Raw genomic sequence first — 69,347 nt, forward strand, 5'->3', positions numbered from 1 at the left:
TTTCTGGTCTGATTGATGGATTCATGGCAGATGCCTGCAAGATTTTGCTCCTAATGTTTACATGAGTGTTCCTGCAAGGGTGAGGAACAAGAGGACTGTGGAAGAGGCCCTCCATGATCAGACCTGGGCTAGCTGAGTACCTAGAGCTATGGGACACTTTATCTAACATCACCCTCAGCACCATGGAGGATCACCACCTTTGGAAATGGGAATCCTCCGGTACTTTCTCAACTAGATCTGCTTACAGAGCCTTCCTTGTCGGTTCTACTACTTTTGATCCTTGGAAAAGAATTTGGAAATCGTGGGCACCAAGTAAATGCAAGACTTTTATTTGGTTGGCTATCCGAAATCGCTGTTGGACAGCTGATCGGTTGCAACAAAGGGGGCTACCTCACCCAGCACACTGCCCACTCTGTGACCAGGAAGATGAAACAGTGCAACACCTCCTCACCTCATGTGTTTTTTCCAGGCAGTTTTGGTTCTCAATTTTGCAGCCCCTAGGGGTTATAGTCACAGAATTCGGGGTCGATGCCTCGTCCCACGACCCGGGAACGCCGTTCCGATTCGAGGGTCGGGGTCAAAGAGGGTCAGTGTCCCATTCAAGGTTGGATCGCGTCCCGGTTTGAGAGGGGTCATAGCCCCATTGCTAGCAGATTTAATTGGGATAAGAAGGTTATTGATAGCGGATTGATGTGGTTTTTGTTAGATAATAAGCTGAGTACGTGTAGTATGATCTAGATGTACTATTTTGTATGTTTCTTATATGCTTGTGCAGATTAGTTTCTTCATTAGTAGCACATATATATATAGTTTTTGTCTTTTTAAAGACGCATCGACCCGAAGATATCGACCCGGATGAATCAGAGTCGCGTTCCACATAATAATTTATCGTTCCATAGAGGTATACCCCCTTCATACCACAATTTTATAAAGTGACGACCCTCGACCCTCGACCCCGTTCCTTGACCCGGTCGACCCAGGAACTTTGTGACTTGCCACCCGGGCACCTAATAGAAGAGACACTTCCCTGGCTGATTGGTGGAAGAAAGCTTGGAGGAAAATTCCTAAACAGCAAAAGAAGGGGTTCAATTCGCTGATCATTCTTGGTGCATGGATTCTTTGGAAACATCGGAACGCGTGTCTTTGAGGGGTCTACCCAAAATTTGCAGCGTGCTCTACAGGAGTTTAAGGACGAGCGCCATTTGTGGCTGCTTGCAGGGGCAAAGAGGCTTGCTGCCCTAGGTGAGGGCAGAGTAGATGCTCATTAGCGTTGAGCAAAGAAAAGTTGGGGTCAGGTCCTTCTCGATTTACTTATTGTAATAGGTTCTTTTATCTTCTTACCATCACCCCCATTCTATCCAAGGTGGGATGTGATGTTTTGTATTTGGACTATTTCTTCTTCTTAATACAATGATGCGCAGCTCTCCTGCGTATTCGGAAAAAAAAATTCCACACTATACTTCCTCAATGCATTTAAATTGTCAAGCGAAACTCGCACAAAAAATGGGCTCACATTGTTAACAAAGAGAGTGGCAAAGAAAGGATATTTTACCTTAGAGAGAGTACCAACTCCGGTTCAGGCCCAAGGGCATATGCCCAAACTGCTTGCCAATCATGAAATGTTTCATTAAAGTCCACTTCTTTAACATTATCAAGTAAATCCATTTTATGCAGGCTCTGCAATGCCTTATTCAAAATAGAAGCAAGAAGGTGCAGTGCAAGCACACGCTGGCCAGGAACCTATAATTTGAGGAATCTCAATTATCACATGTGGACATATTGCAAGTACTTTTTTTTTAATCAGGCCTCAACAGATCATGTAAACATATGAAACTACTCTTTGCAACCTGAGAAAGTGATAATTATTGCTACCCTTGCCATGCATTCCTAACCCACCAAACATTAATATAGAAGTCCACAGATTAGCACATTGAACTTGAATCCAGTCACTTACAAGATAAGTAGTTACTATTCTATATAAACCAAATTTTTGAACAACTTCCTGCCTCACCTAGCGCCTTTAGCATGCTATGATGTAACAAAATCATGTGATACATAGTAATTTAAGTACTAAATACTTCTTTTTTCCTGAACATCATGTACTTGAAATTTGCAAACTGAGAAATAATGAAGTACCAATACTTGAGGAAATACAAGTAGAATATGGAACGCACAAGCAATAACGCACAATCCATGAACCCAACACACAATAAATATTTCACACCGTGCTACAACCAGTGAACCTATTTGAAACCACTAAAATAGGATAGCGAGTGGAAGTACAATCACACTCTTAATTTTCTCAGTGGACAGGCATTTTGAATGACCCTTCCCAGGTAAACAGACAAATAGTAGAAAAGCAGTGGGTGTATAAAACAAACCATGCTCCTGGTAAGTGCCACAGCCTCATTAATTGTGTACCCAACAGCTGCGGGGTCTCCTTCTGTTCTAAGGAAATCACGCTCAGATACGTTATCTGCATGGGTCTTCTTGCCTGAAAATGGGGAAGATAGGCTGTCATCTAAAGGATACCAGCACGACAGAAGCTAATGTAACTCAGCAGAGCAAAGCAAGACAGATAATGTACCATCTTGCTGCTCTTGAGAAGATTGGAACCCCAATATATCTCCATCCAATGTGAACCTACATGACCTGATACGCTCCACTCTCTCACTCCATGACTTCCAAGAGCGGCCACTATGCTCACCAGCCATCAACCAATCCCCTGGTGTAGCCCTTTTGGCCTTCTGTAGCCCTGGGTTTTCCATACCCTTTTCCTTACCCGCACCCTTAGTGCCTCCAGATTTCTCCCTCCCCCGCCGCCTCAGCATCTCCACCAATGCAGGGTTCATCTTATTTACGATATCCGCCTGTGCCTCCGCAATCTCCCCTGCAGACATCCCAGCCAACCTAGCCATGTTCTCTGCATTAATCTCCGCTTCCATCGATGACTCCCCACTGTCCAGTTCCATTCTCTCTCCTTGCGATGCCGAATTCCTAACCTCACCTGGCCTCACCAATTCAACTCTCGATTCAGCCTGATTCATCGGCTTCTTGGACATCACTTCAGAAACCGGAATTCCGGCACCTGGTCCTTCCCTGGCATGTCCACTGTTAATCTGCATTGCGCCTCCCTCCAATTCTCTAACCCCAACTGACGCAGCACCCACATTCGAAGTCACAGCCCCAGCATCAATTTTCAGCTCGCTCTGTTTCTTAGCCTGCGCTGGCTTCCCCTGCCGCCGCTTGGGGGGAGCGTTGCCAACAAACTCCCGCCACCGGCTGAAATCCATCCCTTTCTTCTCCTTCCTCCTCACCGGGCCAGCCGCGGCGGACGCCACCTGCTGGTAATCCGTCTCGTCCGTGTCCATCTCGTCGTCCTCCTCCTGCTCACTCCCATCCTTACCAGCGCCCTTCGCCACGGGACCCCAGTGCTGCGGAACCGGAAACGGCAGTTGGTCAGTTGTGGAGTACGCAAGCAAAAAGGCAACGAGGCAAATCGAAAAGGGGGGTTTTGGGCCTAGGGTTTGGGAGGGGCGGCGGCTTACGGGGCCGTGGGAGCGGTGGCGGGCGACGGGGAAGGGGAGGACGGAGGGGCGCGGGGCGGAGGAAGGCGCGGCGGCGGCGAAGCCCTTCTCGACGATGGCGCCGACGAGGCAGGAGGGGGGCGCTGCCGCGGCGGCGGGGGTTGGCGCCGCGGGGTGGAAGGGCTCCTCCACGACCTTGCGGCGCGTCGGGTGGGCGCCGCCGGGCTGGTGCCGCCGCTTCGCCGGCGCGTCCATCGTGGAGGGGACGGAGATCGGACCGCTGCGTGGGGCGGTGATCAGCGAGGAGGGTTTAAGGGGGGGATTGATTTGTTTGCTTCGGTGGTGTGTTAGCGGTCGTAGTTGCGGTGTGTGATAAATTTTGAATTTTTTATTTTCAAAAAAGAATAAATTTTGAATTTTTATCCCAAAAAATGTTTATGGTGCAAGTCATGAAACTTCGCAAAACAATGTTAGAAAAAAATTCAGATGAACAAGGGAAGCTTGATAAAATTTGAACGATGATTGCATTGCCCATATTTGATTTTCTATTTATGCATCGTGTCAATATATAAAACTATGGAATTATTGAATATCGATTACTACTGCATCATGCATCTCCCCACACTCCAAATCATCAACCATGTGGCATTTCTCCTCGCTCCATGCTACCTGCACCTTGCCTCCACCCTTTATTAGGTGGCAATTATTGTTTTAAGCTCTCTTATGATCTGTAGGTGTCCATCTTGTTCACTTCCTTATTTAGCTCCACTCAAACATCTTCCATTCGCATGCAGCTGCTCCAGTCCTTCATTTTCCTTGCTCCAAGGGTTAAAAAAATGCTCTAGATTTTGATTTTTGGTTTCTAAGGACCAAAGATGTACGAAGAGAAAGGAATTTATCAAAGTAGTATACATAATGACAAATATCACAAAACACTAGAAAAGTCGTCAACTGATGGCTTTGTAGTTGGGTATGTTGTATGGCAAATCCAAAATTGAAGCTAAAGCAACAAAAAAAAAAGTTGTGTAATTTTGGTGTAGTCTAGAGTGTCTTTCGGAATTCAGAGATGTATAAAGTGGTCCAAGTCCAAATCAACACAACTCCAACATTCACTTTAAAAAGTAATTCAGGTCAACTTTTCCGGCTCTCGGTTTCAAAAAAAAGTTGAATCTGAGGTAGGTTAAAATGGGACTAATTCATCCAAAATTCAAACAATCACGGAAGGAAAGAACCCACAGACATCCCACCACGGAACATCCTGACATCCCCTCCACCTGGAAAGGGCGCCGCCCTCGCCTTTTCATAAAAATTATTCTGACCAAGGACCAAATCGCCAAACCGAACCCAAAAGCCGAAAGCCAAATCCAAAACAAATACCAAGACAGCGAGGAGGAAAAAAGGAAAATTAGAAAAATTCCCCCCCATCCACGCACAAACACCGCGAAGCCTCTGAGAAGAAAATGGAGGCATGAGCGCTAGCGCCTGCTCGTCCTCCTCCGCCCTCGTCGATCCCCTCGAAGCCCCCGCGCCCCCGCGGCCCTCGTCGTCGGCGGGCTCGCCAGGTCCCGCGCTCCCCCTTCTCCTCCTCGGCTGCGGCGGCGGCGGCGGCGGCGGAGGGAGCTAGGTAAGGGGGGAGGGGGAGGGGGGAGGTTGGGGTAGAGCGGAGCGGCAGCGACGATGCCGTCGCACGCGGATCTGGACCGCCAGATCTCGCAGCTGCGGGAGTGCAAGTTCCTGGCGGAGGCGGAGGTCAAGGCGCTCTGCGAGCAGGCCAAGGCGATCCTCATGGAGGAGTGGAACGTGCAGCCCGTGCGCTGCCCCGTCACCGTCTGCGGCGACATCCACGGCCAGTTCTATGACCTCATCGAGCTCTTCCGCATCGGCGGCGACGCGCCCGACACCAACTACCTCTTCATGGGCGACTACGTCGGTCAGTCCCCCCTGCCTCTTCTACCCTCCTGCGACCTGTGCTGGGTTCCTGCCGATCTATTGAGTTGTCAGGTGGTTCGATCTGGTTCTCTGGTCACTGTTAGTTCTTGATTTCAATAGATCCTGCTGGGGAACTGAGGTGCTCAGGTGCTCGGGCTTGGGGGCTGGAGCATCTGCGATGGGCTTACTGATGCTAAATGGATTGTTGAAGCTGATTATTTCTTTGTTACTGTTGCTTCATAGATCAGTAACTGTTTCATGTTGTTATTATGATTTGGATTAGTCGATTTGGGTATCTGTTGACTGACTTCAAACTCAATTTTTTTGCGGATGAGAAGTTAATATGTTCAGCATATTTATTTTTTAATGGAAACGAATATATTTCCTTAAAAGCGTTTTCGTGCCTTCTCAGTTCTCACCTATAGCAAGTGTGTAGAAAATATTTCCAGGTACTGTCTATATGAAGTTCGAAAATATTTCTCGGGAAACTGAAAGTGTGTGAACCTTTTAAATTTTATTGCATGCATGGCTTGTTCTATACTGCTAGATTAATAAATAATAAGGATGTGGCCTTTATTTTTGTCTGCTTTGTTCAGCTACACTATTGGTTACATTGACCGTCTACGCAAAGCATTCTTGAAAGTGATGGTGGTAGTGTAAGAACCTTGTGTCTTCAACACATGCTTCTTACTTCTGAAATTTGTATGCACTTCGGATATGGCCATGGATTTGATACAAACATGACTACTAAACTTTCTTGGACACTTAGATGCATTGCTTCCTAGTTGTGTATTGTATTATATAGACAATTCCCATGGAGTGCTACCTTTTTTTAGTTAAGTCGTTAAGGGACTAATCAAGCTGCTTTTCTTTCTATCTATATTTTCTATTGCTTTTTGATAGTTCTATTTGTTTCAATACCATAGTTGAATTGACTATGGGTATTTTCTGCAGACCGTGGCTACTACTCAGTGGAGACTGTGACATTGTTAGTGGCTTTAAAAGTACGTTATAGAGACAGAATCACAATATTGAGAGGAAATCATGAGAGCAGACAAATAACTCAAGTGTGAGTTCCTATTCCTCTAGTTGAACTCTACAGCAGTAGAGTTGCTAATTTCAGCAAAAGATTTCTCTTATTGCAATCACTGAAAAAAACGAGGGCATTTTTAAGTAAATTTTCCTGAAATGATTGAGTTTGAAATGGGCTATTTCTTGGACACTGAGTCCATACTAATGAATGGTACAAAATGTACTTAAAGGTTTGACTGTCAAGAGAATTAAGGCAATTGTTATCTTTATCTCTTGGCCGAATCAATTACTTTCTCGAATACTCAGATCACTAAGAATTTTGTCCTTCTTTGCTTCATTTTCGTTAACAATCCTTGTCTAAGATAAACTGCATTACTTCTATGGTCAAGGGCATCTGATGCTTGTAACTTTAACTTAGCATAATATTTGGACTACATATGTGATCACGTAATTGCTATGAAACTAAATCATTTTATGGCACAAAATTTATGTTTTCATTCTTGTATTGTTCTCTTGAACTCCATGTTTTAATTGCCTTTTGGGTTTTGTGATAGTAGAAAAGAACTTAGGTTTACAGGAGGGGGGCCAATGAGCTCCACATATTCGACCTAAGCTTCAGCTTTAGAAAGTCACAAGCTGATACTGAAGTTAGGGCTAAGCAGGCTCCTTTTTTTCCTCATCTTGAGAATTGGAGGCTAACAGAACTTGAACTTTGTCTCTACTCTCTATCCACATTCTAAATTTGATCGAATGTTGGTTTGAGGTAGAAACATTTTCTAGAGTAGATGCGAATGTGGAGGAGTGACATGGATATGGAATACTGAACCTGTGGATGTAGATTCACTGGTTTTGTAAATTTTGGATATTATAGTTTATACTTACTGGGGACCTAGGCCTCTAAACTCTTAACAACATTCTACAAAGAAAGTGAGGGGCCTCTCGTGTACACATTTTTATCTAACCTTCCAACCAGCACTCTCTATTTCCATGCTTGTCAAACCTTCATCTTCATACCATTATCTAGATTGAAGAAAATAAATAAAATGTTGCAAGGTGAATTATTCTGCTGGCTTAGTTAGATTGAAAAAGTTGCGACTTCAAATATAGATTTGTGTTTAAAGTTCAACAACTAAATTAACTACAGAATATTCCAGTTGGTTAATTTAACAATTAGCTGGTTTTTTGTACAATGATCAATTACTTGCATTCTTTCTATTGCATGTGATTGTCTCAACACATCTTATATTCACAACTTAGCTTCTCTGCGGGATTTGTAATGAATTAGTCAGTTATTTGCATGGAAAGGATGTTTCTTGGTCACGGCATGGCACTTACTGCTGAAACCACAATTGCTTCAATATGTAATGCTGATAGAATTCTGAAATTTACTTCCAATAACAACACGGTTTTGCGATGAATCATACATTGTTTCTGTTTTTGTTGCATTGGTCTACATTGTGAAATATAATTATACAAACACACCCAAAGTGCTAGGCTGCTCTTTACATGAAGTGTTTGGCTACAGTTATGGCTTCTATGATGAATGCTTACGGAAATATGGAAATGCAAACGTGTGGAAGTACTTCACGGACTTGTTTGATTATTTACCTCTCACAGCTCTTATAGAAAATCAGGTTTGTTCTATGTTTATGTTGTACATTGGTGTGAACTTGCAATTCTGTTTCTGTGTGTTCCTGATGAAAGCGGAAAATATCGTTCTGTACTTCTGTAGGTCTTCTGCCTACATGGTGGTCTCTCTCCATCGCTGGATACATTGGATAATATCCGTGCTCTCGATCGCATACAAGAGGTTGGCAATAAAATTTCCATGATTTATATGATCTAGTTGCTAATTGTGGATAACTATGCACCTCACATATTTTGAATTGTAGACCATTTTGTGCACGTCTTTCTTGTGAAATGGGATTATGGATCCTATTTATGTTTGACATATCTTGATAATAGAACAAGGCGCTGAAGTCTGCATAGACACGAAAGGTCTGGTTCTCAAGAAATAGATAGTTCTATTTATTAACTATATCTGTAAGGTAGGTTAGTAAGGATGATTTTGAGCGATTTATTTGCACCTGCAATTCTGCATGGGACAGGGAATGCTTTCGTGATTGTGGAAAGAACCGTAGAAACTAAACAACTCCAGATTTGAGAATTATTTGTCCACCTTGTTGCAGTTGTGTGGTTTTCTATTCTATGGCCCAGTGAAATTCTGTAAGGCAAAACAGAATCCATTTGACTCCATTTTCCAGCTTTACATGATCTTTTACTTCCTAGTTCAGTTGCAGTGAGCTTTACATGATCTTTTACTTCCTAGTTCAGTTGCAGTGAGAAAGTGGTTTTAATATAGAAGCCTATGATATTTTAGCTATCCAATTTCTTGGCATGGATCATTCTTTAATGATCTACAATTGACACCTCAATTGGGCTTTATGGTGTAAACATCATAACACCTGTATATATGAGTTTGCTGTTTTACAAAAGTTTTGTTTACCTTGATTAATACTTTCCTCTGTTTCCTAAAATGACTGCAGGTCCCACATGAAGGGCCTATGTGTGATCTGTTGTGGTCTGACCCGGATGATCGATGTGGATGGGGAATTTCACCAAGAGGTGCTGGATACACCTTTGGGCAAGATATCGCGCAGCAATTCAACCATACAAATGGACTAACACTTATTTCAAGGGCCCATCAACTTGTAATGGAAGGGTTCAATTGGTGTCAGGTTAGTATCCAGTATGATCGATTCTAACCATCATTTATTTTCTGTTGAAAATTCTGTTCACCAAACTGTCTTAGCATTTTTACCACACAAAAAACTGTCTTGGCATTTTTTATTGAAGTAGGGCAAACTCAATTCTGCCGAAGTTTCTGGGGCTCCTAATTATTGATAAGAATCACTGTTGCCATACATAAAAAATACTGATTTTAATACTCCATTTGTTAACACATGACATTTTGGATATCGACATGGTCCCCATACTGCAACTTTGACCGTTATTTGTTAAATCAAAACTATATTGAAAACCTTTAGAAGTATTTTTCACCATAAATCCAACTGTACAATTTCCACATGACAATTCACCAATAGTTAAGTTTGAACTAGTGGTCAAAATTAATAGCGAGCGGCTTTATAGCATGGTTTTTAAGCATCTTATGCTCACTAATGAAGGGCATTATTTTTTATGAATTTGCCGGTTGCCCGTGCATTGCAATGGATTTCCAATAAAAGTATTCAAAGATCTAGGCTGTAATAATTGAATTACATATAGAATTAAGCAACATAGAGATTACATAGATATGACTTAGAAAGCCGTCTATGTATTATCTGACACACATAAGTATGCACAGGCCATTGCATTATGTAGAACCAACCACCATCACCCACTACGACCAGTCCACCATCAACTGTGCTTTTTTTAGAAGTAAAGGCCATGCGATTTCACCTTCCATCACTGGCATGGGAGCACCGAACTGGAACATCGTCCTGCAGAATCTTGAATGATTTACATTGCCTTGTGTTGATTGTGTCATGCAGGATAAGAATGTTGTGACGGTGTTCAGCGCACCAAATTACTGCTACCGATGCGGTAACATGGCTGCAATCCTCGAAATTGGAGAGAACATGGATCAGAACTTCCTCCAATTCGACCCAGCTCCACGGCAAATCGACCCAGACATGACACGCAAGACCCCGGACTACTTTTTGTAATCGTCATGTCGGCTCCTTTTAACTTCTCTCTGCCGCAGGCCTGGGTCTGTAGATCTGCCATTAGAATATCTGTTTCCTCAGCCGCCTTGTACCCCTCCTAATTCTTTGGTGTGGAGATTTTGTTGCCGCTTCTCAGAACTTCATAGAGCATGTTAAAAGTACGGGGCATTGGGATTTTCTTTCCTTTTTTTTTCATTTTGCTGTACCTCCATTTTGTATTATTCTGAGACACAAGAGAAGAGAAGCTGCAATAGAATACCTCGTAATATATTTCGTTGTCTCCAGAAGAATATAAGATGCAAGAGGTGATGGGCATGATGTTACGTTGTTTCTTCTGGTGTTATTTGTGGTGGTTCGCTGGGTGTGATCATCTACCTCAGATCCGAAGCTCAATGGTCCAGCTCCAGCAGGTATGTTTTCAAGTTGCAGTACCAGGTCACAGTTTGGGTTGTGCTCAGATTTATAAGGTGGTTTTATCTGTGGATGTGTGTGCACTTGCAATTCTCTAGTTCCCGGTCGGAACAACCCCGTCATATCAAGTCACCTCAGCCGCCACTCGCCACTTGCATAGCTGCATGACACGAGGCGTTGGCTTACACAAAATTTGTTGAGCTTGACTTGCGCCGTGCCAATGCCATGAGCCCATGATAGATGGACCAGCAACCTTCACTTGCCATAGCTTCTCACGGCGGGTGGCTGCCGTCGACTTAGCTGGCTGGATCAGGACGAGAACACGGTAGGTGGATGAGGCGAGGTCAGTTCCTTTAGGCCAACAGGCTGAGACCGAGAGAACCTGAGAAGCCAAGCCAAGAGTGCAAGAAAGGAGGTGTGACGTCTTACTGGTCTTAGCAGGAGCTCCAAATCACCTATTTCTACTCCTTTTTTCTTCAGCTAAACGAGGCGCAGACATTGAGAATTACAGTATGGCTGTAGCCTGTTGGGCAGGGCAACCTGCACGATGTTTTCTTGAGCAGGGCAGCTGGTTTCAGTCTTTCAGATGAAGCCGCTTGGAAAGTTCAGAGACACTGAACGGAGCTCTTTTGTGTCACGAGCTCTTGTCGTGTCGTGGTGGGCACCGGGAAGGGATTAGGCGGACATGGTCAAAACAGGCACACCAAACTTTCTCTAGCTAGGAGGCTTGGCGTGTTGACCTGCTGACAACACGTCGAGGAAAAGGAATCGAACGGTTCCCAAGCTAAAGATGTTGACGTAGGTAAATTTTGCACTCGGCAGTCGGCACAAGCTCACAGCACTACTGACAACTGAACTGACTACCTTCCTTTTCCACCTAATTCATCTGCTTTACGAAGCACAACTGCACAGGAGGCCACAATCATTATACTACTCCATAGAACACTTGCACAAAAGTTTGCAGGACCAGATGTGCTAACCATAAGATATCATACCACCCATGTGAGGGCACTTGCCTAATGTCCGCACATACCAATGTTCAAACCTCCGCTCAAAAAAAAAAAAAAGTTCAAACCTGACCTTCCCGTCAGTCAGTCTTCTTTAAAGAACAAAATGACCTTCCTTCCTATGAGCCATCACTAATAATGCATTGCAGTTTGAATGGTTTGTGTTTTTCCACCGTTCCAAAGACAACCCCAGTGCTGCATCTGCTTCTCCTCGCGTCCATCCATCTGCTTCCGCACACTTTGGCTGCAGCATATCCCATGGATGCATGCTCAGCTTGTATTCTCCTCCTCACTTTGATTCATCTACTTTCAAGTGTCACAGCCCGTGATTACCTCTCCGCGGGCTCCTCCCTCTCCGTAAGGGGCGGGCCCCATTGAATTCAAAGGTATTCAACTGAATGCCCATTTTTTTTGAAACAAAATTCTATGTGTAGTATACCCCATGTATATGGTTCAAAAAAGGCGAAAATAACACAACAAAACATGCTCCTATGATCCCATTATGGCCCAAACATTCTCAGCTGCTCACCTACCATCCCCTACCTCCGGCCCACACGGCCCAAAATATATGTCATCTAGGCCCGGCTACCCTCTCCATGCCTTCCCTTTCCCTCCCTGCCGATTCCCCCCGCGCCTCGCCGTCTGCCCTAGCCCGCCCGTCCGCCGTCTCCCCCGCCGGGCGCCGCCTTGTGCCTCGCCGCCGCCCGGCCATCTCGCCCCCAACGGCTAGCGCCCGGACACCCGGCGCTCGTTGCCCCGGGGCGCACGCACGCAGACCGCGCCGCGCTGGTGGCTCGCGTAGGGCGGCAGGGGCCCGGCTCCGGTGGCCTGCCACGCACGGTGCGCCCACGCAGCGCTGCGTAGGGCCGCCCAGGGGCGCACGAGCACTTGCGCAGAGCAACTGAGCAAGAAGGCAAGGAGCCAGCCGGTGAACCAAGGTGCTCCGCGTTTCCGCGGTGGCTGGCGGCAGCGGCGAGCGCACTAGCGTGTGCGGGCGCACGACAGGGGCATCAGCTAGTGTGATCTGCTCTTCTTCCTACCTTTCAAGTTTGTCGTCGTTCCAAAATTTAATTATACATCTTAGACTTACTGTATATCGGTCTACAAATGTAAGAAAAAATTGGCTGTACTGCTACATATTGTACAGCTAGTCAGTTAGTGTTAAATTGATGCAATAATCAATTACGCATGCCAAAAAATTATGATTTAGACTGTCAAAAAAATTGCTTTTCAAGATTTTGAATACCCATGCGGCTTCTATAGCATCTCCCCCATTGACTCCACCTTCGCCATCTGGTTCTCCAGATCATCCGAAAGGACCATTGTCTGGAGCGCGAACCCTCTCCACGCTGTGCACACCTGGGGATCCAAAGTCATGTTAGATGTTGACGGAAACATGGTTCTGAAAGATTACAATGGACATATTGTGTGGAGCAACAATGTGAGCACTTCGGACGCGGGGCATGTTCAAGCCCAACTCTTGGACAATGGGAACCTCATTGTGAAGGGCAAAGGTGGTGATATCCTGTGGCAAAGCTTCGATTCTCCTAAGAGCTGGTACCTTGCTACCTACTCAGAGCATTACTGCTCGTATGAAGCTGGTATCTACTAACAGGTTACTTGTTCCTGGCCACTACAGCTTTCATTTCGATGACCGACACCTTCTTTCTTTCTTTGATGATGAGGAGGACAACTCTTTTATCTATTGGCCAAGTCCAAGTGGGACTATCTGGGAAAACCTTAGAGTGCTGTTCAATAGCACCACATCTGGTTCTCTGGATACCTGGGGACATTTCCTTGCAAGTGACAATTCAACCTTCACAGCTTCTGATTGGGGTCCAGGGATTAAGAGGTGGCTGACACTGGATTATGACGGCAACCTCAGATTATACAGTCTGAATAAGGCAGAAGGAACATGGTCGGTCACAGAATGAGGATGAGGAGGTGGAGATGGTCCTTGGAAGGATAGCCAGGATGCTCAAAGAGAATCTGCAGTTGGATGGCACCAAACAATCATGGGTCCCCAAATTTATTGACGCCAGACTGAAAGACGAATTCAACTACTTGCAAGCAAGAACAATGATAAAGCTGGCTGTTTCATGCCTGGAAGAAGATAGAAACAGAAGACCTACCATGGAAAATGTGTTGCAGATGCTGGTTTCAGTTGATGAAGTCAGTGGTGCAACTGTAATGGGAGGAGCTGCTTAAAAGCATTAAGCATGCATCCATATATATGGTTCTTTGTACTAAGGGCCATGCAAATATTATATTGATAGAAAATTCTAGTTGTATCATATATGCAGGATCTATGCTACCACGTTGCATTGTAATTATTTGTTCTATAGCACCGTAAAATCTGCTCGAGCATCTATGCTCATGGCTGTACATATTGTACTTGGTACAAGTTGTACTGTCGCTCAAATACAACCATATGATGATTTGTTTACTGTCACATCATGGTTCACAGGCAGATTTTAGGCAAATATCTACAGTCTATATTCTATATACAGTACTAGCAGAAAGTTGGAACATGTTAATCATTTCATACAAACTGAAAAGTAGTTAAAAGATTGCCTAGAAAAGATGATATGTTGTGTCCAACAATGGTGAGCGACTAGTTAACATTGCAATTGAACGTCGGCTAGACTGGAAGTTTCAAGCATCACATAACATAGTGTGCTTTTTTTAGAAGTAAAGACCATGCGATTTCTCCTTCCATCACCGGCATGGAAGCACCGAACGACACCCTCCATTCCAAAAAGGATGTAAATCCCGCTTTCCGAGAACTCAAACAATCTCAAGTTTGACCAAATTCTCAAACAATCTTAAGTTTGACCAAATTTATAGAAAATAGTATTAATACTTATATTACGAAATAAATAGGAACAATTGTATAACTATTATTGTTTTGAGCTGTAATTGCACATTTGCCCTTTTTTTTATCTTTGCATGTTTGCCCCTAGTTTTCAAAATTGAAGGCACTATTTGCCCCTGTTTCTCAACAATAGTCCCAAATAAATTTCACAAAAAAGAAAAAAAGGGGAAAAGACTATACTACCCCTTATCCAAAACACAAAACTCCTCCCCTCCCATTCTCCTCTATTTCCTTCGTGACCCATTCACATCCATCGGCGCTAGGGTTAGGGGCGGCCGGCGTCGTCGTGCTGGGGGCGGCCGGCGGGTGGGTGCGGGGATGCGGCGGGCAGACCCTAGTGCTCAATGGGCCCAGCGGCGGGCGGGCACCGACGCGGCGGCAGGCGGGAGCCGACACGGCTCGGGCTGCTCGGCGCGGCGGAGGCGGGTGGGGACCGGTGCGGCGGCGGGCGGGTGGGATCGGCGCAGCTCGGCGCTGCGGCAGCCGCCAGGAACCGGAGCGGCGGCAGGTAGCCGACGCGGGAGGCAAGCGTGAGCGGTGGGTGACGAGCGCCTCGACCCGGCGACGATGGAACAACTTGGGTAAATTTCTTCAACTTCATCCTTTCTGCAGTAGACAAATCGGGTTGTTTGATTAGGTCTTTAGGATGAACATTTTTTTCTCGAATACGTAGGAGAGCTACATATCATTGTATCGACAGAAGAAGAAAAGAGTCATACATAGACCCGAAACACCCCACACACACACCCTGAAAAACAATAGGAACTAATCACCCTTTATATTGGAAGGAGCAACCACTCTTAGAAGCTAGCCAACTAACCTATGCCCTGAGTAGAGAGCAGGGTAAGGCCCCTAGCACCTGCTAAGCACCACAGCTGTGCTTCATCCATGGCCAAAGCAAGAGCTGTGCTTTATCTTTAGGATGAACTAGCTTATAGAACATGCTCTGGTTTGTAGGACAAATGACAACCACATAAAACTTGTTGTTATGGTTCGGGCACATTGGAGCTTGCCGGATGGGAGTCCAAAGACATAGAAAGAGGGAAACCTTGACTATAACTGTTGACAGCCATGACTATAGCTTGCTAAAGTTGGTAGATTTCATTGGTGAAAGCTTTGTATGGGGTTCAAAGCAATACATTTCTTTGTGGCGGACAATGGGGGATGATTCTATTGGGATTACATCTGATGAACAGCTGTCCGAGTGGTTTGAGCTCAACAAACAAAGACAAGGGGGAAGTTCATATTGTTGGTCAAATCAATGACTTTGAAGGACCATTGCAGTTCTCACCGACCAAGCATAGGCTTCACTCTTCTATTCGGAACTTTCCGAGTACTGCACCTATTGATTTGGATCCTTTCATAGATCCAACACAGCCTACTCAGTGTACAAATGAGCTTGCCACGGTGCACAAGAAGGTGCATAGGAAAGTCACAGATGATGTACTGAGTGATAGCAGCTATGACTCTGAATTGGCTGCATCTTCTAACTCTGAATTAGATGCATTTTTTGACTCTGACTCTGACCTGAGTATGAGCCTGATCTTGAGTTAGTTCATGAAGATGACAATGATGATATTCCTGATTGTTCTTATGATGTTGATGCTCCATGTATTGATATTGGTTGTGTGTTTCATGACGTGAATCAATGCAAATCGGCATTAACCCAACATGCAATCTTGAATGATTATGATTTCCGTATTGTGAAGAAAGATAACAAGCGATATCGAACCAATTTTATGAGAGCTGATCAAGTCTGCGAGTGGACCTTTCTTTTGTTGGGATAGTTTTTTCCATAAATTGTGATATTTTGTTACACTATCATCTTAATTAGATGCTTATTTCCCTTGCAGGTTAAGATGGACGGTCCCAAGCACACATGCAGTTCAGTGAATCAGTATGGTGACACAATGGCATCAAATAATTGGGTCGCTGAAAGGGTGGTTGAATTCTTGAAAGAGGACTCAATCGTGGGACCTACGGAGTTACAACGTAAGCTGAAGGACAAGTACGCACTAGAAGTTCCTTACAACAAGGTTTTGAGGGGTAAGGAAAAGGCTCCAGAAATGATATTTGGTAAATGGGATGACAGTTATGACTTGCTGCCCACATATAGAGCTGAGCTACTCAAATCAGCTCCAGGAAGCATTGTTGAGCTGGATACTGAAAATCATCAAGGGGATGTCTGTTTTAGGAGATTCATTGTGGCCCTCAAACCATGCATTGATGGTTTTCTGCAAGGATGCAGGCCCTACATTGCTATAGATGCTACGCGAAGGTCAAGGGGTCAGTTGGCAACAGCTGGTTCTGTAGATAGAAATAATTGCCTTTTTCCTGTTGCCTATGGTGTAATTGAAACTGAGTCCACAAAGAGCTAGACATGGTTCATCTAGAACTTGAAGGCTGCTATTTTTTTCTCCAACACGCAGAAAAGTTGTGTATCATTGTATTGATAGAAGATACATAGACCCCCCCAACACACACACACACCCTTGCTCCTTTGCCACTAATCACCTGTTAAAGACAGACTTGAAGGCTGCTATTGGTGCACCAACAGGTTTGGCTATCAGCACAGATGCATGCAAAGGACTAGGTGAGACTGTGAAGGATGTGTATCCTGGTGTCAAACATAGAGAATGTATGAGGTATTTATGGAAAAATTTCAAGAAGCATTACTCTGGTGATTTGTTCAATTATAACATGTGGCCGGCTGCCAAGGCTTGCACTATTGAGAAGTTCAATTGGCACATGGGGCAAATACAGGAAAGGTTCCTTGAAGCAATTGCTTACTTGGATGAGAATCATCCATACTTGTGGAGTAGAAGCAAATTCTCTGAGCAATGCAAGGTAGACTATATCAATAATAACCTCTCTGAGTTTTTCAACAACTGGATACGAAAATGTAAAGACTTGCAGATTGTAGAGATGCATGATATTATAAGGCAGATGATCATAACCAAATTTGATGATAGGAGGAAAATTGCTATATCAATGGAGGGCAGCATAATCCCTAATATAACAAAGGCTCTAACTTCTCAAAGCAAAGATATCAAGGACCATGTGGTTTTAAGATGTGGCAATAAAACAGCTGAAGTTACTGCACCTACATCATCAGGATCATCTTACAAGTATGTAGTTAATTGAAGCTCAAGACATGCAGTTGTAGGTTGTGGCAAGTGAGTGGAAAGCCATGTAAACATTCTTTAGCATTCATAGCAAAGCTTAGTAGAGAGGTGCAAATGGATGACTTCGTCCATGATTCTTTCTCTGTTGAGAAGCTGAGAAAGACATATTCAGGTGTGTTTAATCCGATGACATCAAAGTATTTCTGGCCACGTGTTGATCTTGGATACAAAATAAAGAAGCATAAGTTGAGAAGAAAGCCTGGCGGGCCAAGGAAAACTAGGATTAAGGCATCAGATGAATCTGGTGCTAGGAAAAGAAAGAGGTGCTCAGAATGCCATCAACTTGGCCATACAACAAAGAAGTGCCAAGGGGGCCTGACTGCTAAGAAGAAAAAGATGTTTGCATCTCATGAGAATGCATCTGAGGTGGAGAGCAATGACTCTCCTACATCTTCCACAAGGGGAAGGGGTACAAGTAGCCGATCATTAACTACTGGGTCATCCAAGTATGTTATCCATGTGTACTTGTTTTCTATTTCTTATGCTTTGAACATACCTAATGATGCATTCTTATCTCAAAACAAGTGATGATGCAAGTAATATTGGAGGAGGATCACAAACTGGGAGAGGTGGAGGTACAAGTTCATCACGTACTGAAACAGCCAAGTACATCACTTTTTCAGTATAATTTGAATAGGTTCATGCCCACATACCACATTGGATATTTACTAATGCATTTTGAGCATTTTCACTCCTTTTTTTTGAAGTGATGGTGCCACTCATGATAGAGGATGAAGACCACCAACTGGGAGGGGGAGGAGTACAGGCAGAGGAAGAGGTGCTTCAAGGCTTGCTGCTTTGCTCAATGTATAGAAATGACCACTGTTTGGAATATGTAATAACTAGTGAGTGATTTGTTGTGAATGTATGACCTAGACATAATCTTAGCATGTGGTACCTTTATTTTGGTGTGCTTAATTGTGATCGAGATATGAGAAACTTAATGCGGTTACTGTCAACTCTTGCATTATGATGCAGATATTATGCTTATATATTATCTGGATCTTTCTTCAACTCGGCTGAGACCGAGAGAACCTGAGAAGCCAAGCCAAGAGTGCGAGATGTTTTCCGCCTGCACGATGTTTTCTTGAGCAGGGCCGCTGGTTTCAGATGAAGCCGCCAGGAAAGTTCAGAGACACCGAACGGAGCTCTTGTCGTGTCGTGGTGGGCACCAGGCAGGGATTAGGCGGACATGGTCAAAACAGGCACACCAAACTTTCTCTAGGAGGCGTGGCGTGTTGACCTGCTGATAACATGTCGAGGAATCAAACGGTTCCGTTCCCAAGCTAAAGATGTTGACGTGGGTAAATTTTGTACTCGGTACATGCTCACAGCACAACTGACAACTGAACTGACTAGCTTCCTTTTGCACTTAATTCATCTGCTTTACGAAGCACAATTCCACACGAGGATTCTATTTGGTATGGCTTATTTTGGCTTCAGCTTGTAGCACGCAAATCAAAATATTGTAGCGTGAAACTGTTTTATAAACCCGTGTTAAAATAAACTAGAAGTCAGGTGAAGCTAGTTTTTTTTTTCCACCGGCTTTGGCTTCACTTGTTTTGAGTGAAACCGTGCCAAACAATCCCATATACTGCTCAATAGAACACTTGCACAAAAGTTTGCAGGACCAGATCTGCATAACACCACGAATTTTAAATGTTTCCTTTTCCAAAGCACCCATGTGAGGGCACTTGCCTACTGGCCGCACAAACCACTATGTTCAAACCTGACTTTCCCATAGGTCAGTCTTCTTTAAAGAACAAAATAACCTTCCTTCCTAGGAGCCCGTGGCTAATAATGAATTGCAATTTGGATGGTGCGTGTTTTCCACCGTTCCAAAGACAACCCCCAGTGCTCAGTGCTGCATCTGCTTCTCCTCGCGTCCATCCATCCGCTTCTGCACACTTGATCGTGGCTGCAGCATATACCATGGATGCATGCTCAGCTTGTATTCTCCTCCTCAGTTTGATTCACCTGCTTTCTAGCATCTCAGCCCGTGATTTCCTCTCGGCGGGCTCCTCCCTTTCCGTTGAGCACAGCTCCGACGTGCTCCACTCGGCAGACGGCACTTTCGCCTGCGGCTTCTACAGCATCTCCCCCAATGCCTCCACCTTCGCCATCTGGTTCTCCAGATCATCTGGAAGGACCATTGTCTGGAGCGCGAATCCTCTCCACCCTGTGTACACCTGGGGATCCAAAGTCAAGTTAGAAGTCGAGGGGGGCATGGTTCTGAAAGATTACAATGGCCAGATTGTGTGGAGCAACAATGTGAGCACTTCGGACGCTGGGCATGTTCAAGCTCAGCTCTTGGACAATGGGAACCTCATTGTGAAGGGCAAAGGTGGTGCCATCCTGTGGCAAAGCTTCGATTCTCCTACTGATACCTTGCTACCTACTCAGAGCATTACTGCTCCTACAAAGCTGGTATCTACTAACAGGTTACTTGTTCCTGGCCACTACAGCTTCCATTTCGATGATCAATACCTTCTTTCTCTGTTTGATGATGAGAAGGATATCTCTTTTATCTATTGGCCAAATCCAAGTAGGACTATCTGGGAAAAGCTTAGAGTGCCGTTCAATAGCACCGCATCTGGGGCTCTAGATACCTGGGGACATTTCCTTGGAAGTGACAATGCAACCTTCACAGCTGCTGATTGGGGTCCAGGGATCAAGAGGCGGCTGACACTGGATTATGATGGCAACCTCAGATTATACAGTCTGAATAAGGCAGAAGGAACATGGTCGGTCACATGGATGGCATTTCCTCAGCTCTGCAAAGTACGTGGTTTGTGCGGTGAAAATGGAATATGCGTGTATACGCCTGTGCCTGCTTGTGCTTGTGCCCTTGGTTTTGTAGTCATCGACCCAAGTGACCGGAGCAAAGGATGCATACCCAAGACCAACATCAGTTGTGATGCACAGAAGGTGAAATTTGCTAAGCTACCCCACACTGATTTCTTTGGGTATGATATGACTGTCCATCGTTTTGTTTCTCTTGACTTCTGCACGAACAAATGCTTGCATGACTGCAATTGTAAGGGTTTTGCATACTGGGAAGGAACTGGAGATTGCTATCCAAAGTCTGTTCTTCTTGGTGGTGTAACTCTGCATAACCTTGGTAGTACCGGTACCATGTACATCAAGATTCCTAAGGGAGTTGAAGTGTTGGAGGCCTCAATTCCACAGTCACAACCTTTTGGTCCTAAGTATGGTCCTGACTGTAGTACAACAAACAGATACTTTATAGCACATTTTCTGGATATGCTTCAGAGGGATCAGAGTGAATCAAAGTATTTGTACTTCTATGGATTTTTAACAGCAATATTTCTGGCAGAGCTAATGTTTGTTGTATTAGGATGGTTTATCTTGAGGAGGGAGCGCAGGGAACTGAGAGGAGTATGGCCAGCTGAGGCTGGATATGAAATGATAACTAATCATTTTCGCAGGTACACCTACAGAGAGTTGGTGGCAGCGACTAGAAAGTTCAAGGATGAACTTGGAAGGGGAGCATCAGGCATTGTATACAAAGGAGTCTTGAAAGACAACAGGGCAGTAATTGTGAAAAAGTTGGTTGAAATAAACCAAGGTGAAGAGGAATTCCAGCATGAACTGAGTGTGATTAGCAGGATTTACCATATGAATCTTGTGAGAGTTTGGGGATTCTGTTCTGATGGTCCACACAGGATATTGGTTACTGAATATTTTGAGAATGGTTCATTGGATAAAGTCTTATTTGGTACTGAGGGTTCAGAAATCTTACTTGGATGGAAGCAAAGATTTAATATTGCTTTAGGGGTGGCTAGAGGATTGGCATATCTTCACCACGAATGTTCAGAGTGGGTCATCCACTGCGATGTGAAGCCTGAAAATATACTGCTGGATGAGAACTTGGTGCCAAAGATTGCCGATTTTGGCCTTGCAAAGCTCCTGAGCAGAGGTGGATCCAACATAAATGTTTCAAAGATCCAAGGAACTAGAGGTTATTTAGCGCCTGAATGGGTTTCTAGTCTCCCAATTACAGCAAAGGTTGATGTCTACAGCTTCGGAGTGGTGCTACTGGAGCTACTAAAGGGAGTCCGTGCCTCAGACATGGAAAATAATGAGGACGAGGAAGTGGAGATGGTCCTTGGAAGGATATCAAGGATGGTCAAAGAAAAGTTAAAGATGGATGGCAATGGCAGTGAGCAATCTTGGATCGCCGACTTCATTGACGCTAGACTGAATGGTCAATTCGACAATCTGCAAGCAAGGACAATGACGAGGCTGGCCGTTTCATGCATGGAGGAAGACAGGGACAGAAGACCAACCATGGAAAATGTGGCCCAGATGCTTGTTTTAGTAGATGATGTCAGTAGTGCCAATGTAAATATGTCAGGAGCCACTTGAAGCCTGCATCCAAATGGTTCTTTGTAGTAAGGGTCATACAAATAACATACAGATGGGAAAAAAAATATTAACTGCAAACTGTAACATTTGTTCAATATCCATGCTATGTTCTGCTGTACTAGTTTGCACTCTTAATCAGGAGAAAAAGCCATTGTTATAGATATAAAATCTTATGAAGATTTGTTCAATCCGAGTACAGACTTGCATCTACCATTCCCAAACAATCTAAAACTACAACAAGAACAAAGCCTCTTTGTCCCATTCAAGTTGGGGTAGCCAATCAAATAATCGATAGATCGCATCTGGGACTGGGATAGATTGGAAGTTTCAGGCATATCACAGAGGTTTCTGGATAGTCGTGTTTGGATGAGATACGAATTATAAAAAAAATCTGGATAGTAGTTACATATTTTGAAAATCGGGATAGTAGATTATAAATAGCTGGTGGAGGAAGATCGTGTGATTATAAGAATTTTATGTGGCTATACATTATAAACTTCTTTAAAATATTCTAAAAGTCACAAAGGTTGATAAATGTAAGGTGACCATGAAAAGCAGCTTGAAAATATGTAATTAAATTTACTTAAAATTCTATATAGTATTCATAAAAATACTATATACTAAAAATATGTACAAGTTTTTACATGGGACATCATCTATTTTTTTATAGGAATTATTGAACAAAATTTCAGTTTTTACAATGTACCAGTAGAGATGCACGTGCCACAGGTACATATTTAAAAAATATTTATATTTCAAAATATCATGTATTCAAAAAATTATATTATATTTAAAAATTATATTGGATTCAAAATTGATATAACAAAGCAAAGTCCGATTACATCGCTACTAAAATAATTAAATTCTGCTAAAACAACTAAATTATTTTTTTATTAAAAAACATAGCAATCCACTCTATTGCAAATATAATCTAATCCAAGTTCTCGTATGCTTTGCTAAATCTGTCATTTCAAGATATCTTCTCGTAGCATACTCGCTTTTCAGCTCCTCCGGAGCAATCTCATCCTCGACTCCTCATTTTCCAGAACAGAATGGCGTGACAGAGGTATCACCTGTTCCATCTACACACATAAACATTTATACAAATACACAAATTTAATAAATAAATCCTTATATGTTAAACTAAATATAATGATGCTTCAAGAATTGCGATAACCTTCGTTGGTTGCAACGCCGGCCACAAGATCAGAAAATGTTACAGTCCCTTCTGCTCTCTTTTTGGCATTTCTCTCAGCCTTCTGATCATCTGTCATATTATAGTGCATTTTGCTCCACCTTTCTATGTCTTTCTCCCTCTGCTGCATGACAACTAGTTCAAAAAATGTTAGAAAGATTAGTGAAATAAATAAATAAATTAATACCATGTATAAGATCTTGCTTTAATAATACCATGAATCATCAAACTCATAAGTGGTTCTCCCGTTTACTTAGAAGTCGGCTGTTGAGCAACATCATTAGGCATATTTGTTTCATTAATTACGGAGGCAACATCTATATATAGTCAATACATTTTGAGTTAGTAGAGACACACTGATCGGCCAGGTTTTAAAAAAACATACCAAGGAGCGTGCCCTGCTGCGGAAGGGCAACGGAAGAGGATGTGCCGAACTGCCGATCGCTAGGTGGAGTAGATGGCAAGAAAATGTTGTGGGCGCAGGGAAAGAATACGAGCATGATTTGGAAAGTAACCTGCGCACGTTAATCAACATACAAAAGGAAAGATAATCACATGATAATTAGTCTTACTAAAAATAATGGTTGCCTGGTATATAAGCAATATGTGGGTATAAGAGGTGGGTAGATAAATGTTTGGTGTAAAAAAAATCAGATTTGCTCCTTGTCAACTGATTGAGATTTTAATTTTCTGTCAATCGACGTGAGGGCTTCAGATCGGTAACGGACAGAACAACCGATCGACTTGTGTGGTGACGCTGTAATTGGGCCCGCTTCCGCGAGTTTGTGCGCCTGTTTAATTACTTTTGCTACTAGGTCCTGCTGTTGTCTGGCCACTTCACCAGTCGCCCATGCTGCTTCCTTGTTCCTCCATCCTCATCCCTTCCATTTCTTCTCAGATCGTGAGGTCGGAGAGAAAAGGAAAAGGAAGTTGGAAGAGGTGGAGCGACCACCGCGGCGGCGCGGCGGCGGCTTTATGCCGGCAATGACGCGAGTTCTGCAAGGGATGCCGAGATCCCCGCTGGCGGTGGCTGGTGTCCGCACTCCGCAGTGGGATTCGTGGTGGCGCGCGCGGCATGGCTCCTCGAGGGCCATCGTGGTTTCCCTGTAGCGGACTGACTCTTCCTCTAATGTGAACCATGTGGCATGTGCTGCTGGCCAGGTCTCAGATCTTCATCTTTTGCGTCGTTGTGCTAACCTTGCAGGTCCAGTGATGCCGAGAGGTGAGGAACAACTTATCTGTATCTGTTTTTGTGGTGCTGCTGCATAGATTGCAAGTTCCTAGGATAGAAGATGTGATTTGCTGAATTTGGGGAACAGGGGATGGAAGAATCTTGCTTATTCAAATCTGGTTTGCTGAATTAAGATTAAGAAAAGAACATTTAAGATGGAGCACATAGAAAAATGCATGTGTGATTGTAACTGTTAACTTTGAACGCGACTTTGAATGAAATCCCCCTCCTAATATGCAGCAATAAAACTTGTTTTGTGTGATTATATTGTAACTGTGTTTTCAGACTTGGATGACATTCCTCTCCTAACTTGGAGTTCTGAGAAACAACATTTGCCTAATCATGCTTTGTGTGTGTGTGTGTGTGTGTGTGTGTGTGTGTGTGATTGTTAGCTCACATTTTATGTTTGTGACTTGAAATGTGTGTAAATTTATTTTTTGTGTGAAAGAAATGGGTGTAAATTTTGAATATGCAGTGAGTTCCCTTGCATTTAAAATTTTAAAATCTATACATTAACAAACAGATCGTATCATTGGGCATTTTTTGCACTTATGGTTTCTACAGAGAACTGCTAATTGATTTAAAGTAGTCTAAATAGTCTAAACGGGTATGAAAGTACACCAGTGTGGAAGGTTGGGCAAAAAGACAGGAAGTAATTTAAGCTGTTGATCCACCATCCAAAGGCTAGTGGAGGTGATTGAGAGATAACAAATATCTCAATCAGTTGACGTGGAGACACATCCAAAAAAAATTAAGATTTTGGTGGAAATATTTTTCTTCTATCAATTTTGTGGGTCTACGCCCTCTTTCGTAAAACCTTTGGCCTGACAAGTGGGGCCTCCGTGAGAGGTAAGGTGGGCCTAATTTTGGTGAGAAAGAGTTTCAATTCTTACCACTTTTTATAGATAGATTTGTTGTGGGTGATACATACTTAAATAAGTTGGAGTACAAATATTTTTCTTTGCAAATATATTTCTAATAACGGGTATACTGGATCTTTGCCTCCTGTAGGGACAGTAGAGAACATGGCTCCATTATGTCATAGTTTGTGATTGTATAACAACATAATCAATGGAGCTAACAATGTTTGTGAGCAAATTTATAGGATTTCTAGATCCCATGGATGTAATTCAAACCATATATAAAGATGTCCAATTTGTTGTCAAGATGTCCAAATTACAGTGGAGGTGTCCAAAGACGAGTTGGACAAGAGTCAGTAGGAATATATGTGCTGATTAAACCGACGGCATGAAAAATCAATGGGTTGGGGCATTGGAAAAAATTATAGTAGCACTGGTTAAACTGGCGATGGAAGGAAAGGCGTCAGTGCATTAGTGTTGGCATTGCCCAGAGAGCATAAAGAAGGCATCGGTGCATTGATAGTTGCATTGACCAGAGAGCATGTCAAGCGGCAAGGAACAAAGTCTTCAGGGCCGGTTGAACTGGCGGGCGTTGGTGCAATGATGTAAGCAGATAGGGGCAGTTGGGGTTCAACAGTCAGCTCAATGGCTAGCTGGAGGCCTAATGTGACTGGTTAAACTGACGATCGCGACCAGTTTAACCGATGTTTTGTGCAGTTTTGGCACAACGGCTAGTAACGGCTATGTGCTGCCCTTAGGCTATATATACGCCTCACCCCAGGTCATTTGAGGTTGCTAGAGTCCAAGGAAGTTGTATACACACCAGAGAACACCTCCAAGCCACCATTAACCTTAGTGATGATATCTTTAGGCCTTAGCACATCTTTGAGAGTGTTGGTGCTAGGTTAGCTCATAAGAGAGTGAGAGGGAGCAAGGTGTTGTGCTTTGTGTGCTAGTTCTAGAGTGAACCAAACTTGTATCTCGATGAGCCGGGTCCCTTGGAGTCTTGGAGACTTACCAGCAAGTTTTCAACCCCCCGTCTTGGTGTGGAGCGGCGTCGACGATTATGTGTGGGGGACGCGGAGAACCCCATCCTTCGTGATGAAGCTCCTTAGTGGAAAGCGGGATCAAGGTGATCATGGGAGTTGGCAAGAGCCTTGGTGGCTTAGCCTTTGTGGCAAGTCAAGGGGTCCCCAGAAGAGACTTGGTGCCCGGAAAGTGATACTCTTATTGAGTGCTTCAACAACGTAGATCAAAGGTGGCTTTATGTCTACCGATACCATGAGATAAATCCTTGTGTCAAGAATTTGCATTCTCGCATCCCTCTTTTATGTTTCCGCATTTCATACTCGTGTGTCTTTACTTTCTTAGAGTAGCATCAAGCTACGAGTGGCTATAGGTTGCAAAACTTAATTTAGAACAAGGTTTCCACACTAATTGAATCACAGATGCACATCTATATAGCATGATCTATTTTATTATATTTTGTGCATAATTAGTTGGAGATATAGGTTAAAATTTTAAATTTGCCTAATTCACCTTATGTCCCTCTTAGACTACGAGCACCGATTCCTTTCACCTCCGTAAGCATCACACCGTTAATGGTTACACGATTCCAACACCAGATGAAAACGTCCGACAAACCATGATGTGAATATCAAAAGCAAGCCACCATAGTTTGGATGAAAGAAATTATTAAGCATATATTTTATCGTTAAGTCTGCATAACTGGTCAACGATTTCATGGCTGCTAATATATGCTGTCAATTTTCTGGTCATGATCAATTGATGTCTTATAGACTGCAGCAAGTCAAACCGCGCCAGATCACAAGATCACAAGAAAATAGTACAGTGCAGTCTCTCTCACTTGGACAAGATCACAAGATACTATATTTTGTAAGGCTGAAGCCTGGACCAAAAAAAGACTGGACTGCATGATTCACTGTTCATAGTATGGTGACTGACGTGGATGCTGCTGGCCGAGTGTCACAAGACTCACAACTGCTTCTTAAGGCTGGACGCTGATTGCAAGTTGGTCCTATAACAGCATCATCCATCCAGAGCACCTCAAGACAACTCAAAAGCTGCAATAGCCATGGCTGCACTCTCCAGATTTGTGTTTTTGCTCAATCTGATTCATTTAATTCTGCACATCTCCGCTCTAGATATCCTCTCTTCAGGCTCCTCTCTCTCTCAGCAGAGCGCAGCTCCGATGTGCTCCGTTCGCCGGGGATGGCACATTCACCTGTGGCTTCTACAGCATCTCCCCCAACGCATCCACTTTCTCCATTTGGTTCTCAAAGTGCCTGAAAGAACTGTTGTCTGGAGTGCAAATCCTCTCCGTCCTGTGTACAGCTGGGGATTGTTGACAGCCAATTCTGATAGTTTAGAGGCCGACCGGTCAGACTGGTCGGTCCAGTTGTAATCCGAGTAGACTTTGTTTTATTTTGGAAATTCTTGTATAAACCGACTTGAAGAGGGGTACGACTTCCCCGGCCTATAAATATAAAGCCTAAGGCCGATTGAGGTATTCCCAATCGAATCAATCAAAATATCGCATTACTTTTTATCTTTCAAACCCTAGCCTTTTCCAACCCTAGATTGCTTTCTTCCTTCGTCTCGACGACGTTTGAAGACGTTCTGAGTTGCCTACCGACCTCAGAGCAACCATAGCCGCGCAAGCTCCGACGGGGTCCCTCTCGAGCTCGTGTTTCTAGGTCTTCGCGGTTCTCTGCTCCACACCGGTCAGACCGGTCTGTGGAACCGGTCAGACCGGTCTGTGGAACCGGTCAGACCGGTCCGCCAGGGCATCGCTGGTTCAGATCGTTTTGACGGTCTCCTGCGCGTTCTAGCACATTCAAGTGTGTTGGCGCGATTCTGTGTCAACAGGGATCAACGGTCAAGCTAAATTTCGACGGGAGCATGGTTCTAAGGGACTACGGTGGCCAGGTTGTGTGGACCGCCAACAACGTGAGCTCCTCAAATGCAGAGCAAGCTCAGCTCTTGGACACTGGGAACCTCATCTTGAAGGGCAAAGGTGATACCATTCTATGACAACTTTACTTCTCCTACTGATACCTTGTTACCTGGTCAGAGGATTGATGCTACAATCCAGCTCATGTCCACTAACAGACTGCTTGTTCCTGGCCACTACAGCTTACATTTTGATGACCAGTTCCTGATTTCACTATTTGATGACCAGAAGGATCTCTCTTTTATCTATTGGCCGGATCCAGCTTTGACTATTTGGCAAAAGCTAAGGATACCATTTATGAGCAACACAAGCGGTGTTCTTGATAGCTTGGGGCAGTTCCGTAGAAGTGATAACACGTCTTTCAGGGCTGCTGATTGGGGTATTCACACGGTGAGAAGACTAACACTAGATTACGATGGCAATCTCATACTTTATAGTCTTAAGGATGATGGAGCATGGTCAGTCACATGGATGGCATTTCGGCAGCTCTGCAACGTACATGGTTTGTGCGGCAGGAACGGAGTATGTGTGTATACACCTCTGCCAAGATGTGTTTGTACCCCTGGTTTCGAAGTCATCGACCAAAGTGACTGGGGCAAAGGCTGCAGACCAAAGATCAATATGACTTGTGACAAGGAAAAGGTGAAGTTTGTTCATCTACCCAACACTAACTTCTTAGGGCTTGATTTAAGTGTCCACCGGTTTGTCTCTCTTAACTTCTGCAAAAACGTATGTTTGAGTGACTGCAACTGTAATGGGTTCGCATACTGGCAAGGAATTGGCGACTGCTATCCAAAAGCTATTCTACTAGGTGGCGCAAGTCTACAGCATGTTGCCGGCAGCATATACCTTAAACTTCCAAAGGACTTAGAAGTATCTGAATCCTCAATTCCTCGTTCACAATTTTTTGGTCCCAAATATGGGCCTAACTGCAGTGAAGCAGACAAGTATATCATCGCCAACTTCTCTAGTATCCATAAAACCCGTCAGAATATATCGAAATATTTGTACTTCTATGGGTTTTTATCAGCCATGTTTCTAGCAGAGCTAACACTTATCGTATTAGGATGGTTCATTTTGAGAAGGGAGGGCAAGCACTTGAGAGGAGCATGGCCAGCTGAGGCTGGCTACGAAATGATAACCAACCATTTTCGAAGATACACCTACAGAGAAATAGCGACAGCTACCGGAAAGTTTAAGGATGAGCTTGGGAGGAGGGCATCAGGCATTGTGTACAGAGGAATCTTGAAAGACAACAGGGAAATTGCTGTGAAAAAGCTGGGAGACATAAACCAAGGTGGGGAAGAATTCCAGCATGAACTAAGTGTGATTGGAAGGATCTACCATATGAACCTAGTGAGAGTTTGGGGATTCTGTTCTGATGGTCCACACAGGATGTTGATTTCAGAATATGTGGACAATGGCTCACTGGATAAATTTTTATTTGGCGTTGGAGGCTCAGAAATCCTACTTGAATGGAAGCAAAGATTTAATATCGCCTTAGGGGTAGCAAGAGGACTGGCCTATCTTCATCACGAGTGCTTAGAGTGGGTCATTCACTGCGATGTCAAGCCTGAAAATATACTGCTGGATAAGAACTTTGAGGCAAACATTGCTGACTTTGGCCTCGCAAAGCTCTTGAACAGAGGTGGATCAAATTTAAATGTTTCTCGGATCCAAGGAACTAGAGGTTACTTAGCCCCTGAATGGGTTTCTAGTCTCCCAATAACCGCAAAGGTTGATGTTTACAGCTTTGGTGTGGTGCTGCTGGAACTACTAAAGGGAGCCCGTATTTCAGACATGGAGAAGAATGAGGATGAGAAGGTGGAGATGGTCCTTGGAAGGATAGCCAGGATGCTCAAAGGGAATCTGCAGTTGGATGGCACCGAACAATCATGGGTCCCCGAATTTATTGACGCCAGACTGAAAGGCGAATTCAACTACTTGCAAGCAAGAACAATGATAAAGCTGGCGGTTTCATGCCTGGAGGAAGATAGAAGCAGAAGACCTACCATGGAAAGTGCCGTGCAGATGCTGGTTGTAGTTGATGAAGTCAGTAGCGCAACTGTAATGGGCCGAGCTGCTTAAAAGCATGCATCCATATGTATGGTTCTTTGTACTAAGGGCCATGGATTGATATAAAATGCTAGTTGTATCATATATGCAGAATCCATGCTACCATGTTGCATTATAATTATTTGTGCTATAGCACCGTAAAATCTGCTCCAGCATCTATGCTTGGCCTCATGGGTGTACAGATTGTACTTTGGTAGAAGTACTGTCGCTCGAATACAACCATATGAGGAACCTATCATGGTGCTTGGAAATAATCACTACGGAAAAACCCATATTTGCCGAGTGCCATAGCCGTTACCATTTTTGCGCTGTCGTGCGCACCTTTTTTCGCCGAGAGTCAACTCGACACTCGGCAAAGTCTTTGACAAATGTCCGACAAAAAAACACTCGTCAAAGAGCTGTTTGCCGTCAAAAAACTTTGCCAGGTAAGCTATGCCGAGTGCCATAGCTGTTTGCACATTTGCAGTTTTTATGGCTTTGCCGAGTACCCGGCAAAGCACCTGTTTCCGTAGTGAATGACAGCCGTTCGTCGATCTAAATCCAATGGTTAAATATTAAAAGGCACTGCAGTTCATTTGCCTATTGTGTTTTCGGTGCAAATGTGCAATACTGCAGTTCATTTGCCAATAGGCACTAGAGATTCATGGTCATGTTTGATGGCTTGCATGCGATTGGTTTACATATGTAACTGTAGCGAAAATTGCCTCTCATGTCATATTTCAATATAATGTTTTGGCGATTGATGACACACACAACACTTGGACTAATATATGTGTTAAGACGATCATTATCAGGCTTATAGGTCCAAGTGATGAAAAGATACAAAACCCCGAAGAAATTAGGTCGAAAGGACCAAGACAGAGGTAATTTGCACTCACCGGTTAAACCGACGTGAGGCAAATTACATACACCGGTGCAATGAGTTCAGAGAAGACCCAGTCAGCAGAGTGCACCGGATGAACCGACGATGGGAAAAATGATGGCGTCGGTGCAATGGACCCAGAAGCTGAGGCTAGGGTTTAGCGTCGGTTGAACCGACGATGCCCGAAGACAAGCGTCGGTGCAGTTGTCCAGAGACTCCGTTTTTGAGGGTTTTCTAAGCTTACATACACCGGTTAAACCGACGATGAATTCAAGAGCGTCGGTGCAATTGATCAAGTAGCCGTTGGAGCAGTAACGGCTAGTTGATGGGAAAATGCACTCACCGGTTACACCGGCGATGGCGATTTTCCTGAGCGTCGGATTAACCGGTGCTAAGGAAATCTGTCAGCTTTTCTTAACGGCTAGTTTTGGAGGGTTGGGCTATATATATCCCACCCCACGCCTCATTTGGTGTGTGTTGGAGTTGCTAAAGAGATAGAGAAGTCCACTACACTTCAAGAACACCTCCAACCACCATAGAGCTTCATTATACATCGTATAAGGTTAAGCACTCTTGCGAGAGTAGGCTTAGTGCTTGTAATAGGGATTAATTCTTGCGAGAGCTCCCTTGAGAGAAGTCTTGCTGCGGCAAGCAATCATTGTAATCGTCGTGTGACCCTCCGACTTGGTGTGGAGCGGCAACGGCACTTTGTGCGGGGAAGGAGACCCCTCTTGGTGAGAAGCTCCGATAGTGAAGACGGTGCCGTTGGTGACGCTTTGAGAGAGACGGTGGCGGTGGCCTTGTCTTGGTGACTTGGCGCCACTTAGCATTTGCTTGCCGAACCACGTTAAATCGTGTGTCTTGGTGTCTTCACGGGAGTTTGCATATTCTCTCCCTTACCTCTTTACTTACCATATTACGTTTCCGCATTTACTCTATCTTGCGTGTCTTTACTTTTCTAGTTAGTTTGATTAGGATTGGCTATAGGTTGCAAGTCTTTTGGGATAAGTAGAGAGTAGCATAGATAATCTTTAGTCATAACTAGCGTGTGTAGGACGTGTTAGGTTTATCTTATGCTAGTAGTTTGAGCCCTAGATTAGAAAGCGAATTAGCGACCCTATTCACCCCTCCCCCTCTAGGGTTGGACACCCCAGCGATCCTTATAATTGGTATCAGAGCTTGGTCTCACACCTCTTACGAGGATTAGCCAATTTCATTGGTAAATTTGTGAGAAAGCTCGTAGGAGACCCGTCGACTTCACCGTCGAGTGAGTATCATGTCCGGGCAAGGGATGAGTACCGATAGGGCTCCGTTTTTCGATGGCACGGGTTTTCCACGATGGAAAGTGCTTATGCAAGCACATCTCCAAGCCTGTGGGTTTGATGTTTGGCGTGTCACCAAATTAGGCAAGAAAAATGAGACTAAGGCCGAGAAACAATATGATGCCATTGCTAAGTCAATTCTATTGTCCTCTCTATGTGATAGTGTGTTTAATCGTGTTTTTGCTAATGAAAATGCTCATAAGCTATGGAAGCAAATTGTCGAGAATCATGAGGGCACAAAGGATATTGCCAATCAAAAATATCATATTCTCGGCGAGGAGCTTAGTAGCTTTAAGCAACTTCCCAATGAAAATACTCATGACATGTACTCACGATTAAATACTCTTGTCAATGAAATTAATGCCTTAGGTCTCAATCAACTTAAAGATGAAGAAATTAACCGCAATATCCTCCGAAGCCTTCGCAAGCCCGATTATGACATCATCAACGCTTTCTTGCAAAAAGAAGACTTGGTCAAAATTACACCCAACCAAGTCATCAATCAAATCATTGCCCATGAGTATAGTATGGGAATGACAAAGAAGATGCAAGAGTCCACCTCTTCTTCAAGCCGCAAAAGTCTTGCCGCCAAGCATTCATGCAAATATCAACCAAGGCAACAAAACTCATTAAGCTCAAGTGAAGAAGAAGAAGAAGATGAGAGTGATGATGAATCAAGTTTAAGCGATGAAGAATATCCAAGGGCCGTGCTATACCATCACCGCAAGATTGCCGAGTATGTACATGAGCTCTATGAGCTTGGGTACAAAACTCTCATTAGAGGGAGTGCGGTTGGGATGGAGAAGATGGCGAAGAAAAAGAATAAATCAAGATCTCAAGCTCTCTCTGCCATCTACAAGCCCAAGAAAAGTAGTGAAAGCTCAAGTCACAAGAAAAATTCTAAGAGCTCCACCATCCATCGCCCTCGGAGATCATCACCACCTCCCATGTGTCTCATGGTACAAGCTAATAACGATGTAAGTGATGACTCCTCCTCCAATGATGAATCCGATGTTGAAACTGATGAAATTAGTCAGATAATGACACTTCTTCATAATCAACAAGAACATCTCACTACACAAAATAAAGAAATCAAAGCTCTCAAGGCTAAAGAAAAACTTCATGCTTCATTTGTCTCAAGATATGAGAACTTGCTAAACAAATTCAATTTGTTAGACAATGAGCATGAAGAGCTTAAAATGAAATATGAAAGTCTTGAATCTAAAAGTGAATCATCATCGGATAAATCATTTCTTTGCAATATTCCTTGTACAACACCTATCATCAAGGTAGATGCGTCTACCTCTTGTGATCTAACCCCTTGCAATGAGGATGTGATTGTAGAAACATGTGATAATCTCATTGCTAAGGAAAATGATGAGCTCAAACAAGAGGTAGAAAGCCTAATGGCGGACTTGATGCGGCTCAAAGGAAAGTACACTCAAGAGAAAGCCCAACCTTCTCAAGATAACCCCCTTACGGGCGTGAAGAAGCTTGAGAAGGGAGAAACTGTGACTTGTTTCAAGTGTTGCAAAGAAGGCCACAAGTCCTACCAATGCAAGGAGAAAGAGGGCAAAGCAAAGGGCAAAGAAAATGGCAAGCCCAAGAACTTGAACAAGAGCAAGAAGGGACACAAGAAGTGTAAGGAGATAAAAAAAATACATCTCCATACTTGAAGGCTTCATACATGTACACCAAGCCCACCCACAAGAACAAGCAAAAGAGCAACCACTACATACTTGAAAAGAAGAAGAATGGCAAGGTGGTGGCTCATGTCATGGGGTAGAGAACATATGGATAGAACCGGCCTATTTGGGTGCCCAAGGATATTATTCATACTATGAATGGCTCTCAAAAGGTTTGGATCCCTAAAACTTAGGGACCAAACAAACATCACGGGGAATTTGGTGGCTTGGCAAGATTTGGGATCCATGAGTAGGGATGCATCATGAAAAGTTGAATTAAAGCCAAGTTGTGGATTAAAGATTAGTGACCCAAATTCCCCTCCCCTACATATGAGGTAATGAGCAAGGTAAAAGGATGATCTCAATTTCATTTGATATCCTTCATGCATCATTGTATCTCAATGCCTCTCTAGGAATGCATGATCTTATCTTTACTATTGGTATCTTTCATTTGATATGCTTTCCTAGAAATTTCATATGGTAGGTTGTCTATGCTTTATCATATCTTGTTGCAACCTACATGAGCTTAATTATTTCTCTCACATGGCATATGTCTTCCATAGCATATTTTGCAATTTGATATCTCTCATATTCGTGGTAAAAATGCTTTTGATATCAATTGCTTACTTATGGTGCCATGATTAGTAAGTTATAAAGTTAAATCCCCACTATGTGTAATACAAGTGCATACATTTGTGAGTGATTCAAACACTAATGCACACATTTAGCGGGAGCTAACTCTATAGCTTGTGTTTGTGTGACTAATATGCTTTACAAGTACTATTTGTTGTAGTCACCTAGAGCTATCTCCATGAGTTCAAATTTCTTTTGAACACTACCCCTACAAGTCACAATTAGCATCACAATTGGTGTCAAGATAGGAGGTGCCACAAGCTTTGAAAAAGGGGAGCTTGTTCAAACAAAGGGAGATATGCCAAATCTAGTTGGTGTAACACTCTATCACTAGTAAATTTCTTTTGCTACTAATGCTCCTTGTTGCTAGTGGTTATGAAGCTTTTAGGTATTTGATGACAAAGGGGGAGAAATGACACTAAAAGTAAGCAAATAGTCTGGAGTAAATGATGCAATTAGCAAGGGGGAGGAATGGAAAATGCAATGCAAAAGAATGCATGGTGATAGGGGGAGGTACTTAGTCAATATGGGGGAGAAGTGCAATTTGATGATCCCATGGACTAAGGTACAAATTTTTTTCATTGTTCATATGGTTCAAACCAAACAATTGTCTTACATTTGCCACAAGCCATTGTTTCACAATTGCTATCAAGCCGGATGTATTTCGTCCTATGGACTAATCCAATACCGGTAGTTTTAAAATGAGCATTGAAATGTCATCCGAGCAAGCTAATTAGTTTCTAACTTTTCAAATTGGTATCAATTTCATATTCTTACAATTCATCTTGCTTGCTTTGGTTGTGTTGTCATCAATCACCAAAAATGGGGAGATTGTAGCGAAAATGGCCTCTCATGCCATATTTCAATATAATGTTTTAGCGATTGATGACACACACAACACTTGGACTAATATATGTGTTAAGACGATCATTATCAGGCTTATAGGTCCAAGGGATGAAAAGATACAAAACCCCGAAGAAATCAGGTCGAAAGGACCAAGACAGAGGTAATTTGCACTCACCGGTTAAACCGACGTGAGGCAAATTACATACACCGGTGCAATGAGTTCAGAGAAGACTCAGTCAGCAGAGTGCACCGGATGAACCGACGATGGGAAAAATGATGGCGTCGGTGCAATGGACCCAGAAGCTGAGGCTAGGGTTTAGCGTCGGTTGAACCGACAATGCCTGAAGACAAGCGTCGGTGCAGTTGTCCAGAGACTCCGTTTTTGAGGGTTTTCTGAGCTTACATACACCGGTTAAACCGACGATGAATTCAAGAGCGTCGGTGCAATTGATCAAGTAGCCGTTGGAGCAGTAACGGCTAGTTGATGAGAAAATGCACTCACCGGTTACACCGGCGATGACGATTTTCCTGAGCGTCGGATTAACCGGTGCTAAGGAAATCTGTCAGCTTTTCTTAACGGCTAGTTTTGGAGGGTTGGGCTATATATATCCCACCCACGCCTCATTTGGTGTGTGCTGGAGTTGCTGAAGAGATAGAGAAGTCCACTACACTTGAAGAACACCTCCAACTACCATAGAGCTTCATTATACATCATATAAGCTTAAGCACTCTTGCGAGAGTAGGCTTAGAGCTTGTAATAGGGATTAGTTCTTGCGAGAGCTCCCTTGAGAGAAGTCTTGCTGCGGCAAGCAATCATTGTAATCGTCGTGTGACCCTCCGACTTGGTGTGGAGCGGCAACGACACTTTGTGCGTGGAAGGAGACCCCTCTTGGTGAGAAGCTCCGATAGTGAAGACCGTGTCGTTGGTGACGCTTTGAGAGAGACGGTGGCGTTGGCCTTGTCTTGGTGACTTGACGCCACTTAGCCTTTGCTTGCCGAAAGCCTTGGTGGCGAACGCAAGACGGTGATCAATCGAAGAGACTCGGCATCACACTTGTTCTTGTTGGACAAGTGGCCGTGGACGTAGGGAGGGACTTGGTGTCCTAACCGAACCACGTTAAATCGTGTGTCTTGGTGTCTTCACGGGAGTTTGCATATTCTCTCTCTTACCTCTTTACTTACCATATTACGTTTCCGCATTTACTCTATCTTGCGTGTCTTTACTTTCCTAGTTAGTTTGATTAGGATTGGCTATAGGTTGCAAGTCTTTTGAGATAAGTAGAGAGTAGCATAGATAAACCTTAGTCATAACTAGCATGTGTAGGACATGTTAGGTTTATCTTATGCAAGTAGTTTGAGCCCTAGGTTAGAAAGCGAATTAGCGACCCTATTCACCCCTTCCCCTCTAGGATCGGACACCCCGGCGATCTTTACAGTAACTCTGACGCAGAGGAGGATGTGTGAGGGCCTACGACGACCCCGTCGCCACTCGCCAGATCCGGTTGGCTCAACGGAAGCACAAGGCCGTGTGCGTTCATGCATGTTCAATTGTTGGATCCTGTTCCTCTTATTTTTTCGTCGTCAGATCCGGTTGGCTCAACGGAAGCACAAGACCGTGTGCGTTCATGCATGTTCAATTGTTGGATCATGTTCCTTTTATTTTTTTCATATACTAATCTATCAACTCGTGCTCCCACACGGGTTATTTAGAAATATCAAATAATTATCTATCTCACGCTCTTTTTAACCAATTAAATATTCTAAAACAGTATTGTAAAGACACATATTTATCATTATATAATTGTAATAAATGTGCTAGATTTAGTTACTAACAATTTTTTCTCACTTTGCATCATACCTCCATATATGTTTGACATGTATTTAATTGAACGTTTTGTTTGAGCTATGTGAACAACACGACAATTGGTATTTTTATCTCTTCTTTTATACATGAATATATGGTGACACACACATTATGGTTAGTATTTTTATATAAATAATAACATAAATAATATATTAATAATGATAAAAATATTAATTTAGAATTTTATATTGATGCGCTTTAAGATTATATTATAATAATATAATTTTGATTCAGATTTGGGGTTTATTTTAATTTTTTATTATGATATCTTTTGATATTATTTTATAATGGAATAAGTGGGTAATTTACATGAAGATTAGGGAGTTACTTTAAATTATTTTTATAATGACGGAGGTGTGTAATTTAGATACATGTGTAGGGGGTTACTATAGTCTATTTTTATAATGGCAAATGTGGATAATTTATTAGAAAAAGATAATAGATCCAATGACTATTATGATTAGAGTTATCAAATTGATGGCAAGATGTTTTTGATTTTTATGAGAATTTGTAGAATTTCTCTATTTTTAACTGTTTACCTAGGATCCTAGGTGGCATTACCTGGAGGCTTCAAAAAGAGCCTCCAATCAGTAATAGTAAGATAGGTAAGCATGCTCGTATGTTGCTACGGACAAATTTAGTATAATATTAGGTATAGTTATTATACGTTAATTTGTAGGAATCTATGTGATCAAATCGTGGACGAAGGGGGCTAGTCCGACTCGCATACAGGGTGGACTAAGGCTCTGTCAATGACATGAGACGGACCAAACCAAAATTTAGGTGGAAACCTTACTCACTTTAGTAATATGTATATAGATATAGATATACAGTAGTAGCTGGAAGTTACAAATTAAAACTGAAAAGTAGTCAAAAGATTGCCTAGAAAAAATGATACCGTCGCGTCCAACAATGGTGAGCGAGTTAACATTGCAATTGAATGAAAGCTAGACTGGAAGTTAATTTCAAGCAGCATCACATAACGTGGTGGCTCTGACATGGAGCTGGTCTCTGAATTCTGGAGTAACAGCATGGTAACATGACTAGTAATAGTATAATCTGAGTGACGAGACGATGACATGGTGCCGGGGAGTAGTCGGCTAGTTGATCGACACTGCCGATGGCGTCGGGAGCCGATCATCGTGTACCTAGCTACACGATGTCGCAATAGGGAGCGGCCCGGCCGGTCATCACGGGACAACCATCACATTTCGTGGCCCTTGTCGACAAGTCGACAACACAAGAAACAAAACAGGAGAGAGCATCGTAGCCTATAGAAAAACACCATGCCAGTAGTCCTCCTTGTTCGACGCACCATCACCACCGGAAGAACTCATCAATATCCAAATAACGAACAAAATACTGCTAGTGTGTGGTAAGTACATGTGTGTTATTGATTGATGGACCTTCATCAAAACTTAAATAAAGAGCATTTTTTTATTTCGTCTCTCTATCTCTTGTGTACTATACGCCACGGGGAAAACACCAGCCATGGAGATGGAGGGAGCCAAGCCAGCGGCGGCCATGGTGGCGCTGCAGCTGCTCTTCGCGGCGCTGCAGATCTTCATCAAGCTCGCGCTCGACGACGGCATGGACGTCCGCGTCCTCGTCGCCTACCGCTTCATGTTCGCTGCCGCTGTTCTCTGTCCCATCGCGTTCTTCGTCGAGAGGTATATTATTATCTTCTGCACACGCTCTTCTCGAATTTCTCTGTGTGTTTCCCTCCCTCTGTGTTGGAGAATTTAGCTGCAACGTAGTTGTTACCGCGAGAGGGTCCAAAGGACTTTGTGGAATCAAACGTTATTTTTTTTTGGATTCTCAGTTATTAGCCGCTCGAAATAGTATGCTTCAAACGTTGGTTTCAACCCCTGGGATAAATTTGAATTATTGCGTAATATAAATACAACCTTTGTTTGACGTTGGTTTCATCCTTTGGGATGTTTTGAATTGATGCGTAATAAAAATAAATACAACCTTTGTTTGTTTCGAACTGCATCGTTACAAATATATATTGTGGGCTAAATATTATGTGGAGTCCATGTTTGATAGGATCGCGAAAACCCTCCAATAGCAAATATTTAGAATTTTCTTTCTTTTTATTAAAAAATATCACACGTGTAGAGGTAGCAGTGACGTACAACCATATAAATTTGAAAAACACAAAGAAAGAGTGAACAAGCAAAAACCATATAAATTTGACAAACACAAAGAAAGAGTGAACTGGCAAAAGGTCCACGTTTTGTACTTTTGTCCTTTTTTTCCTCTGCGATTTTTTAGTTTTATATCATAAATAAAGTCTGATTTTCCCTTGATGTTTATATATGCTCACGTGTTACTACCACCTCCATATGTCTGACTTTTCTTGATTTTTTTGGACTCGTCAAAACGTTTTTTTTTATGTTTCACGGTTCCACCAAGAAAAGGGGATTCAACTGGATATTTTTCCAAATTTGGTGTAGTTGTATAATTACAAAGAAAAGGGAATATATCATGTGCAAACCAACCTCTCCGTGTAAACTATGCAAACTTTAATATGGGCCATCGAATCAACATCCAAGGAGAGAGGCGCAGGGAGGTGGGATGAGGGATTTACAAAAGTGTAATTACCCAATTCAAGGTGGTCCAGATTGAAGTTTGCACAGTTTGCAGGAGAGGTTGGTTTGCACCTGATATATTCCCTTACTTAAAACATTTTCATGGGTGATCAAGATAGATGAGCAAGTTAAAAACTATCTGAACATGTGTTCCATCTGATGGAGGAGTCTGTGTCCTCTTTGTGGTGTTCACTTTGACTTCTCAGGGTCAAGAATCTGCATTACTTACTAGTTACTATGTGTATGAAAAATATATTTTTTAGAGTTTTATTAGGGCTTAGCCCCAGTCTCATTGCATAAAGCAACCGAAAAGGTTCAACTGATTCTAACGGAATTCAACAGGGACAACTCCATTACACACACCACATACCTCCCAGACAGAGACAGCTACACCTATTACAGAACTTCATGCACACGCATTTGATCAGCTCCATCTCCGAACCTGATAGCCTCTCTTTGCTTGGTCAGCTTCAAGATCAGTGCTGATTTCTTGTTGCGTTAACTTCAGCTTCAGATTGGAAGTGATGAACCCTTCCACACCTTGGACTCTTTTACAAAGCATCTTATCTGGCTCTGTTTACTTTACTTCCAGATCTCTTATCATCTGATGATGCACATCTACAGTGCCCAAGTGGCAAAACATATTCCAGTTTCTCAACATTTGGATAATTTTCTTCAATAAGGTCACCATACTTATCCATATTCCATACACACCACTGTGACATCAGAAAATTTTCAGTTTCCATGTTCCCCACAGAGGTGCCATGTGCCAAAATCATGTTAGTTGCACCGAACTTTTTATTGCTAAGCTAACATTGAGCAACAGATCCAAGATCCGTCCTTGTATGCTTAACTACCTCGGATACATCAGAAGACTCCTTTTATCTACTGCGCATTCAAAGCAGGTGATGGTCAGTTTCAGCCTCACAGAAAAAGAAACAACTAGCAAGGAAACTACAGTGTGGGTTAAACATCCCTAATTTCCTATTCCAATTCTTTCCTCAACATTGAACTTCAGTGATGCAAAAACAGTGCACTGTCGATTGAAACTGATAGTGCCTTCTACTAACTACTACAGTTCTCCAAGCTCTAGAAAAATGACATTTGGTAAGTGTTGTGCGGTTCTTGTAGGAAGAAACGTCCACCAGTGACCACGAGGGTGGTGCTACAATTATTCTTGTGCGGATTGTTCGGGTAAGTGCAGGTTACAAACAGAATCTTTTACCCTTTTTTCTTAACTTTCTTTTAGTTCAGGCTACAATTAGTAGAACACTAGAATTCGGTAGTGTTATTACTTTTGTCTGAATGAAGCTGGTTTGATAACGCTAATAAGTTCTGCAACAGGTAAGTTGTAGTTTCCCACTTTCCCTAGCCTATCTTCTCTTTGTTTTTTACTAATTATTTTATATATATACTTGCAGGTTTACTATAAACCATAACCTATACGTGCTTGCCATAAAGTTGACCTCAGCAACGTTTGTTACAGCCATCATCAGTAACCTAACCCCTGCAGCCACATTCATTCTCGCAATCCTAGCAAGGTGCTTATGCATATTAATCTGCACCTCTTTTCTATCTTCATGTGAATATAATTGTTAACTTTCCTTTTCCAGACGTTTGTTAAGACACAGTTTTTCTGACCAAGCATTTTTAACACTGGTTTCCAAACTGAGCGAACAAATAGGTCTGAGACTTTGAAACTTTGGAAACCCACTGGACAAGCGAAACTCCTGGGAACCCTTGTAGGAATATTTGGTGCAATGTTGCTTACATTCTACAAGGGGCCAGAGATCACAATACTCAGGCGGCTGTCCCATCCCAGACTTGTCCACAGCACCAAAGATTACCACTCCCATCCACCATCAACCGGCCATCAAATCCTGGGCTCGTTTCTTGGAATTATCAGCTGTTTCAGCTGCGCAACATGGTTTGTCATCCAGGTGATGATGATCCGATGCCCTGTTTCCTTTCTGCATCACTACCGGAGACCACATTGTTGCCGAGTGTCAACGGGTTTGCCGAGTGCAGTATCTCGCGCACTCGGCAAACAAGCAATATACCGTGTGTAATAAAAAAGACACTCAAGCAAAATAAAAACACTCGGCAAATATCCTATTTGCCGAGTGCACCACGTAAGGCACACGGCAAAACTGTATTTTGCCGAGTGTTAACCGCCGGGCACTCGGCAAAGATGGCACGTGTCCCCCATGTGACCCCTGCTGCGCTCGATGCCGTAATGGAGATTAGCTTTGCCATGAGCCTGCTGTGGAGCACTCGGCAAATACTGTGTTTGCCGAGTGTTAAATTTCTGACACTCGGCAAAGTATTCATTTGCCGAGCGTTATATAGCGGCACTCGACAAAGTATAAAAAAAATTCTTCTTCTGCCCTCCAAACATTTTTGTCTGTACTTATAATACAATATGTACTACATATTGAAATTTGGTATTATTCTCAATAAGTTTGGTATATGTTGTTAATTTGCTTCCTTAAAATGATATTTTAGATAATTCAATTTGGAGCCGCAAGAGATTCGAAGAATGTAGTATAATGCATGAAAAAGTTATATTCATGTTGTTTAGTCCAATTTGAGACATTATCAAGTAATTGAAAGGAAAATTCGAACTTGTTAATCAAGAAACGAGTCAGAATGAGGTGTGCCCGAGTAGGTTTTAAATTCTAAAAAAATGAAAAGTGTTCAGAAATCCATAAAATTTGTCATGATATCATGATATTATACGGGGAGTCTGTGAAAAAAATTTGACAAGGTTTTGCAAAAGTTGTCAGGTATGTTACTTACGAAACGAAGCATCTCCGAATAAGTTTCATAGAAGTGAGAAGGATTCTTTGATCTTTTGAGTCATAAATTTTTTTATAGACAATACTCATGATGGATTGTCTAATGTTAAATTTTGGTTTTTTTTGAATCCATTTGATAATTTTTTTTGCAACTACAATATTTAAATCCGTGTAAATTGATTTTGAACTAATAGTGCATGAAATAATGCAATTTTTTTTCGTTGAAGCCTGTTAATTTTTTTGTATACACAATATACAACATAAATTGGTTGATATTAAATTTTGATTATTTTTTTGGATTCATTTCGTAATTTTTATTTTTTTTGGAAATATATAGAAGTAGTTCCTATATGAATTGAAAGTTAGCTAATAGTGATTGAAATAATGGAAGATTTTTCGTTGTAGCATCAAGTAAGAATTGTTGGTTGAATTTGGTAATGAAATTTTGAATTATATTTAAATAAATTTGCGAAATCAAATTTTGAATTGAAAGGAACTGAATTGTAATTGGAAAACAGAAAATACTTTGATGAGTGCCCTGGTATAGCACTCGGCAAACACTTCCTATGTCGAGTGCCGGATCCTGGCACTCGGCAAAGACTGTGTTTGCCCGGCAAAGTTCCCGCCTCCAGCACTTATCCGTTGGCACCGCACAGTCACACACTCACACCACCCACACACACGCACACACGCCGTGCCGCCCCGCCGCCGCATCCGCACGCCTCGCCGCCGCACTGCTGCCATGCTGCCCCGTCTCCGCGCCCCGCCTGCTGCTGCCGCCTGCCAAGCGCCGCGCCGCCGCCGGGCCCCCTCCGCAGCCCCGCGCCGCAGGCCACGCCGCACCCCCGCGCCGCAAGAGCTGCCGGGCGCGCCGCGCCGGCCGGAGCTTCCTGCCGTGCGGGCCCCGCGCCGACGGCCACGCCGGAGCTTCCACGCCGCCGGACCCGCTGGTTCCACCGGTGGCCTCCCTCCGCTGCGCCGCTGCAGTGCCTCCTCGCCGGGGAGTCGCAGGTTCGCCTCCACCCCGACACCCCTACACCTTTTTTTTCTTTATTATCTGTTGATTAATGAGTGAATTGGGATATAAAGTGTATCTAGTTAGTTTCAGGAAAAAAAGAAATTAGTTAAATTATATGAATGCAAGCAGTAGTAGCGATGCAGGGTTACGTTTGAGTTCACCTCAAAGTAACAAGCATTGTGTTTAGGTTCGTGCAAATACGTTGTCGAGGGAGGTTGATTCACCGTCCTCGACTCGTTCAGTGCATGATTTCTTTTCTTGACATTATTTTGACACCACTTTTTCTTTTGTTGACAAGGGAGGTTGATTCACCGTCCTCGACTCGTTCACTTCTCCGCATGCCGTCGTCGAGAAGCACCGGCCGTCGAGCCCGTAGGTGAGCACGTGTAGAAGACTCTATTTTCGTATTCTGTTCGTAGTTAACGTAACCCGGTTAGGCGTCTCCCGTTCGAAACAGATACGGTTCGAAATATGCAGATCTTTACATATCTATGGCAGTATCTGTTTCGAATTGTCCACGTTATTTGGACAGCCCGAGGATGTGTAGATGGGGTTAGTTTTCATGGTCCGCTCCCATCCGAGATAGAGTCTTGGTACCATCTCCCCGTTGTTCTCCGAATACACAATCTCGTTTGCGAGACGTGTATCTCGAGAACAGCGGGGAGGTGCTGCCGAAATTCTGTCTTGGATAGGAGGGGATCATGGAAACTGACCGCATCTACGCATCCTCGGGTGGGATTAGGACATATCTTGACCTATTAGAATGTAGGGACAACGTATAGTTGCATTTAATTTTGTTAGTACTTGCTGCCATTATACTTGCTTCCATTGCAGTCATATATTCTCGAGGAGGTGTCAAACTTCACAACTAAATACTATGGTGAGAAGCTTCCAAGCCTTCATAATCCACCCTCCTCGTTACAATGCTGGCAATAATGAATCGAGCCTTAGCATTTTCTGAGGGCAACTTGGAAGTACAAGTGATGCGAGGTACAAGACTCTGAACTATGAAGAGTGGCGCCATATCATGTTTTATTTGTTGACCAACCTTTCCGAGGTGGAGCCATACGTAGGGTAAGTTCTCGTCTAACCTGATCACAAGTTTCCATTGTTTAGCCTCCCGCCGCATAGGGTGCATAATCCACCCCCTCATGTTTGATACAGGGATTTTTTTCATCAATTCTGGCATCGCTCAAGTCCTCCTACCCCGAAGGAATCGGATACCCTTCTTAAAAATGGCGCGGGAAATTCACAGCCTGATTTCATTTCTTGGTTCAAACAGAAGGTAATCTCCATTGCAGAGCCTGCTTTCATTTCTTGGTTCGAATAATATGACGAACGATGGTACTTGCGCTTGCAGGGCCAGACCGATTCATCTATGAGTGTTGAGTTGAGACAGGTTGCCGATGGGTTTGGCTATAGGGTCAAGTCATTTAACGGTTATGATGTGAATGGATACCGCTTCCACACAATGGGGTACGAGCAGAGTCGGCCCAATCGAAGAACCACTAATACTGGAGTTTTTACGCCGGGCCAAGACGGGATAGACTATTATGGAAGATTATTAGAAATATATGAACTCCAGTTTCATGGTTCCGTATCACTGACTCCTGTCATATTCAAATGCCACTGGTTCAATCCTAAATTAACGAGGCATACACCCAAAGTTGGCCTAGTCAAAATTCGACAGGACTCAAAGTTACCAGGCGACGATGTCTACATTGTGGCTCAACAGGCCATACAAGTTTATTATCTCTCGTACCTGTGCCAAACCGACAAACGATTTAAGGGTTGGGATGTTGTGTACAAGATATCGCCACACGGCAAACTACATGTCCCAAGCAATAAAGACTACAACAATGACAGAGAGTTCTTCCAAGAAGAGGGGCTAGAAGGGAGTTTCGAGATAGACTTAACATACGTGATCAAAATGGAAGTAGACAATGAAAGGGTTGTCCACGAGGCAGAGGTCGGAGATGAGGTCGAAAATATTCATGACTTAGAATTACTTGAGCGACTGCGTTTAGGCAGAGACAGTGAAGACAACATTCCTCCTTTGGATACTGCTGGTTATGTGGATGATAGTGATGATGAGGATTATGATCCAGCGGCTCCCGATCATGACGACTATTTCTAAATCATGTATGATCCGCATTATTTAATACTATGTTAATTTGTACTAATATTCTGTTCATTTGCATCTTTTTCCAATTTTGCTTGTTTATTTTGTATTATTTTCTATGTATCATCTGCACTATTTATTACTATGTTTATCTTTGCTGATTCGTTCACTCATCTTGATTGTAGGTCATTGAATCAAGATGCTAGGCGGTGGCAAGATATCTTTCCTGAGCTCCTTGTATCGGAGGAAAGGTTTAGAGCGTTCTGAGGGTCCAATGTAGCAGAGGCGTCTGGGAGCCGTGGTGGAGGAGGGAGAGGTACTGGAGGAGGGGGAGGGAGAAGGAGAGGTACTGGAGGAGGTGGGGGAGGAAGGGGGAGGAGGAGGGAGAGGACACCTCCTCCTGTACAGGCGGAGGAGGAGGAGGCGGAGCAAGAGGAGGAGGAGGAGGAGCAGGAGGACGAGGAGTAGGAGGACGAGGAGGAGGCGGAGCAGGAGGAGGAGGATGACGAAAAGGAGGGGGGTGAGGAGGAGGGGATAGCAGGGGAACCGCGGGTGTGGTTACGCGGACCGTCTACACTCCCGCCGCAGTCGATACCTCTAGAGAGAATGCCGATTATTCGACCCGCAGGGCCTCGGTAAGTAACTTCAGATGTTATCAATTCTTTTTCATTTGATATGTTCAAAATCACAATACAAACTAATACTTTATCTTGAACACTTTTGTAGGAACTGGGTGATTATGTCTGGAGGTGCCCACAACCGGAAGCCCAATGGCATCCTCGGTGCTCTGTGCAGGGAGCACTTTCCTGGACTCGTGGAGCATGCCGGGGTCAGGGAGCCGGCCTACACGTGGGACCACTACATGGCCATCGCAGATACAGATGATCGGGAAGGGAGGAACTTCGGCACCAAGGCGAGACGGGTGGTCGGGGAATTGTGGGTAAGTAACCGTGGCACTACATTGGTCAATATATCAGATGCACTTTAAATTCTTGGAATACTTACTGCAAGTATCGGTCCTATATGCAGGATTTCTACAGGTGTGCTCCAGGTTACGAGGTCAGGGCAAATCAAGTGGCTAACAAAGCCTGCTACAAACTGGTGAAGGACATGCACTATGAGGCGCGCGTTCAGGCCAATGTCCGATACATTGCCGATTACGAGAAAAGGTCGATCAAGAAAGGACCTGCAAGGGAAATCTATCTCAGGCCGGATCAATACGCGAAGGTAAATCAGGAACATCTCTACTCATTTTTTGTGAATTTGAGATTCCAATATGACATACACCTGATTACGTGTAGGTGATCCCGAACTGGTGCGCCGGAAAGGCTAAGTGCTGGGCTATGATGGTCGATAAGTGGATGAGCGAGGAGTGGGCCCGGCAGCACGCCTTATGCCGGGAGCGCCGCTTGATGATGCCCGGTGCAGCGCACCATCAAGGCAGCCGTAGCCTTCCCGATTTTCAGGAGGTTTTGGTACATTTCTAACGCTAAATTCTGCATGCTTACTCATCATCTTATTTTTTCTTTGCAGTCGGCATGACGTGAAGGGCAGCCTTGCAATGAGTTCACGGCATACGTTATGGCTCACATGGGCAAGGCGACGTCCGACGTTGCCTTCGACCTGGCGGCTCCGCCCGAGGCCTACAGCAACCCGAACATCCACACCCGCGTGACTCGGTACACGGAGATAGGAAAGACGCTCCATGGGGACACATGGGATCTGGCCACCGCACCCCTTTCTGGAGAAGCCATCATGAGGGCGGGAGGAGGGAAGAAGCACGGCCGGTACTGGCTCGGCGACAGCGTAGTCGACACGGCCAGTACGCCCACTCTCTCCCAGCTTCGGGCAAGGACCACTGACTCGACCCCGCCCATACTTCCACGGCCCGAGATTTCAGTGGCCAGCATGCATGCATTCCAGGTTATTTCTATTTCATTCGTCAGTTGTTTACGTACCTTTGTTTCACATTTTGACTTTGGGGTGAAATCTTGTAGGCCCGGCTTGACGAAGAGAAGAGACTGCGGCAGGAGTTGGAAGAGAGGTTGGAGCAGGAGCGGAAGCTGAGGGAGGAGCAGGACCAAAGGTACGCCGCCATGTTCGCCTACATGCAAGGTCTAGGTGCATTGGTAAACTATCAACCGCCGCCAACAAATGCCGTGGCCTCCGCCAACTGCACCGCCACCACAGTTGCTCGGCGCACCGATGGTATTTCCTAGTCCAGTCACCCCTGTGAGTATGAATGTATTTGCTTGCAACCGCCGCCTAAATTAAATATTGACTTGGAATATAATCTTGTATGTCATCCTTTTTGCAGAATCTATCAGGGGTGGCATCGAATGAGCCTCCAGATCAGCACTCCCCGGCGTCACAGTGGCCATGTTCAAGATCTGAGCAGAGATGATTAAGGTATCGTTCGGTTGTCATGCGTGCGCTGTACTATGGACTATGATATTAGATTTGTGGTTGTTAGACTGCCAGATGTTGGACTTGTAGCTGTTGGAATAATGCTTGTACTATGGACTATGAATGCTTTGTGGACTAAATTTGAACATTATGTGATAGTTGTGATATAAATGCGATGTTTGTGATGGAAGTCACATGAGAATGTGATATTAATTGCCTGGGATGTATATATATAATGTTATGTTTGATTTATGCAAGAGGGAGCTCATATATACGAGAAAACAAAGAAAAACAAAAAAAAATTTACCTTTGCCGAGTGCCAAGGTAAAAACACTCGGCAAAGACATAGGCTTTGCTGAGTGCCAGATCTTTGACACTCGGCAAAGCTTGGGCTTTTGCCGAGTGCCTGTGATCTGGCACTCGGCAAAGCGGCCGTCTTTGCCGAGTGCCTTCCGTTTGTCACTCGGCAAAGCTGGCGCAAAAAGTCAGTGGGCCGGCCGTTTCACTTTATGTTGCCGAGTGCGTGTTGGCACACGGCAAAGATTTGCCGAGTGCCCGAGAAAAGGCACTCGATCTGGCTTCGCCGTCAGATTGTTTGCCGTGTTACACTCGGCAAAATCTTCGCCGAGTGCATTACGGCCTTTGCCGAGTGTTCCTGACACTCGGCAAAGCGCCTGTCTCCCGTAGTGCATATACTGTAGCATTTCTTTTCTTCTGAACTGAGAGCTGGTGTTCCTTGTCCTTCTCTGTCTTTAAGGGGGGGAAAATAGGGACGTGTTTCTTGTTTCGAATTTGCATTCACCCAACTTGTGCGTACAATATTTATATCCATCACTGTGTCATCTTTGCAGGCGAAAGTGGGTGAAGTTTATGCCACTACTCGATTGCTGCAATGGTGTGCCTCTTTGGCGCAATTCAGTCCACCATAGTAGCAATTTGTGTCAACACGGACATGGAACACTGGAGGTTAGGGCTTAACATCAGATTGTACTCATCCGCTTACGCAGTAAGCAATACTTCCAGCATTTTATTTTATTTTTGGATAATACTAGTAGTAGGCTTGGTCTCTGCTTTCTTCTCAGTATAAAGAAGTTAGTTTTCCCGGACTTGCACAGGGTTTAGTAGCATCAGGAGCTGCGTTCCCGTTACTGTCATGGTGCCTAGGAAAGAAAGGTCCCGTCTTTGTTTCTGTGTTTGGCCCGCTGATGCTCATCTTCGTCGCGGTGCTGAGCTCCATTCTTCTGGATGAAGCTTTGCACCTTGGGAGGTGATGCCCTGCATAATAGCCCTCTGGTTTATGCTTCATTCTATGCTGGATATTGCGAGTGTCGGCAGATTCCTTTATTTTTTTTTTCATGCACGGCGGGGTTTCCTATATTGTGCTTTGCAGTGTGCTTGGATCAGTCCTAATTATGGCCGGGCTGTACCTGGTGTTGTGGGGGCAAAGCGAAGGAAGAACCTGATGTGCACCCAGATGAAGAAGTGGGAAAGGAATCAGTTCCTGCTGCTGATACTGGTGAAAAGGAAACAAAATGACAAGGTTATGCAAGAATCGAGCTTTTCATGAAAATGAAACAATCGGGTTTTTCATATTGCTGTATGGCAATCCAAAACATATAACATGGGGAACTATATGATGGAAAACTCATTCTAGATTTTGGATTGATGTAACCTAAGTCCATGATATATTCAAAATCCATTTTAATGTCTCTCCACCATTGTACTTCGTCTGATTCGAAATCCGTGTAGTTTAGGACATTACAAGATGAAACTTTGAGAAACAATTTCATGGTGAATATTGGAACAACTATATTATATCGCCAACCTATGAAATGGTTTATACATAATTGTTAAAGTTAATGAAGTTGCAAGAGTCCTAAAAGGACATGTATTTTGAACCGGATGGAGTATAATCTTGAGACTCGACCCAAGGAGAGGTTCAAGAGCTGTTGAAAAATCAAGAAGCTGGTGCTAGATGTGGAAACAGAATGGCGACCAACGCTATTCCATGAGTTGTATGTCTGTACTAACTGGACAAGCTTCATTCTGTTATGATTTTGAGAACAAGAGAAACGTTGCATTGTGCCATTATATGAATCCGTCTGAATGGAGGAAATTGAGAGGACTGGAAGCATTACTAGGTGAAAAGAACTGAAGAGTTCAGCGACGTTTTGCAGCCATAAGAGTCTAGACGCTGAGACCTTTTGTTCGTGCCGCTTCCTTTTGAGAGTTGGATTGGACGCTGCTACATCATCTTGTGAAATAAACCGTGGTTCGCCTCCACACAGAGAGGTAAGAATTGTGCAGAAAAAGGGTTGATTAGTGACGTCGAGTGAAACATTCACCACAGACCACAGACCACAGATATATGTACATCACAAGATGCTTTGGAGGCCATGAAACCTCGGACCAGCAGGCAGCAGCAGTGCAGCACTACTGCGATAGGCACTGAAGATTCCAAGCTCGGTAGGCGCATCAATGTCCTGGTAGGCCAATACAGTTTCTGGTTGTAGGTGGTGCGACAACAATTATGAGCACATGGTAGGTGATGAGCCTTGATGCATCAGAACAAGGATCAGTCGTGTAGCGGAGAGACGCGAGGAGATCGCCAAGCTCAGCTCACTGCCCTACAGATCATCCTTGCACGTCTCGACAGTGGGCGTCGGCTCATACTCATCTGGTAAAATGGGATTGCAGGCTAGTGGCTTGGAGATCCATGGCATGTAGGCTCCCTCATGGCATAAGTTCTGCAAAAATTGCAAATATATATTTTTTATCACAGTTGGATTCAGAATACTTATTTCCTATTGTCCGGGCATTCATCTGAAGGAATGATGCACCGGACAATATCTGATGCAATGCAATGCAAGAAATCAAATAATCAGTTCTTTTATGTTTGCAGAAAAACGGTGTCCATTTATGGAATGGATTAGTACTAAAATAACGAAATTTGCACCCCCTTACGCCACACCATGAAACGGGCAAACCAGCATCTTTGCAGTCCTTTTCTTTCAGCGGAAAATTACTGCACCGTTCAACAGGAAATGAAACTATTTTTTCACTAATTGGGTAAAATTGCTTCATTAGATTGGTATCTTGAAAAGAAAACCAAAACTTGTGGATCACGAGTTTTCACCTCCAACAGCAGAGACCATAAGCACTGGCAAATAAATAGAAAATAGGGTGGTTAACATAGATCACCTCCAACCAGAAGAAGAATTTTCTCAGTAGGCTCAGTCTCTCATCACAGTCAGCGGAGTTTATTTGTACAGCTAGATCTGCATGTGATCAATTGAAGATTAATATTGCTTGAGAAGTAGTATACAGCAACATATCAATCAATGTCAAGCCATACAGAAATTCATAACATAGAATTTTGCATTGCAGCATTGAAACCGCAGATCAGCATGATTGAGATCAACCAAAGATTAGTCAATAGAAAAGTAGTACAATGCAATCTTTCAACTGATTTCATGCCAGATAGTAACTCGTAAAGTACAATTTTTGCATAACGGCATTGCAATCGCAGCCTATAGAACTGCTACCAGAGCCTTAAAATTTTACGTAGCTTTAACGTCGTCCTGTGTGTTTTTGGTATTTACCATGTTCTTTGTAGGCCAGTCATGGTTCTGGTAGCAGTTCTATAGGTCGTGATTGGAAGTGAACTATTTCTTTCATAGATTTAACACCAAAACTTCATTCATTTGGTAAAAGCTATACGACGAGAGCATATATCTCTTGGTTAATGCAAATCAACAATAATGAACAACTGGCTAAATGCTTGTCAACTTGAAAAATTCCTGGAATCTGCCTCTTCCCTTTGTAACCATCCACCGGCAAACTAAGACTACTCATTACAACTTGTAGAAATAGACAGATTTAGTGGTTAGAGAAGAGAGATTAATTGAAAGAATGAAAGGGCACCCGAGGCAACTTAATTAACATAGGGAGGCTAAAAAAATCTGCCCATCCAAACTTAGCAATCACCTGGGTAATGATCGAGATACGACAGCCCAATTGCCCCTGTAACATAGCGCTTTGATGCACTTCGCAGGTGTCTTTGTCTGCTCACAGGTTTCCGGTCAGTGGCTTTTCTCCAAAGCTCTTCATATTCCTTTTGATCATATGGCTGACTTAAAACAGTGATGAGTTTTTCATCAAATGTAGAGGATCCACTGCAGCTAATAGCAAGAGGTGCTGCTTGTTCATCTTCACATGCCTGGGCCCAAAAAGGAGCTATAGAACAACAGCATCATCATTTAAAGAGAACAGGAAATTATTCAAAAACAAACTTACATTTGAATACAAAGGTCCAGTGTAAACTACAAGCCCTCGCTCATCTGTGCAGATAACATCCTGATCATCAATGTTATCTGAAGATGGTCCATCCATTTCATGCTCAGATGCAATTTTATTAGCCTGTGTAAGCCCATATTCACATCCATACATAGCGGAGTCTACCTCCATGTTTTCAAGTGGAGCCACCAAAGGCTCCGGTTCATTTCTGGAACTGCCAGTTCTCAATTCATCATATCTAGCAGGCATGTCTTCTTCTCGCTCGTATACAATGGTCACACCTGGTTCTGGCTCAATAGCCATGAAACCATCCTTGAATTTCACAAGGCTAAGAAATAACTCATAAGATTCATCTGCTGATGGGGTCTTCTTCTGCTTCACATATGCTCTCTTTGGTGAAAAGGAGTGATCCACACTTCCACTGGCATTAACTGCTTTTACATCAGGTCGTTTGCCATTTGGAACACCCTGTCTTCTATGCAGTGAACCATTGGGGAAATTTGGGGTACTGGCCTTTGTGTTCCCATAGGACGTATCATCCTCCTCATACCGTACAGAAACAGGCATGCCATGGTCCCCGTTTGGCACATCAAGGACATAAGTATTCCCATCTTCTCTCAAATTTTCCAGGAAAAGTTTGTAACATGGATCCATTTCTGAAGCGTGTTTACTAATTAGACCATCAAACAACTTGCCCTTCTTGCAAGATGACCCATTCGCTGTTTTCTTGGTCTTCATAGGCAAATTCTTTTAAGATTCAAGGTGGGTTTAACTTATCACCAAAAAAATCATTCATCAGGGACTGCACCAAAATTAATGAATTCAGAGGGCAGCAATCAGGCAATGTGTGCATTCAACCCATGGAAATGTACTAATGATAGCCAACAGCATCACATAATCTAACAATAATGTGAACCTCAATATATCATACCTGATATGCTAGTATACTGGCCACCCTGTGATTGGGGTGGGCATTAGGTTAGTATGAACAATGGGGTTTGGTTATTTTGGTCTACTATAACTTCAGCGTTCAGGATTTCTGCGTATATGGAAACCAATTTGACCACATAATAAATATAAAAAATGAACCGCTTTATTTTTAGTTAGCTCATTTTGTACGAATTAAATTTCTAGGCCCGGGGATTTCTGTATACTACTTCGTTATGGAATCAGAACAATTCGATTTTTTTTTACCCACATTTTGCTTCACGCCATGCGCTCAAAAGGTAGCGACTAGCCATCTACAGAGAAAACGCAGATCAGAACTTCAATGGGAAATCTCAACCACAAAAACGCATTCAATTCTGCGTGGGCGATGAAGAATCGGGCACCTGTTTGCCTGCCGCTAGTGCAAGGGACCGGCGGCGTGGCCGCACGGCCAAGCCACCGAGGGGCGAGGAGTCTGCGGCGGGGGGGGGGGGGGGGGGAGGTGGAAGGCAGGGTGGCGGTGGCAGAGAGCCAGCTACCGCGTGGCAGCGGGCGAGTGGCGAGGAGGTGGCGGCGTCGGCGAGGCTGAGGGGGTCGGCGTTGCCGGCGAGGCGGCGAGGGTCGGCGTCGGCGTGCGGTGGCCTGAGGCGAGAGGCGGCGTGCTCTGGCGACTGACTGCGGCACCCTGCAACGTGGCGCAAGTACAGCTGGGATTGGGCCATTATCGGGCCGCAGGAAGCACGACTTTGGTCAACACGGCCCAAAGTCTTATATTTCTATTTCTCTTATCATCCTTATTATTACTTCAAAAATATGCTGATGCATAAATCATCTTCTGTTTGCTGATGACTCGTTGTTGCTTCTGAAAAATGACGAACGGAGTGCAACTCATCTGCAGGATATTCTTTCATTGTATGAGAATTGCTCGGGGCAAACGATTAATAAAGAGAAGTCCTCTATTATGTTCAGTCGAAATGCAAAGAGTGCTGATAAGGAGCAGATGATGGCTGCTCTTGATATTAGAGATGAAGGCCGAAATGAGAAATATCTGGGTCTACCCGTGTACATGGGGAAATCAAAGGAAAAGACTTTTGCATATCTCAAGGACAAGGTTTGGAAGCGAGTGCAAGGATGGAAAGAAAAATTACTGTCCAAGGCTGGGAAGGAGATTTTTGTCAAGGTTGTGGCTCAGGCAATTCCCAGCTATACCATGTCATGTTTTGATCTTACAAAAAAAGTTATGTGATGATATCAGTACGATGATTTGTCGGTTCTGATGGGTTCAGCAAGAAAATGACCGAATGATGCACTGGTTGTCGAAGGATACTTTTTGTACCAGCAAAGATCATGGGGGCCTGGGATTTCGGGATTTACATTTGTTCAACTTAGCAATGCTTGCCAGGCAAGGTTGGAGAATATTAACAAACCCAGATTCTTTGTATGCAAGGGTTCTCAGAGCAAAGTACTTTCCAGATGGTGACTTGTTGAAGGTGCAAGAAAGGCCGGGCATTTCCTATTCATGGCGCTGCATAGTTCGTGGGGGTGCAAGCTCTGAAGAAGGGACTCACTTGGAGAGTGGCTGAGTGGGAGATGGGTCACAGATTAATATTTGGCTCGATCCATGGATCCCAGATGGAGTAACGAGACGGCCAATTACCCCGAGGGGTCAAACACTGATGACACGGGTTTCAGAGTTGATAAATCCAAATACAGGCGACTGGGATCGCCAGTTGATAGAATCTGTCTTTTGGGAGGAACACTGGGGGCGTATTCTCGGCATACCTGTTAAGCCGGGAATGGATGATCTGCTGGTTTGGCACTTTGACAAGAAGGGCATTTTCTCTGTTAAATTAGATTATCATATTTTGATTGCTGACAAGAAGAGAGAGGCTCGCTGGCAGCAAGGAGAGGGTAGCTCGTCCTCCAACGGGGCATCAGACTTTGGTTTTAAGTGGAAGAAGATATGGACTTTAAACTGTCAACCCAAAATGAGACACTTTATGTGGAGATTTACACACAATAGTTTGCCTCTTCGCAAGAACATCAGCAGGCGTGGGATGGATATTGACACTAGGTGTCCAGTCTGATCGAGATTGGATGAGGATGGGGGGCACCGTTTCTTCAAGTGCAAGCTTGTTAAACATTGTTGGAGGGCTCTGAATCTTGAGGGTAAACGACTGGCACTCGCTAACTTACAATCTTCTAAACAAGTGACAGAACACGTCCTTGCAATGCCGGAAAAGAAGAAGCTGCTCATCGTTGGGCATCTGTGGGCATGGTGGGATGCTCGCAACAAAGCAAACTCAGGGGAACAGAGGAGAACTACTGCAGAGGTTATCTATAAAGCACAATCAGTTTTTCTTCAGGAGCAACTAGAAGGAGCAGAAAGAAATGACGCTGGTACGGGGGAGCACAACCAAAGGTGGATTCCACCATCTCCTGATGTCTGGAAGATCAATATTGATGCAGCGTTCTGGGAGAAGGATTTGACGGGAGCCTGGGGCTTTGTTGTCCGTGATAATCATGCTACTGTAGTGATGGCAGGAGCGGGGAGGATGGAGGTGGTGAGCAATGCGCTGTGCGCGGAGGCCAATGCTTGCATTGAGGCGCTACAAGCGGCAGCGGCTCAGGGTATGCAAAACATCATTCTTTTTTTTTGAAGGAACAGGAGGGGATTAGGATCCCCTACTGATTATATTATAATAAAGAAAACATTTACAGAGTTTTACAACTAAAGGCCTAAGAGACAAAGAAAAAAAGGAAAAAAAAATCTGAGACACTATCCAAAAAGGGCTATCCATTCTTTTAAAAAAGTTTTGTGCTTGCTTTTAACCCAGTGCAAAAGCATCATGAGTTCTGTCTTGAAGACCCTTCGACAACTGTCAGTTGAAGGCTGTAGACCTTGGAAGATGAGATCATTTCTTGAAATCCAAATACTCCAACAAAGGAGTATAGCAATGTTCATAAAAACCGGTTTATGAAGCTGGGCCTTGAAGCTATCGATGGTTGAAAAGATATCTGCACCATATGGTATATGCACTCCTATAAGTCCCCAGCAGGCTTCAGCAGAAGGACAATGTAAGAAGAGATGTTCCATAGTTTCTTTAGTGTTACTAGTACATAAAGCACAACTGTAAGAGGGCAAAGACATTGATTTTCGTTTGAGAATGTTCCTTGTACTCAACCTGTCTTTAAGTAACAACCAGAAAAACACTTTATGTTTATTTTGACAGCATGAATTCCATAGCCACTGAAAACTGTGATGAACTTGTGTATGCCCAATCAGATGTTTGCACGCTTTTTGTGATGAAAAGAAAGGATTTCCCCACATGTAACTCCAGTAATCTGTATCAGTGCTCAAAACTTGATTGGCCAGAAGATTTTGTAACAATCCCAACTGTGCAAAGGCTATTTCCGAGAGGGGTAGGTGAAACACCCGATGAAAAGGTTCAGAAGTCTTGGCCTTCTGGAAGCTCAACGATTTGTTTTTAGCAAAGGAGAAAAGTTCTGGATAAGAATGACTTTGCACTTGACCCCCCCAAAGGTCTGTCCAGAAGAGGCAAGTAGAGCCATCTTGAATGTTGCATATAGCCATGCCTTTGTATTTGTCCAGAAGCTTAAGAGTATCTCGCCACCAGAAATATCCTTTTTTAATATGACTAGGGAGCTTGCCATTCTGGTAGTGTTTGTCCCAAATAAGTTGTACCCAGGGTGTATCCACATTGTTGTAAAACTTGTGTAAGTTTTTCAAAAGAAGCGCTTCATTCTGAGTTTTGAGATTAAGAACACCTAAGCCTCCTTCAGATTTAGGGAGGCAAACCATACTCCAAGCAGCCTTTGGGTGACTTTTTGCATTGATGTCTGATCCACGCCATAAGCAATGCTTTTTGTACTTGTCTATTTGATCAATAACTGTTTGTGGAAGAAGGAAGGTGCACATATGAAACATTGGTAAAGCTGTTAGAACTGCATTTGTCATTTGAAGTCTTCCTGCTTGTGAGAGAAAAATTGAAGTACCCTGCAGACGTCTTTCACATTTGGTAACTAGAGGTAAGAAATCCTCTATTTTTGGCTTAGTGATTCCCAAAGGTAGACCCAAGTAAGTGAAAGGTAAACTTTCTGTTGCACAACCAAAGCAGGCTGACAACAACTGCAACTTTTCCTGAGGGACATTCACAGGCACCATTTGTGACTTACTGAAATTCACTTTCAGACCAGTTGCCAAGGTGAAAACATTGAGAATCTCTTTCAAGGCTCTGAGCTGTTCATTGCACCCTTCCATGATGATCAAAGTGTCATCTGTGTATTGTACTATTGGAAAATTATCATCTGAAAATGAGGGAATTGGTAACTGTAGCACTCGTTGTTTGGCCTTGTTTACTAGAGTTTGCAAGAAGTCTGCTGCAAGGACAAAGAGAAGTGGAGAAAGTGGATCGCCTTGCCTTACTCCTCGTTTGCAATGGAAAGTCTTACCAGGTACACCATTTAACAAAATAGAAGAGGTGCCTGGTTGAAAAATAGAGGTCATCCATCTGATCCAAGTTGTACCAAAACCCTTTCTTCTCATTAATTCTAACATAGCTGCATGTTCCATTCTGTCAAAAGCCTTTTCAAAGTCTAATTTTAGAATGATTATTTCCTTCTTAGATTGATGACAGAGATGCAGATACTCCAAAGTCCAGGCCAAACAATCCTGAATAGTTCTTGATTTGATGAAACCATATTGGTTTTTGTGGATCAAATTTGTAATGATTTTCTGAAGTCTGTTGGCCAGCAATTTGGTTAGAAGCTTCATGGAGCAATTGAGTAGAGAAATGGGCATGTAATCCCCAATCCTACAAGGGTTATCCACCTTGGGTAAGAGTGTGATATAAGAACCATTAATGCTTTGTAAACAAATTTCTCATGTCTGAAAAGCTTCACAAAGAGCATAGAAATCTGCTGATATGATGGGCAAACATTTCTTAAGGAAGTCATTATTAAAACCATCAGGCCCCGTGACTTGTTTGTAGCTAAAGATTTTATTACATCATCAATTTCTTCATGTGTGAAAGGGACTTCTAGAATTTCTATATCATCAGCCATACTAATTAGTTCTTCAAGATTGTCTGGCAGTGAAATGTCATTTGAAGATCCTAACCTTTCTTTGTATGCTGTCCAAAGCATTTCAGCCTTTACACCATGATCAAAAATCTCTTCATTACTTTCAGTTTGCAAAGAAGTGATAAATTTTCTTCTATGCCGAATGGTTGCAGTTGAGTGAAAAAAGCTTGTTCCTGCATCCCCAAATTTGACCCACCTTACTGTTCCTCTTTGCTTCCAATATATCTTCTGTTGATGAAGTAAAGCAACTAATCTCTCATTTAAAATCTCTTTAAAGTTTCATTCTTCTAAGGAAAGATCTCTATGTTCTTCTAGGATCTCCATAAAGGAAAAAACCAATTTAACATTGGAGATAGTGGATGACAGACTGGAAATATTTTGTTGCCAAGCTTTTAGCACTCTCCTGAGATTTTTGAACTTGGCTGTCAGGCGTTTTGCTACATCAGTTTAAAAGGTGGGAATTGACCAGCCATGCTGAACAATTTGCAGAAAGTGTTCATGCTCCATCCAAAAATTTTCAAAGCGAAAAATGCTTCCTTTGGGGATGTCAGTTGCTACCTCTATTAAACAAGGTGAGTGATCTGAAACTTCTGCAACAAGAGCTGTGGCTTTGGTACAAGGGTAAAGGAGTGTCCAAGAGGTTGAAGTGAAAAACCAATCAATTCTTTCCAAAAGAGGTGGTTGCTGCTTATTTGACCAGGTAAAATGTTTTCCATGTAAGGGAATTTCTATAAGCCCAAGGTAACTGATGGCTTCATTAAAAAGAAGCATTTCTGAGACATCTCCTCCTGGTCTATTTCTATTTTCAGGGGCTCGCATGAGATTGAAATCTCCAACAATTAACCAGTCTTGTTCATCTGGCATTTGAATGTTTTTGAACCAATCACAAAACTCTCTCTTTCCTTCAGGTGTGCATGGAGCATAGATATTTGTTAACATCCAGTAGTTACCAGTGTGGAGAGATTTGAATTCAACAGACATTGCAAAATCATTTTGAAAAACCAGTGTGCCTTCAAAAAAGACTCCATTCCAGGAAACTAGCATCCCTCCTGAAGCTCCTCTCGATGGGACATAAACAAAATTGTCAAAGGAGGCTGGGAATATTTTCTTTAGAAATTACAAATCCACATACATTTTCTTGGTTTCTTGAAGACAAATAATATCACACCTGTTTTCAATTATTTTATTTCTAATGGACTCCCATTTACTGTCTGAGTTAATGCCTCGAACATTCCAACTAAGAACTTTCCAAGCACGTTTATGTAGAGTATTCATATAAACCATACCAAAGTGTCAGATTTGAAGGAGTATGCAGATAACTCCAGTAGAGAAGAAACCACACAGTGACCACATAACAAAGAGAGAAAAAAGATAATCTTTTCATGAAAGAAACGTTGCACTCCAGTAGTCTCACTTCTTGACACATTAAAGAAGCACCCCCACATATAGTGTGTTACAGACCAGATATAAAAGTCTCGACAGCAAGACATTACAAAATCCCAGAAGAACCATGACCACTGACCAAACATGTCTGGGCAGACGAACCTGAAGATAGAACTAGTGCTTGAAGGAAATAAATGGCCCTGTAGCCATGTAAATAAACCCAAAAGAACCCTAGTAAAATTAGGGTATTCACTTCCTTGGTTTGTTCTCTGTATTTTTAACAAACTTCTCTTTTTTCCCCCTTTGGTTTTGTTGGCTGGTTTCCTTCAAGGATGACAGCTTCCTCGATTTCTGGGTCTCTTTCACCTTCCTTTTGGGCTTGATAACCTCTGAAACTACTTCAGGCTTGGACTTTACTCCAATTGCAGCTTTAGTTTTGGCTTTCTTCTTCACCAAGTTCTCCTGGGACAATTTCTTCTCCTCAATTTTACAAAATTCCACTCCCAAATTTTTTATGAGTGTTGGTGAAAGAACAGGTGGCTCACTGTCACAAGATAAGCAATTCTTTCCTGCACAAGGACTTGCTTTAAAACCTCTATTTGCTTTTTTGACTCTTAAACTCCTTCTGACTGCAGAGTCAACTAAAATTTCAGCTTGTTTAACTTTTTTCTTCTTTGGAACTGAGCTGCACTCTCCTAGAGTCTCAATCTTGGAAGACAAAGGTTATGGGGGTGGCGTTAAATCTTCTAAAACTATTTTCCCTTTCTTATCCTGAGTTAAAGGTGCAGAAGACTTCTGACAGAAAATCTGGGGATTTGTCGGGCAGTCATTTGGGATGGAGAACAAGATGGAACCATGCTTACCATTGAAGAGATCCCAGGCTTTAGATTGCACAAAGTTACTAGCCCAGTTGAAGTGAGTTGGGGAAAGCATGAGTTTGGTAAAAAAATTACTCCATTCAACTGGAATATTGACTGTGGGCTAGTTTGAAGATGCACAATTAAAGTGAGTAGCCCATAACCTGACTGCTTCTGCATTTTGACTGCAAGCCAGCCCACCTCCGCAGCGAGTGCGGCCAGCCCGCGTCGGCAGCGCCGCTGCAGCCGGCCCACCTGTGCAGCGCCACCGCCGGCCGTTGCAGCGCCGCTGCCGTCGACGCCTCCAGAGTTCCGCTCCCCAAGCCCAACGTTTCCCTCCCCACCGCCTTGAAGGATTTCGGCTAGTCGGCGATGAGCTCAGCTGTGTTGCCAATGGATAAAGGACCCGGTGATTTGCTGGAGCTTCAAGAAGATCACCAGCTAGCCTACTTGGTGAAGGACTGGGATTTTTCCACTGGCAGAAGATTTGAGGCAGAGGTCTGCAGTAAGTTCAACATCTCAATGCATAATCCCTCCTCATCCCCGCATGGTTCTTTCTTCCTACTGGTCATCTTCCGGCGTTTCACTTTTCGTCTCACGGAGAATTCGGTGAGCCTGGCTCTGCATTCTTGCCTTGGCGGTTCACCGTCAGATTTTCATGTCACCTATCTTCGCGATAGGCATTTCAAGATCTCTGTTTCTTGCAAGCAAGTGGGTCTGCTCATCCATTCGTTGAAGAGGATCACAACCTCTCATTTTGATGTCTATTTTCATCTGTGGAGAGAGGGAGGAGATGAATGGAGGCGTGAAATGGCCAAATGGCTTGAGGAAGAAGAAAGAAGCTGGACCAAAGTAGTGAGTCGACATCAAGCTAGAAAGAAGAAATCCCATCCTCCAAAAAAATTTTGTTTCAGAGAAAAGCTTGTCCAAGTCTCTCCAAAGGTAAAATCAAGGCCAATAGAAACTCAAAGGGTCATCAAAATTGGCAGCATCTTCTGTTATATTCCACACACAAACTCTGCATCCTCAAGTTCCATTCCTGCTCATGAAGTCGTCGATCCAACAGCCATGCATCAAGCAGATCAAGAGTTTCATCGTGCTGAAGATCGAAGAGAGAAGCACGACGGCCATTTCACAGGTCAGTCTGAAATTCAAATTCAAAAGGTGTTTCAAAATCTGAAACAGTCTTTTCGAGAAGTGCAACAGAGAAAGAAGAATAACCATAGGCAGCTAGCCCACAACGCTTCGGGCAATGAGCAAGCAAATCAATGCATATGCGGCTCAAGGCTTTTTTGCTCCAAGTGCCTCGGTAATGGGCACGACCTAAGTGCCTGCAATAATTCTATTAGATGCTGGTTCTGCTTTAACTATGGCCATAAAGCAAAGTTTTGCTTCAAAAAAAGGGTCGCTGGTAAATTGCAATGGGCTGTGAAGCATCGAATTGAAGATGGGCCTCCCAAGGAACCAGCCCAGGAAACCGAACCAGCCCAAGAAACCACTCCACCCTCAGACCCAGTAGCTGATGCAGCCCAGCCGTCAGCGCATGCCGCTAAGGAAAATGAAGCTGAAAGAGCGCCTCAGTCTCCCATAGAGATCACCCCACATCTTAATAGCACTGCGCTCTCAGCCCCCTCGCATACAGAGCCTCACTCATAGTCCCATCTAGTGAGCACGACGCTTAAGTGCACGTTGACTGAGAGAGCTCCGCAAGAGATGGCGATCCTCGGCAAGAGTTAGTGGCACAAATTGCTGACCAATTTGTAGATCAAGTACAAGATGCAGAGAATGGAGTAGGACAAGGCAACTGGGGTAGCAATGTGCAGCAGCAACAGCAGCAGCAAGATGAGGTTAGCAATGCCAGCTCTGTGAACCAGCCATCTGCTTCTGAAGCTAGCTTCATTCCTGGCAAAGCTCCTCAGGCTGTAGCTGAGTTGCACATGGATGAACCAGAAAATAATCTTCAGGTAATGACTAATGGAAAGAGCAGCAGAGCTCAACTTCTGCAAGAGACAACAAGAGAATTAATGGGTGTCCTCACTAGGCTCTCTGGTAATCTAGGTGGAATGGGGCACAACCAAAACATAGTGCTCAACTTCCCTGCCTTCATAGTTTAGATGCAGGGCAACAACATTCAGACTATCCAAATCAGACTTAATGAAGAAGGCAACAGCTCTAGGGGTCATAACATGCTGATTGGCAACAATTTACCCTTTGACATGGATAGAGAGACAGTGGGAGAAACTGGAAATCAAGGGGTCATAACATACAGAATCTCAACCAAGGATTGTCTCCAATGCTGAGGCCCCTACTATTATCAGGCTTGCCATCAAGCACACCTATGTCAGAAAATTGAAGAAGAAATAGGAGCAACCAAATCAGATTAATGTGTTTCAGGCCCCACCTACTAGCAGCAAAGTTGGCACCAAGCACAGAAGGACCCAGGATGGCCAACCTGATGTGGAGAGTAGTATTAGAAGGAGTGAAAGGTTGAAAGCCAAATCACAGGGTTTCAAAAACAGAACTGTCCATGATGGCCCTGTTAGCAAGAACACCAGAAGTGCCAAGAAAAAAGTTCATGCCCAGAAAGAACTAGCTGATAATCTCTTCTTACCAAAATCTATTTCTCACATTGATTTCCCTGGGTTGAAGCAACTTGAGAATGTTGATGACTTCCCTGCAATACCTATAATTCAGCTCCAAGAAGTGGCTGTGCAAAAGTGCGGCTTGTCTCCTTCGGTGGTCACAGCCGACCTGCTCCTCGCAAGAACATGTAAAGATGGAAGCACTGAGGATGGGAAGAGGAGCAGCAAAAAGGCTCTGCAGACTGTGATCAATGGATAATTACGCTAAATATATTTTGGCTAGGGAATGCCCAATAGTTTGCTGTTTTGGGATAATGATCTGCGGCCACCCTAAACCTCTGATTTTGGGTATGCTGACAACTCTGGTCAACTTTATGAACAGCCCTATGTTGGTCCAACTTTATCTGAATTGCCTGGTCAAGATTGAAAATCTTAATTTGCTTGGCTTTCTACTGATTGATGATGCTTCTGGTTTTCTGAATGCCAATATTTGTTTGATGGTATTTAAAGTTATTGGGCCTCTCTAGATTTTACTTTGCTGGCTTCCTGTGGTTGCTAAGCTTATGAATCTTGCACAACACTGTTCCCAATGGGTACAACAAACACAAGGAATTGGAACATCCTGAATTGGAACATCAGAGGAATTAATGACCCAGGCAAACACAACGCAGTTAGAGCAAAAATAGAAGAAAGTGCTTGTTCTATCTTTTGCTTGCAAGAAACCAAAAGGGAGCATTTTGAACACTCATACATAAAGAAATTTGCTCCCAAGAGATTTGATAAGTTTGCTTTCTCCCCCTCGCAAGGTGCCTCAGGGGGCATATTGGTAGGATGGAATTCCTCGATTTTCTCAGGACAAGTCTTAGAAATTAATAATTTTGCAGTAACCATACTTTTCACAACCAGACACAACAATGAACCTTGGAAGTTTTCCTCTGTTTATGGACCTTGTGATGGGGAAGAAAGGCAAATGTTTGTGGATTGGCTAAATGAGCTCCAAATAGAAGAAGAAAACTGGATGATCATGGGTGATTTCAATTTTTATAGATCTCTGGAAAATAGAAATAGAAATGGCGGCAATATCAATGATATCTTCATATTTAATGAAGTGATTAGCAATGTGGGCTTACAAGAAATTCCTCTAAAAGGGAGAAAATACACCTGGAGCAATATGCAGGATGATCCACTACTAGAGCAACTGGATTGGTGCTTCACATCTGCAAATTGGATTTCTGCCTACCCAAACACACTCTTAATGCCCCTCTCAAAACCCACATCTGATCACACACCATGTGTTGCTCAAATCAGCACCTCAATATCAAAAGCACACTTATTCAGGTTTGAAAACTTTTGGGTAGAGCAGCATGGCTTCCTAGAGATAGTTCAAGAATCTTGGCAAACTGAAGTTTCAGCTACAAATAGTGCTACAAAACTGGCAGCCAAATTCAAAATCCTGAGAAAAAATCTGAAAAAGTGGAGTAAAAGCATCTCAAAGATTAACAATCTTATATAATCTTGTGATGACATTCTGCTTGTCTTGGATAAACTGGAGGATCTAAGAGGGCTTTTCATTTAGGAACACAACTTCAGGAAGATACTAAAGGAACACATCAACAAACTCTTGCATTGTAGGCAAGAATATGGGAAAAAGAGATACACTGTCAGATGGACTATGTTTGGAGATGAAGGCACAAAATTCTTTCATGCAGCTGCTACTGAGAGGTATAGGCTCAACACAATAACAAGTCTGGAAGACGAAGATGGCAGGGCTGTAGTTGAACACTTTGAAAAGGCTGCCCTCCTTTGGAACACCTACAAAATTAGAATGGGAGTCACTGAAAATCCTCAAATGCTCTTTAATCTTGAAGATTTGGTAAACAGACATAATGACTTAGATGAATTAGTGCAGCCCTTCTCAAGAAAAGAAATAGATAATGTTATCAATAAAATGGCAAATGACAAGGCACCAGGCCCAAATGGGTTTAATGGAATGTTCCTCAAAAAAAGCTGGCACATAATAAAGGAGGACATCTACCAACTCTGTGATGATTTCTTTGAAGAAAGAGTCAGCATTCAGGCCATCAACAGTTCATTCATAACCCTGGTGCCCAAATCAAATAACCCAACAACTGTGAGTGATTTCAGGCCAATTTCATTGCTGAATCTCATTGTCAAATTGTTAACAAAGCTAATGGAAAATAGAGTCCAAAAAAGAATCATCCCTTTATTTCATCTGAACCAATATGGATTTATAAAGGGCAGAACAATACAGGACTGCCTAGCATGGAGTTTCGAGTACATACACCAATGTCAACACTCTAAAAGGGAACTTGTCATCCTAAAATTGGACTTTGAGAAGGCTTTTGACACTGTCGAACACTCTGCAATTATAGAGGTGATGCAAGCTATGGGTTTCCCAGATATTTGGACACGATGGGTTAAAAACATTTTCAGTTCTGGCTCAGCCTCCATCCTACTAAATAGGGTTCTAGGGAAAAGCTTTTACTGCAAAAGAGGGGTCAGACAGGGAGATCCCTTATCCCCCTTACTCTTTGTCTTAGCTGCTGAGTTGATGCAATGCATCATGAACAGAGGACTTCAAAATGGCATTTTCACCTTGCCTACAGAGGCTGACCCCAGCAACAAATTTCCAATCATACAGTATGCTGATGATACAATCCTGGTAATGAGAGCTTCCCAAAGAGAGCTGTTCTGTCTCAAAGGCATCCTGCAATCCTTTGCAAAGTCCACTGGCCTTAAAGTTAATTACAACAAGTCAAACATGATACCCCTGAACCTAAGTGAGGATCAAGCACAAAATATTGCAAGCACCTTTGGATGTAAATTGGGGGATTACCTTTTACATATTTGGGTTTACCCTTAGGCACCACTAAGCCTATAATCATTGATCTCATGCCTTTAGTGGACAAAACAGAAAGAAGACTAACCTCTATATCTTCAATGCTAAATCAAGCTTCAAGGCTCCAGTTGGTAAATTTAGTACTCTCATCCCTACCAACATATACCATGTGCAGCATCAAGGTCCCTAAGGGAATCTTAGATCAGATTGATAGAGCCAGAAAACAATGTCTTTGGAGAAAGTCAGAAGTGAGTGGGAAAACAAAATCGGTGGTTGCATGGAGAAAAGTTGTCAAACCAAAAAGAAAAGGAGGCCTAGGTGTAGTGGACCTAGAGGCACAGAATGAAGCCCTACTCCTCAAGCATCTTGACAAATTCTACAACAGAAAAGAGATCCCATGGATGGATCTGATATGGAACTCTCACTATCAAAACAATTTGGTGCCTCATGCTGAAAATGATAAAGGATCCTTTTGGTGGAGAGATTTATTGCATCTTTGTGACAAGTTTAGAGGAATAGCTAAGTGCACACTCGGCAATGGAACTTCAGTACTCTTTTGGCTGGATGTCTGGAATGACTACTGCCTCAAAGACTCCTTACCAAGGCTGTTCTCATTCGCGAAAAATCAGAAAATATCGGTGGCCCAATTCCTAAGTGAAGAAAATATGGACAATAATTTCTATTTTCCTTTGTCTCAACAAGCTAATGAAGAATACCAATAGCTCAAGGAAATCATGCATTCACTGCAAGTTTATGATGAGCAAAAAGATCAATGGACATACATCTGGGGTTCTTCAAAATACACTTCAAAGAAGATGTACAACCTCCCATACAAATTTATTCAGCCCCCTAAGCCTTTCATTTGGATCTGGGACTCAAAGTGTGCTAACAAATTGAAAGTCTTCTCTTGGTTAATGCTAGTTGATAGACTAAAAACTAGAAACATCCTAAGAAGGAAAAATCAAAATATACAGGGAAATGATTACAGCTGCGCTATCTGCACTCAACAGCAAGAGGAAACAACTTTTCATCTTTTCTTTGACTGTATCTTCTCCAGGCAATGCTGGCACCGTCTAGGCTTCCATTGGAATAACAGTCTGCCCTTCTTTCAAATGATGGAAGAAGCCAAAATAAACTTTGCACATCCCTTCTTTATGGAGGCAGTCATCATTGCAACATGGATAATCTGGAAGACTAGAAATGCAAAAAATTTTGAGCAGCAACAGCCGAGTTTGCAGAGATGGAAAAGAGCTTTCAGAGATGAGTCTTTCCTCCAAGCACATAGAATGAAAGAAGACCTGAAGAACCCCTTCCTTACCTGGGTAGATAGCGTTAGTTAGCTCTGTACATAAGATTTTCTTCAGCTAGGATTGTATAGTTCCTTTGCTCTCTTGTTCCTTTCGCTCATCTCGAGCTCTATAAGTTTCCTCTCGGACTGCTGCTTTGTTTGTTTTTTTTCTAATAAATTTGCTGCGGGGGCCTCCCTCGCAGCATTCCATTTCAAAAAAGTAGGAAGCTAGCCCAGGATCCACTAAAACGTTATCAACCACTTCCACGAAACCCAACTGAACATTATCTGATAGCTGGTCTGCCATTTGTTGATCAGCATTTTCTTCTGGTTCATGATTTTCCTCCCCATCCATAAGCATATCTTCTGGAAATTCCTCTACCAAAAAATTGCCTGGGAATTGAAGGGGAGCCTGCAAACCCAAGATGACTGGGGGAATTTCTGGCACAAATTGTCCCACAGGTAAGTCATTTAAAGGCAAAGGTGGTTCTTCCTCAACTGGCTCTGCTACTTCCTCAATTATAACTGGTTGTTCATTTGCCTCAATAAAAGCCTCCTCTAGAATGATTTCTCTAGCTGCCTCGCCCCCCATAGGGTCAACAATTTCCCCTCCATTCATAACCACATCTTCTCCTTCGGGTAATTCATTTAAATTGAGATTTAAGGGTTCCCACTCTGCATTGGCCAAGTTTTGGGGAGCTATATCTTGATTTTGTTGAGCATTAACCTGATCCTCAGGATCAACAGCAAGCTCATTCAGATCAATATCTACTGGCCCAGCACCAACCTGACCATGACCAAAGAAATCAAAAGGAGCATTTGGATTCAGATTATCAGCTGGTACAGGTTCCTCATCAGGTGGAGGTCCCCCTAGTAACCCATTATTAATTACTTCACATTGAATTGTCCAAGATTCTCCTTGAAAAGCCTCTGCATCTGACAAGATAATGAACTGAGGAACAGATTCAAGATCTAAAACACGAGCTTTGACAATCAGTCGTGCCAATTTGGACATATCTTTTTCCTAAGAAATGACTTTCCCAAACGTACAGATAGCACTATCAAGGAATTCCTGCTCCCAATAATCTACAGGAAAACCTAACAACATGAGCCAGCATTCTCTGTTGAAATGAACTGACCTCCAGTTACGTCCCCTATTGTGTTTCACAAAGCTGATGTTAACATCCCCAAAGGCATGTGGACTGTTACTGATTAGATTGTCACAATCATGGAGGAAAGTGAAGCGAACATATGCTTGTCCCAAGTGACAGTGTTGAATATCAACTATGTCTACTCTCAAATGATCCACTAAGAACTCATGTAGCACCTCCCGAATATTATGAAAGGACACAAGATAACATCATTCTGGAGACCGACTCCCTAACGCTAGTGAAGGCTCTGAAGTCGCAGGAGTATGATCTGGCCCCAGGAGGTGTGCTTTTTAGGGAAGCAAAATTCATCATGGCGACCATGTTTAATTCTACG

General features: G+C 43.3%; 6 protein-coding genes and 3 pseudogenes across 12 annotated transcripts in view; 7 read left to right on the forward strand and 2 right to left on the reverse strand.

Moving 5' to 3' along the window:
• The window catches only part of LOC120703742, an 11,260-nt pseudogene extending 7,415 nt beyond the window's left edge, over window positions 1–3,845 (reverse strand). The window contains exons 1-4 of the transcript XR_005687214.1: window positions 3,549–3,845; window positions 2,588–3,434; window positions 2,382–2,494; window positions 1,553–1,740 (exon numbers count right to left, since the gene is read on the reverse strand). The product of XR_005687214.1 is annotated as a transcriptional elongation regulator MINIYO-like (transcript). The remainder of the gene's footprint in view (window positions 1–1,552; window positions 1,741–2,381; window positions 2,495–2,587; window positions 3,435–3,548) is intronic.
• A 1,069-nt stretch (window positions 3,846–4,914) lies between these two features.
• LOC120703744 (serine/threonine-protein phosphatase PP2A-1 catalytic subunit) lies at window positions 4,915–10,497 on the forward strand. 2 transcript variants are annotated; one of them, XR_005687216.1, is made up of 6 exons: window positions 4,915–5,457; window positions 6,411–6,525; window positions 8,014–8,122; window positions 8,221–8,298; window positions 8,381–8,486; window positions 9,035–9,226. XR_005687216.1 is itself a non-coding variant. In XM_039987904.1 (6 exons), exons 1-6 carry the CDS (start codon window positions 5,205–5,207, stop codon window positions 10,211–10,213), a joined length of 921 nt encoding a protein of 306 aa, XP_039843838.1. In that variant the 5' UTR covers window positions 4,925–5,204; the 3' UTR covers window positions 10,214–10,497. The 2 variants fall into 2 exon arrangements, 1 of the variants encoding a protein (XP_039843838.1); XM_039987904.1 differs by lacking the exon at window positions 8,381–8,486 and adding an exon at window positions 10,040–10,497 and having other exon boundaries at window positions 4,925–5,457.
• A 4,445-nt stretch (window positions 10,498–14,942) lies between these two features.
• Window positions 14,943–18,650, forward strand: LOC120703745. 2 transcript variants are annotated; one of them, XM_039987906.1, is made up of 3 exons: window positions 14,943–18,137; window positions 18,217–18,297; window positions 18,399–18,650. In XM_039987906.1, exons 1-3 carry the CDS (start codon window positions 17,746–17,748, stop codon window positions 18,424–18,426), a joined length of 501 nt encoding a protein of 166 aa, XP_039843840.1. In that variant the 5' UTR covers window positions 14,943–17,745; the 3' UTR covers window positions 18,427–18,650. The 2 variants fall into 2 exon arrangements, with proteins under 2 accessions (XP_039843840.1, XP_039843839.1); XM_039987905.1 differs by having other exon boundaries at window positions 18,217–18,266.
• Window positions 15,664–17,650, forward strand: LOC120702178. Its single transcript, XM_039985920.1, has 5 exons — window positions 15,664–15,754; window positions 15,873–15,949; window positions 16,039–16,260; window positions 16,360–16,792; window positions 17,064–17,650. The coding sequence occupies exons 1-5, from the start codon at window positions 15,664–15,666 to the stop codon at window positions 17,648–17,650; spliced, it is 1,410 nt and encodes a 469-aa protein (XP_039841854.1).
• A 121-nt stretch (window positions 18,651–18,771) lies between the features above and the next one.
• Window positions 18,772–22,323, forward strand: LOC120703743 (putative receptor protein kinase ZmPK1). The gene has a single exon (XM_039987903.1). It carries the CDS (start codon window positions 19,351–19,353, stop codon window positions 22,078–22,080), a length of 2,730 nt encoding a protein of 909 aa, XP_039843837.1. The 5' UTR covers window positions 18,772–19,350; the 3' UTR covers window positions 22,081–22,323.
• Window positions 22,324–24,112: 1,789 nt separating this feature from the next.
• LOC120703746 lies at window positions 24,113–30,579 on the forward strand (annotated as a pseudogene).
• Window positions 30,580–39,067: 8,488 nt separating this feature from the next.
• Window positions 39,068–50,284, forward strand: LOC120703748 (annotated as a pseudogene).
• LOC120703749 lies at window positions 43,857–46,510 on the forward strand. 3 transcript variants are annotated; one of them, XM_039987911.1, is made up of 7 exons: window positions 43,857–44,031; window positions 44,337–44,414; window positions 44,873–44,918; window positions 44,990–45,112; window positions 45,203–45,323; window positions 45,399–46,180; window positions 46,346–46,510. In XM_039987911.1, the coding sequence occupies exons 4-6, from the start codon at window positions 45,066–45,068 to the stop codon at window positions 46,173–46,175; spliced, it is 945 nt and encodes a 314-aa protein (XP_039843845.1). In that variant the 5' UTR covers window positions 43,857–44,031; window positions 44,337–44,414; window positions 44,873–44,918; window positions 44,990–45,065; the 3' UTR covers window positions 46,176–46,180; window positions 46,346–46,510. The 3 variants fall into 3 exon arrangements, with proteins under 3 accessions (XP_039843845.1, XP_039843843.1, XP_039843844.1); XM_039987909.1 differs by having other exon boundaries at window positions 43,858–44,031; window positions 44,873–45,112; XM_039987910.1 differs by lacking the exon at window positions 43,857–44,031 and having other exon boundaries at window positions 44,055–44,414; window positions 44,873–45,112.
• Window positions 50,285–50,704: 420 nt separating the features above from the next.
• On the reverse strand, window positions 50,705–54,483 carry LOC120703747. Of its 2 annotated transcripts, XM_039987908.1 has the most exons (6): window positions 54,194–54,483; window positions 54,061–54,103; window positions 52,863–53,664; window positions 52,554–52,785; window positions 51,768–51,844; window positions 50,705–51,313 (listed from the first exon to the last, which is right to left on the reverse strand). In XM_039987908.1, the coding sequence occupies exons 3-6, from the start codon at window positions 53,598–53,600 to the stop codon at window positions 51,194–51,196; spliced, it is 1,167 nt and encodes a 388-aa protein (XP_039843842.1). In that variant the 5' UTR covers window positions 53,601–53,664; window positions 54,061–54,103; window positions 54,194–54,483; the 3' UTR covers window positions 50,705–51,193. The 2 variants fall into 2 exon arrangements, with proteins under 2 accessions (XP_039843842.1, XP_039843841.1); XM_039987907.1 differs by having other exon boundaries at window positions 52,863–54,103; window positions 54,194–54,456.
• Window positions 54,484–69,347: the final 14,864 nt, after the last annotated feature.

This window comes from Panicum virgatum, chromosome 4K (assembly GCF_016808335.1).
Source record: "Panicum virgatum strain AP13 chromosome 4K, P.virgatum_v5, whole genome shotgun sequence".
NCBI lineage: Eukaryota > Viridiplantae > Streptophyta > Magnoliopsida > Poales > Poaceae > Panicum > Panicum virgatum.

Bases quoted from the DNA above. Each gene is read 5' to 3' on its own strand.
- LOC120702178 (XM_039985920.1), top strand. From the start codon at position 15,664: ATGGGGGATGATTCTATTGGGATTACATCTGATGAACAGCTGTCCGAG. The intron at 15,950-16,038 runs GTACTGAGTGAT...CTCTGACCTGAG, and splicing joins ATAGGAAAGTCACAGATGAT to TATGAGCCTGATCTTGAGTT. The intron at 16,793-17,063 runs GTCAGTTGGCAA...GTGCACCAACAG, and splicing joins TGCTACGCGAAGGTCAAGGG to GTTTGGCTATCAGCACAGAT.
- LOC120703745 (XM_039987905.1), top strand. From the start codon at position 17,746: ATGGATGACTTCGTCCATGATTCTTTCTCTGTTGAGAAGCTGAGAAAG. The intron at 18,138-18,216 runs GTATGTTATCCA...TCTCAAAACAAG, and splicing joins TTAACTACTGGGTCATCCAA to TGATGATGCAAGTAATATTG. The intron at 18,267-18,398 runs GTACAAGTTCAT...TTTTTTTTGAAG, and splicing joins ACAAACTGGGAGAGGTGGAG to TGATGGTGCCACTCATGATA.
- LOC120703749 (XM_039987911.1), top strand. From the start codon at position 45,066: ATGTTTTATTTGTTGACCAACCTTTCCGAGGTGGAGCCATACGTAGG. The intron at 45,113-45,202 runs GTAAGTTCTCGT...TGTTTGATACAG, and splicing joins GAGGTGGAGCCATACGTAGG to GGATTTTTTTCATCAATTCT. The intron at 45,324-45,398 runs GTAATCTCCATT...TTGCGCTTGCAG, and splicing joins TTTCTTGGTTCAAACAGAAG to GGCCAGACCGATTCATCTAT.
- LOC120703743 (XM_039987903.1), top strand. From the start codon at position 19,351: ATGTTTCCTTTTCCAAAGCACCCATGTGAGGGCACTTGCCTACTGGCC.
- LOC120703744 (XM_039987904.1), top strand. From the start codon at position 5,205: ATGCCGTCGCACGCGGATCTGGACCGCCAGATCTCGCAGCTGCGGGAG. The intron at 5,458-6,410 runs GTCAGTCCCCCC...TATTTTCTGCAG, and splicing joins CTTCATGGGCGACTACGTCG to ACCGTGGCTACTACTCAGTG. The intron at 6,526-8,013 runs GTGAGTTCCTAT...GTTTGGCTACAG, and splicing joins AGCAGACAAATAACTCAAGT to TTATGGCTTCTATGATGAAT.
- LOC120703747 (XM_039987908.1), bottom strand. From the start codon at position 53,600: ATGAAGACCAAGAAAACAGCGAATGGGTCATCTTGCAAGAAGGGCAAG. The intron at 51,845-52,553 runs GTGATTGCTAAG...GATCACATGCAG, and splicing joins GTATCTCGATCATTACCCAG to ATCTAGCTGTACAAATAAAC. The intron at 51,314-51,767 runs GTGATCTATGTT...CAATTTTTGCAG, and splicing joins AATTCTTCTTCTGGTTGGAG to AACTTATGCCATGAGGGAGC.